This window comes from Schistocerca cancellata, chromosome 6 (assembly GCF_023864275.1).
Source record: "Schistocerca cancellata isolate TAMUIC-IGC-003103 chromosome 6, iqSchCanc2.1, whole genome shotgun sequence".
NCBI classification, from domain to species: Eukaryota; Metazoa; Arthropoda; class Insecta; order Orthoptera; family Acrididae; genus Schistocerca; species Schistocerca cancellata.
The window spans coordinates 313,801,242-313,873,330 of NC_064631.1; positions in this window are offsets into that span (position 1 = coordinate 313,801,242).

A 72,089-nucleotide genomic window follows, 5' to 3' on the forward strand; every position below is an offset into this window, starting at 1 on the left:
AAGTTTACGCCTTCGATTTGTTTCAGCTTCTTATTACTGGATGTAAGTATTCTTTCTTCCCCTGGTATCATATTCTGTATTCGCTGTTTTCTTTGTTGAAGTAAATAATAATTTTTCTCGCCAGAGGTCTTTGCTCCCAAAAGCGTTCTTTGTTTACTTAGCGTCTCGGTACATGCAGATACACATTTTCGATAAGCTGTTCCGCTGTACTTACATCATCGTAGAACTAACCGTTAAGACAGTTTCGCCAGAGTGAAGATCAACGCACTCTGTACCGTTTACAGGTTGTTTTTGAGAAAATTCTAAAACATTCGTTAACATACAGCTCTATTCGTAATAACTGCACATCACTATAGAACAGTTTTGAATCTTTTCCCTTGAGAAATTTCTTAATTCCTACGAGACATGTCCTGGTGACCACTACTATGTGATTGTGTCCACTTCAAACATTTACCTTCACGCCCAAAACATATATCACAGCACAAATGCATATTGATGTCATTTGTACATATTGATTATTTGAAAAACGAGATTTAGGTAATTTTGTCTAACAATTACACCCAGATAAAGGAAAAGTTACTTTTTCGTGGACGCTGACGCCATTTTGAAGAAAAGGATTACTTGCAGCTGGCAGATTATGTCATTTAACATTAATAGCTACCTTGGAACACTTCACATATCCCGACGTGATCTTCTTATGATTGTTACTAGTGTAAACTTAATATCTTTCATTTATTTCCACCAAGAGGATTACATAGAACAGGGATCATTATATGGTGTCAGTATTCATAGAACGTTACATTAAGAGGGCGGTAGGCTGCTAAGGAGAGGCAAGGACTACCTCAGGAGGACGGAGCCGAAAGCAGCTGGCGTGCTTGGTGAGTGGAAGAATAACTCAGCCATTCATAGTTTACCTGTGTATTTTCGTACTTCTTTAAAGACGAGTGCGTGTTTAGTTTGTTAGAAAAAGTCATGGTCGAATTATAGCCCAATCCTTGTCCGATATGAACGTGTGATCCGGCGCTAAAGACTTCGTAGTAACCTAAACGCCGAACGCTGCTCTCTCAATTTTCATTTCATTTTCTTGCTGTTTAAGTCTAACATGTAACTATTCAGCAAATATTAATGTTATATTTACTTGTCGCATGTTTAAAATCGTTTTTGTTCTAATTCTCTCAATATCGCACGCACATACAGCAAACAGATGTAACCAATTTTGTTTTCTTCAGTTCTAGATGAAAGAGTAACGGTGCATTTACGTACCATGTTTTGCCTAAGACTGAATCCCAGAACGGTGACATCAGTTATCGAGGGATAAACGCTGCGTTCACATCGCTGACGTATATTATTTACCAAACTACGTTTGCATCTCTACAGTGGATGGACAAATGAAAAGTTTTAAATTCCTATTTCATACAGTTTGCTATTTTCCATGCTTCAGTAATGTTATTACGTGAAATATTGAAAACTATTATATGAATATTTCAATGAAATAAAATATATTGCTTAAATGTCGCCTTTAGCTCATTACGAAATTATCCAGAAATCGTTCATAGTAATTTCATTTTCTGATGATGGACATCAATTCTGAATTAAATAAATTAATAAAGGATCCAAACGTTGTGAATTTCAACGGTAAAACGAGAAATTAATATTGTAAAGGGTTCAAAGATTTAGAATTTTCGTAGTTAAACATGTCACTGATCTCCTTATCAGCGTCGAAAGACTGAATTAACAATGCATTAAATCATCTCTATCCGATACAGAAATCATCAGCTTCGTAACACCCCGCAACAGAAACTCGGGCCTTTGAGATTTCTTAAAGCGATTGTAAATTGAGCAATTACTTTATCTTCGAAGCACTGCACTCAATAGTTTAATGTAGCGTACAACACAAGGGGCATGATGTCGTCAAACCTATGCGACAGATTACTCGTTTAATTTGCGTATAATATCTCAAAAACACACTCCCTCACCTCAGTTGCAACCGTCAGAGTAATTATTTAGGTAATAAATTGTAAAGACAAAAATATAAGTTGACATACAAGATAAGAAGGCATAAAATAACTGACACTGTAACGGAGAACTGATCAGCAGCACTTGTCCAAGAAGAGACCTTACAACGCAGGATGTAAAACGCGTATCTGCCAGACAGACGTCTTCGTAAGTAGAGGTACAAGTAGTGGATGTCACACTACACCTTCTGTGTACGAACTGATGCTCCCTTTGGTCGGCCATGAGACGGATGTCGTAATAAGGGAGCGCTGTCACTTGTCATCAAGATGTACATCTTATACCGTATGGTATGTAGAAAGCGCGGTGTCATTATTCGCTTTATCGTGGATATCGTGAAGAAAGGGTTGATTCTTTTTCTGTGAAGAAAGACGTCTGCGTAATGACATAGTGGTTCCATCGCGGGTAGGCACAGTGGTATTGGCTTCGATAGTCCCTGGTGAGATTTTCTGTACGAGGCTGCGAAAATAAAACCAGGCGACAAGAGATGGGCGGGCTTCGGGCCATTTGGAGAGCCCGTTTTATGGAGCCATTTCAACAGCTTCTGCAGGCGTCAAGGCTGCCACTGGATCTCGGCGTTCCCCCCATAGGTGTGTGGCTTAGCTATGTCTGTGCAGCCCATTTCCCGAATATTTCCTGTCTGCTGGAAATCTACAGTCCCAGCGCAGTAGTTTGAACACTCGACTCGCTCTTTGGAAGAATGAAATTCAAATAACCGTTTGCTCATGCAGTCCAAATTTTTTTCCAAATGCCTTAAACGCTTTTTGGCTTTTTTTAAAGATCTCGATCAATTTCCGTCCCTCTAATTCGAACACTCGAGATGGTACTCATTCGATTGTGAAAGGTGCGTTAAACGCAGACTCTTTTCTTTTTTAATGATGATAAATACGACACAGTTTATCCTTCTACTGAAGGACTGAAGATTAGGGTTTAACCATCTGTGTATCTGAGAGCATGTGTAAGATTAGATACCTGAGTTAGGTAATAACAGAATAAGTCATATGAAAAAAAATTATTTACTTTGATAAAAAAGAAACAAGCAGGTCAAATAAAGGCGATTTATAACACTACAAAACAGTGCCTTATAGTTATTAAATAAATTATTTCTGTAATTTTGACGTAACTTTTTATTTATGTGCGCACCTGACTAATTTTGTAAATCTCCATCACGTAAGGAATTGTAAGTATTCATGGAGATTCCATGGGAAAATATTTCAAAACCTTTGTAGAAGAAACGCTGGCGAAGTTAGCGACATTCTTATTGCATAAAATACAAAGTATGTATTTCAGTCATGAAGGTAAAAAAATGAGTTGCCATTACGCCACAACCAAAGAAGGGAGTTGTCATTACGTCATAAACCTGAAGACGATGACCGCCACCTTATGTAGCCCAGAAACATAATGTTCACCCCATTTATACCTCCATGGTTCACCGCGGTCATACTTCCACGGGCCCAGTTTAGACAGTTGGGAATAACTATTAACTTTCGTGGTCGTATCCCAAGTGACATCTGGTTCTTTGATTGTGTGCAGACGCAAGTTGTTTCATAAAAAATGCCAGCTTGCGTCATGTACAGCTGTACGTTTTCATAATCTTTCACTTTGTGACATGAACAAGGTACGATAGGCTTCCTTGCTTCATTCCTCCTTGGCCATATTTATGGGCTAACAAAGAGCTTGTAGGTACGTTTTTTTGCCAAAGTGAACGTTAAAAATGTTGTGCATACGAGCTGAAAGGCTGGAAATAAAAGGACCAAGAAGCAGCACCAGTAAGGAAAGAAGCATTGTTCTCGAACCTCCAGCTTAATTTGCTATCGCTACAGATACAGTTAAAGTAGAATTACATGGACTACCTAAGCAGCCTTTTCACATCATGACGTTCTCTTCATGGTTGTTCGAAATATATCAGGACCACATAGCGATTGCCAAATGTGTCGTATTACTCGAGCAAATATGCATTCAAAAATAGAAAAACGTTCGAAAGTGCCCTCCTGTCGCTATGTTATTTAAGTAAGCACAGTAATTCTAGTATTTAGAGGAGCTGTTGCGTATACACGACAGAAGTAATACATAAGAAGCATTTGTAAACAGCAGTCTCCTAACGTTTTGGGCTAATTAAGACAGGGGCAGGTCCAGCCCACTCCATGGTACTAATATCGTTGGAGGCGAACGCACGCAGAAAGGTCAGCAATAGTTAGTTGCTAGTTATCGGCCAGGTGATATAGATGCAGTGTGGTGGCGCTCAAGGGTCTAATAAAATTTATTGTCCAAACAGTGTTTTAACTATGGCCAGGTATTGTAAATGGATGACTGAGCACATATCAGGCCACAGTTAAAAACGTGATGAAGAATAGGTAACTGAAACATTGGAAAAGGAGCAGTGTGTGGCCAAAGTTAATTAAAATTGCTCGTTGCTGAAGAAAAGCCTGTTGCCGTCAGTTATTGCCACATTATGCACTATGTCGCAGCACTTGCGGCTGGTCTCAGACTAAGATAATTTTAATCATTTTATTAGTTATGTATATGGATTGCCAGTATCGTAGACGAAATATTAGAACACTACAGCGTTTTCAGTTAAATTAGAATTCACCAGAGTTGTGTTCGCTATCCCACATCACTAACCATCTGTAGGTTAATAACCTTGCATCTTTACTGACAAGTGAAACATAAGTCTAAAAGAGACATTTAAATGCACTTGCTAGTTAAGTGAAAGTCAGTCAGTACATAAAACTAGATACACAGATAATTAATCGAAATTAATTACGCATAGAAGTGCTTCTACCGCATCGTAACAGTAATTAAGTAATAATTGTGCAAAGTAAAATGTAACTTCAAATTCCTATTGAATTACAGAGAATATTCAATTTTGGTCATTTAGATTTTTTATATGTTTGCAAATAATTCATGTGTTTTGAGTTTTGTATCACTCGTGTAGCTAAAGTGTGTATTACCATCTTTTCTATAGTAATGCCTATTATAAAACAGTGATTAGTTGTGGGTATTAGCTTCACAAAGCCTGACGACACATTGCATTACAGCGATTACTCAGTAGCCGGCCGGTGTGGCCGAGCGGTTCTAGGCGCTTCAGTCTGGAACCGCGCGACCGCTACGGTCGCAGGTTCGCATCCTGCCTCGGGCATGGATGTGTGTGATGTCCGTAGGTTAGTTAGGTTTAAGTAGTTCTAAGTTCTAGGGGACTGATGACCTCAGACTTTAAGTCCCATAGTGCTCAGAGCCATTTGATCCATTTTTTTTTGATTACTCAGTACATCTCATGTCTCGTGTAGTCATTGATGAGCTCTATTAATTACAAAGAATTTCCATACACTACTAATTAACTTAAATACACTCGGTTCTACATGTCTTGTGTGCGCATTTTATGTTCCCCTACTGCCTACCTACAAACTTGTGATTATTACGTAATTTCAGCTTGAGTATGATAATTCACCGTTACTGATCTTTGCTCACTCTTCAGCTGGTGATCGTAATTTATTAGCTGTAACCCAGACTAGGCACGATATAATTTCAGCTACTTAGTAAAGATGATACCGAACTCCTTTGCCTTATTTAAATTCGATACTTAATTTCTCTCCGATCGTTATCGTATGCGATAAGTATCAGTGCCAGAACGATCAAGTTATAATCTTGCTGGCTTTCTTTCGGTAAGCTTTGATCATAGGAATCGATACCTCTTCCGTAAAATATGGAAAAATAAATAACGCAGGTTATTAAATATTTATACAGCGTAGAGCGCAGGCACGCTGTAAGTTTCTTTTTTTCCGAAGTGGACGTATGTGAATCAAAGTTTACTGCTAGGTAACCGTCAATATATAGTCCATACTACACACTGAAACATGGTGTGATAGTTTTTGGTAAAATATTCAGGTGTTTGTTATTTGGTGCCCAGTCTTATTCCACACTTCTGTGGTGACACTGTTGATGTCGTCCTGAATATATCGAGGGCTACTGCAACGACACACTTCAAGTTTACACTTAGCTTAAGTCAGCTCATCGGCAGTTGTTAGAAGTTTCTACATCCTCCTCGAAGAAGGTGTTAAAGAGATGGCCGCGGTGTGCTCGTGCACAGAACGACGAAACTGTCGCAAACGGGGTCTGTTCAAAAAATTCCGGGACATTCGTAATTTCGCCGCAATGGTGTTTTGGAGCGAAAGGCGGTTGGAATCCCTGCACTCGCCTGTGTTTACTGTGGAACTGCCGGATTTTTGTTTGTTGTATGTCTTTTAGTCATCGTTCAGTGCTTTATTGAGTAGAACATTTTTTCGCATAGTTTGCGAATTTCGAGGTGGCAGAGCTAGAGGAGCAACGTGTCTACATCTACATCTACGTGATTACTCTGCTGTTCACAATTAAGTGCCTGGCAGAGGGATCAGTGAACCACCTTCAAGCTGTCTCTCTATCGTTCCACTCTCGAACAGCACGTGGGAAAAACGAGCCCTTAAATTTTCTGTGCGAGCCCTGATTTCTCTTATTTTATCGTGATGATCATTTCTCCCTATGTAGGTGGGTGACAACAGAATGTTTTCACAATCGGAGGAGAAAACTGATGATTAAAATTTCACGAGAAGATCCCGTCGCAACGAAGAAGGCCTTTGTTTTAATGGTTGCCACTCCAATTCACGTATCATGTCTGTGACACTATCTCCCCTATTTCGCGATAATACAAAATGAGCTGCCCTTCTGTGTACTTTTTCGATGTCATCCGTCAGTCCCACCAGATGCGGCTCCCACACCGCACAGCAATATTCCAGAATAGGGCGGACAAGCGTGGTGTAAGCAGTCTCTTTAGTAGACCTGTGGCACCTTCTAAGTGTTCTGCCAATGAATCGCAGTCTTTGGTTTGATCTACTCACAATATTATCTATGTGATCGTTCCAATTTAGGTTATTTGTAATAGTTATCCCCTAAGTATTTAGTTGAATTTATAGCCTTCAGATTTGTGTGGCTTATCACGTAATCGAAATCTAGCTGATTTCTTTTAGTAATTTGAATAACTTCACACTTTTCCTTATTCAGGGTCAATTGTCACTTTTCGCATCATACAGATTTCTTATCTAAATCATTTTGCAAGTCATTTTGATCATCTGATGACTTTACAAGACGGTAAATGACAGCATCATCTGCAAACAATGTAAGACGTCTGCTCAGTTTGTCTCCAATGTCGTTAATATAGATCAGGAACAATTTTGCGTCAAACTCAAGAAAACCCTAACAGAGACATACAAAATGATGCAAGAAGCTTACGGTGATGAGTGCTTAAGCCGTACTCGGTGTTACGGGTGATTCACACGGTTTAAAAATGGCCAGACCGAAGTTAAAGAAGATACTCGTACATGACGCCCTTCGACATCTACCGACGACGTTCATGTGAGCAACGTTAACTGAATTATTCGTGTCAGTCGAAGACTGACCACCTGAGAGATTGTAGAAAAATGTAACATTCCAGTTGGATCATGTTACGAAATCCAGAGACAGTATCTTGGAATGCATCGTATTGACGTCAGATTCGTCCCACGGCTCATAAGTCGATTCCAGAAAGACGTTCGCCTCGCAGTCTGCGAAGAGCTTTTGGATCATACAAATGGGAACGAGATGTTCCCCAAGAGAATCATAACTGGTTATGAGACGTAGGTCTACGATTATGATGTTGAGACAAAGGTTCAATCTTCACAATGGGTCAGGAAATGTTCTTCAAGCCAAGAAACGCTTGTCAGGTCAGGACAAATGCCAAGGCCCTGCTGATACTTTTCTATGACCTTGAAGGACTAGTTCACAGGTACAAACTTTTTATCGATGGTACTATCGGGAAGTGTTGCGACGCCTGCAAGAAACTGTGAGAAGGAAATGGCCTGAAATGTGGCGAGACAATTCATGGTTCTGCAATCACGATAACCATCCGCACATTCGTTCCTGTTGGCAAGTGACTATTGCACGGAAAACGAGATCACTCTTCTGCCTTATCCTCTGTACTCTCCAGACTCTTTTTTTATTTCCAGAATTAAAAACCCCGCTGGGAGGAGGAAGATTTGCAACGATAGACGAGACAAAAAGAATTCGCAGACGGGGCTTCGCATGGTCCAACAAGAGGCGTACCGAGACTGCTTCCGAAAGTGGAAACAGCGTTAGGAACAGTTTATCAATTGTGGAGGAGAGTATTTCGAAGGACGCCATGAGCAATAAGTAAAAGGTAAGCGTGGAAAAATTTTGGATACTAAGTTCCGGAATTTTTTGAACAGGCCTCGTAAATGTTGTCGATAGGGCTGGACAGTAGAGAGGAAATTCCGTCAGGGTACTGAAAAGCTCTCAAATTATCCTCCTTACAGGAAGCTAAAGAAAATGGTTGCAGAAGACATGTGAAGACATCGAAAAAGAAACGACGGAAAGACGGTTTCATCACTTAGGAAAATCAAAACAACCTCCACTGAAACTAAAATCAGAAATAATATTGAGAGTGAATGATGTATTCCTCTCTAAAACGTAAAGGACCGAGTAGGTAGGAGGAAAGGGTCTGATGGTCTCTTCGGTGGCGGGGAGTGGGTCCGATACTTGATATCAAAGAAATCAGAAGGTATTGATAAAATTACTTCGGAATTGCTAAATTTGTTGGAGGAGTTCGCAACTAAATGATAATTCTATGAACCTGTTAGACTAGAGATTGACCGATAGATTTCCGGAGAAATAACATCCACACAGGCCTGAAAATAACGAAGACATGTAAGTATGAAACAGTCACATAATAAGCTTAAAAGGTCATCCATCGACATTGCTCACCACATTAACATACAACAAATTGTGACACAAAACAAAGTATCTGTTAGATTATAATAGTTTGGCTAGAGTAAAGGTAAAGGGACGAGAGAGCAGTGTGGACGTCGTGGCTGATAATGGCAGAGAGGCTTACCAACAATCAAGACATTGTCATCAGAATTTTAAACCTAGAAAAAGTGTTCGCCATCATGCAATGACAGTTTTAATGTACTATGTGTACAAAGAGCAAGAGGGGAAAAATAAGACTGGATGATCAAGAATGAAGTATTTTGATTAAAAAGGGTGTAAGGGAGATGTGCATTGTCCCGTTCCTACAGTTCATTTTCTATATCGAGGAAGCAGAATACATCTAACGAGTTTTTTGTTAAACATCTCAATGAACTCAGTTTACTACACACGTACATAAATAAATTCACAACGAATACGCTGAATGAACCTTAAAGGGAGGAGACTAATGCCTTGTCATTTGTGATAGGCAATCTGATACGTGATTCAAGTGAACGTGTATCTAGATAAAACACATAGACTGATAAGAGTCATGCCATCGTTTCCGAACGTTACTGCATAGAGACAGAAAATACTATCGAGGGTATGTGAGAGCGTCTATTGCTGAAATGGAAAACATTTTGATCTAACAGCATACTAGCGTTCAGATGGAAGACTGAAATTACTAAACGTCATCACAAATGATTCGTCTGTTCTTACAGTTCGCTTTGCTGTTGCGGCTGGATCTCAGCGTACCGATAAATTATAAGTGGGCACTGACGTGGCTGTAAAATCGGTCATTGGCTCTAAACCAACAACTCCCCTCTGCCTGCATCTAACCTCATCTCAGCCGGGTGAGAGCCTGTTGTCCCAGACGAATATGAAGATGCTGTTCAGAAGTGAAGTCTGCCCAAAGAGGAATCTGCCAGAGAAGCAACTTTCTGCAGGGCGTTTCCGACAAAGGAAACTGTGTGCACTGCGTTTTTAGGCGTTGCGTAATATTGATTGACTGAGTAATAATTCTTGAACCTGCTGACCAGTAACACGTCTTACAAGAACCTAGTTCCCCTCCCTTGCTCTTGTCATGGTGGTTAACCAGTCAACAAACTTGTTAGTCTCTTACTCCGGTACGTGCCCAACTTTCTCCTTCTCTCTGTCTATTCTCGTGCGCTGGCCAATATGGAAGGACGTCTGTAATCACAGATGCACCACTTACTCCAACTTCCAAATTGTTTATGTGAACCAGTGGTAGCAATTTTTACATTTTTTAACTATTTGGTTTAGCAGCACCTGAACAAGGTGTCAGTGTCTCACGATCTCTAAAGGAGTCCTAAGCTTTCGGAGCCCATTCATCTCTCTGAAAACGGCTCTGAGCACTATGCGACTTAACTTCTGAGGTCATCAGTCGCCTAGAACTAATTAAACCTAACTAACCTAGGACATCACACACATCCATGCCCGAGGCAGGATTCGAACCTGCGACCGGAGCGGTCGCTCGGCTCCAGACTGTAGCGCCAGAACCGCACGGCCACTTCGGCCGGCTTTCATCTCTCTGAGGTGTTATCGTAACAGGCCATATTTTTCAGCGAATTTCGACTGCCTGCTGTTTCCTTCCACTGTGGAAGTTCCTCTGGGCGTCTGCCATTTAGCGGCACTCATCTTGTGACCACACAGATTGCAGAAAACAGATTGTGTTGTCCTGCACATCCTGGAGATATTACATGCATTACTTCACATTGAACGGTCAGTGACAGGGCCCTTTCAAGCCTCAACCGGGCTGACACTCTCCTGCGTGTCCTTTCCCTTCGTACGAGGGTGAACGGCGACTCTACGAACGGGGGTGGGGATCTGGCTCCCGACAGTTTATGGCCCTTTTGCGCATCCCTTTTTCTCTGCAGAGCCCAATATAATTTCACAGCAGCTTCTTATTTACAGTTTATCTAATTTAACATCACAAAAACGTCATCTAGGTATTCAGTTATTGGCAAACACTGCCACTGATTCACATTTCATCATCCGGTGGGTATTAATTTATTCCGATTATATTTGACTTATCTTACAGGTTTTATACAAGTAACAGAATAGTTTGGCAAAACAGTTGCGTAATAATAGCAGGAGAGACAGATAACATCGCCTCCTTATGCATTTTTTTAAGCTAATCTCATCTCTGAAGATCTATCACCCTCACTCCTGCCCAAAACAAATCACATATTTCAATATTTCTGGTATGGATGTTTGTGTGCACAGGAAACATGTGCTGGCAGTCCAGATTGACAACTTGGAATAATCAAACTGACAATTCGTTAGAGTTTTGTTAGTATACAGATCCGTTATCAGAAATTGTCAAAGCTGCACTGATATAATGCCATACCACTCCCATCAAACGATAAGCCTAGCACTTGCAGTGAAGTAATGCATGTCAAAATATTCCTCGTATTGACATCTCATAGACGTAACGTCGATCGTTAAAATCAGAGACTCAACAAAATGGAGTAGCAATATTTGTAGCTCAAATAAAAAAAATAAAAATTCACATTGTCAAGATTTGTAATTGCTCTTTATCTCGGGCTTCATGTTGGTCCAATAACTGTCCAGAATCACATTGTGGCTCTGGAATTAACGTTAACTGTTGATCCGATGGTTGCCCAGATTCTCTCTGTAACTGAGGAAATAATGCTAATTGCCATTTCATGCAGTCCTGATAGCATATCATTCTTTCGAGATTATTTTTGTGCATCCCAGTACCAAACTACGCTCTGTCCGGTTAGCATATCATTCCTTTCAGATTATTTTCGTAGATCCCAGTACCAAATGTAGCTATTGCGGGACGAAATCCCTCAGATCTGTGAATCAGCTACCCTGTCAAATTATTACATGCTTATTCCACTGAATTTCAGTTCTGTGTGAAATGATAAACGGGTCTCCTAAAACTGTCATGTGGTGATGACCTGATGTACCTTAAGATACTGTGCGGTATCATGAGGGAATTGTGCCTAGAGTCTTAATGGCTCGATTGTCTTTACTTACGTTTTCTAGGTTAATTACGTATTAATGCTCGATTACCTTCATGGTTGAAATCTGTTGTTCATACATATACGATCACATCTTTGTCAATCTATATCAAAATTCCTCTGCTTCTTATGCACTGACATCGGTTTTATGACAGCTCTGATGCAAAACAAACTCCTATGCATACATTAGTAACTAAAAGTACTCTACATTAGAATCAGTTTGGTTTTAAAGAATGACCAATACGCCTCACAGCCGAGATTCAGGTAACACTGAATTAACAAAAACAGATTAGATAATAGTAACGTTAAAAACATGTAGTTACCCGTCCACAAGAGATGCTGGACGGGCTGACCGTAAACATTGAGGCACCGCTGCTTTCGTGTGGTGGCGGTACCAACAACACGCTATGATTCTGCAGGCAGGGTGCTGATTTCTCTAGTAATGTTCCGCTTAAGATCGTCTATTGTGTGCATTGTCAGTATACACTTAGCTTTTTATTGTGTCCCACGAATAAAAATCACACAATATTAAGTCCGGGAATGCTGGAGACCAGAGGCCTCTACTGATAAATCTGTCCTCACAAAAGACGATGGTGAAACGGGCCACACTTTGATTGGATGTGTGAACAGTTTCTACGTCTTGCTGAAATACCGCATACAACTCTCATTCCTCTGATAATTGTGCGTAGAGGGAGTCAAAGATCTCTAGGTACGTATATGGCACTGTTTAAGGTGTAACTGAAAAATATGGGACGAATAATGTACATGCTGGACGATGCACACAAAGAAAACATGTCTTCTCTGAGTGGAGGGACTCAGTATGTGAGTTCTCCTGAAACCAGTACTTGCAGTTCTGGGAGTTTACATAACCTAACAGATGAAACCAGGCCTCATCTGCCAAGAGATAAAGTAAGGGCTCCAAGTAATCATTGGCAACTGATGTTAACAGCGAGTTACAATAATGAACTCTTTCTTCCTGATTCTCTTGAACCACACTCACACCACGGGCTTTTAATTTCATATCTTTTTTTATAGAGTGGCACGATGTAAGAGATACACCAGTCTGCTGAGGTAACCTCCTTACCGACTTGCGGAGAGTTCTCGTAATGCCCCTGAGAGTTCTGTCTGTAGTTTCAGGGGTTCTCAATGTCGGTCGCCTATTCCTTTGCACTTTCGGCTCAGAGCCTACAGTCGTCCATTTCTTGTGCAGATCTAACATACTACTGCACTCAGCTTTCCGATAAAATGCAGTGTAGCCAACTTTCGAGACAGTGTTGCCACTTCACAAGCAATTCGAATAGAGATGGTTAACCGGTACCTGAAGCGTACCAGTTTACGTGGGACGCCCTGTACAAGTGTCACATATAATTTCCAATTCGTTGTGCTGCAATGATAATTTATCGTATTCACACTGATATTCATTGACTTTACGAGCTTCGACAACGGGACGGCTGAAACCTGCCCTGCCACTAGCATGTAGCTGCAGTGATGGCCAGAATAATCGGATGACACAAATATGAATTTTGTCCCGTAACTGAGCTCTCGTCCTAGTAGCGACAGAGCTATTTATACCAATGCAGACGTCACGGCTCAAGAATTTGTGAGTGTCTGCCATCTAACTAGTGGAATGTGTCAGTCAGCTGATTGGCGGAACTTGTTGCTATGAATAAAATGTTTGTTGGTGCTATAATTAGTTTCGGGCTCTCTGTATGAGTGACCGACTGACAGCCAGTTTACTACTGTAGTCCTATAATCAAGCTGCTGTGAGTGTCGTTTCAGTCTCCATACATATTCTTTAATGTAAGTATAAATGAAGTGCCATAACAACGGCAAATTCTCGATTTCAGATATAATGGTACTTTATAATCTCGTCGGTTAGTCCGATCGGGAGATCCTACTAAAGAGTAAAAAGAAACTGGAGGCGGTGGCAGTCTTGCACTGATATATTTGTAAATACATGTCATTTTTTTGTCACATCTCAGTTAAATTTTGCACACTTATGTAAAGGGATGCAATTCGCTTATTTTTACAGAATATTTAACAAAATTTTAAATCTGTGAGAAAATTTCTAATATTTTTTGCATCATTATTCTGAGGTATACTTTTTCATTATTTTTTTCTGTGGTATAATAATCCACACCAATAAATGTACAATTAAGCGCAGTAAATTTTTGGTAAATTATTTCATTTGCTTTCTGTGAGGTTTTGGATTTGAACATTTTATGGACAAATTTTACTTATATTACCTGTCATAAAACTGTTTATACTATGTGGACTAAAATTCTGCTCCTCTTGAATGTCTCTCCTGGTTAAAGGAATCTTTCGAATAGATAGATAAGCGATTAATACGGTTAAAAAATCACTTGTCTGTATTCTTTAGCCCTTTATGACTATAGACTTGGATGGAAATAAATTTCTGATATAATTAATATATCAGAAACTACTTGGTGTTAAAAAATGGTTTCCCTAATAGTCATATAATAGCTTCCCTAGCGTTTTTAGACAGAATCCATTCATCGATTAGGGAGATCGCGTTGGATGCCTTAAAGTATCCCTTAACTCATTTGAGTAAGAATATTGCACAGAAACTTAAGTTTAATGCTTGTTATTATGTCATTTTCTGATATTTATTTTGTAGCCCCGTAAAAGTTTCTCGTTGCTGTTGTTTCACTTTCATGTGGCGCGAAATGTTATTTTAAATAGATTTTGGTTCTACATTCAAGGATACACAGATTCAATTTGTAAAAGAATTTTCGTCACTTTCTACCAGCCCATTTACAGCTATTTAGTGTACTCAACCGAACTAGTGGTCTAGGGGTAGCGTCTTTCATTAGTAATCGGATAGTCTTCGGTCCCGGACGGGAAAACCTCCACCGCTTAAGCTTAGATCAATAATCAGCATTGGCGGCCTAAGACTTCAGGCATAAGAGATTTGCCAACGCCCTTGACGAAGAGGGCGGAGGAGCATATAGAAGTTTAAGGCTCTCATAGGGGTGGGAAACTGTTCCTAAAGGTGGAAGATTCAGCAATGATCGCCGGCCGCGGTGGTCTAGTGGTTCTAGGCGCGCAGTCCGGAACCGCGGGACTGCTACGGTCGCAGGTTCGAATCCTGCCTCGGGCATGGATGTGTGTGATGTCCTTAGGTTAGTTAGGTTTAATTAGTTCTAAGTTCTAGGCGACTGATAACCTCAGAAGTTAAGTCGTATAGTGCTCAGAGCCAACCATTTGAGACAGCAATGATCAACAGCCTGAGGCCGCAGAAGGCAATGGAAATAACTGCAAATAAAGACACGCAACGTGTGTCCACAGGACAAGTAATCTGTAATCGAAAAAGTTGCATGATGATCTCTCCATCGGCAATAGATTCCGGGATACCCCATTCGGATCTCCGGGAGGGGACTGCCAAGGAGGAGGTGACCATGTGGAAAAGATTGAATAATCAACACAAGGACAACGTTCAACGAGCCGGAACGTGGATTGTCAGAAGCTTGAATGTGGTAGGGAAGCTACAAAACCTGAAAAGGGAAATGCAGAGGCTCAATCTAGATATAGTACGGGTCAGTGAATGAAATGGAAAGAAGACAAGGATTTCTGGTCAGACGAGTATAGGGTAATATCAACGGCAGCAGAAAATGGTGTAACAGGAGTAGGATTCGTACTGACTTGAAAACTAGGGTGAAGAGTGTGTTACTGTGAACAGCTCAGTGAGAGAATCGACAGAAAACCAACACCGACAACGATAGTACAGGCATACGTCACATGCTCAAGATGAACAGATAGAGTAAATATATGATGGTATTGAAAGGGTAATACAGTACGCAAAGGGGGATGAAAATTTAGTGGTCATAGGGGACTTGAATGCATTTATAGGGTAAGGAGTAGAAGAAAAGGTTACAGGCGAATATGGGCTTAGGACACTAAGTGTAAGAGGAGAAAGACTAATTGGTTTCTGTCACAAATTTCAACTAATAGTAGCGAGTACTCCGTTCAAGAATCACAAGAGGAAGAGATATACGTGGAAAAGGCCGATGGATACGGGAAGATTTCAGTTAGATTACGCCATGGTTAGGCAGAGATTCTGAAATTACATACTGGATTGTAAGGCGTAACCAGGAGCAGATATAGACTCAGATCACAAGAGAGTGGTGATGAAGAGTAGGCTGAGATTAAGACGATAGTCAGGAAGAATCAATAGGCAAAGAAGTGGGGTACGGAAGAGTACAAAGGAATGATGAGATACGCTTGAAGTTCTCACAAGGTATTAATAAGGAATAGCCCAGTCGGCAGTACAATTGAAGAGGAATGTACGTCTCTAAAAAGGACACTCACAGAAGTTGAAAATAAAAGCATAAGTACAAAGATGTTAACTGCGAAGAAACCAGGGATAGCAGAAGAAATTATCAGTTGATCGATGGAAGAAGGAAGTACAAAAATGTTCAGGGAAATTCAGGAATCCTTAAGTACAACTCACTAACGAATGAAATAAATAGAAAGTGCAGAGAAGCTAAGACGAAGTGGCTGCAGGAAAAATGTGAAGAAATCGAAAAAGAAATGCTTGTCGGAAGCACTGACACAGCATAAAGGAATGTTAAAACAACGTTTGGTGAAATTAAAAGCTAGGGTGGTAACATTAAGAGTGAATTCCATTCTTAAATACAGAGGAGAGAGCGGATTGTTTGAAACAATACATTGAAGCGTGTTATGAGGGAAGATTTTTCTGATGTGATAGAAGAAGAAACAGAAGTTGATTTAGAAAAGATAGAGGATCCAGTATTAGAATCAGAATCTAAAAGGATTTTGGAGGCATAAATTAAGGCATTAGGGGTGGATAACATTCCATCAGAATTCCTAAGATCATTGGGTGAAGTGGCAACAAAACGACTATTCACGTTGGTGTGTAGAATTAATGGGTCTCGGACATACTATCTGTCTTTCGGAAAAATCTCATCCGCGCAATCCCGAAGGCCTTCATTTGAGGAAGACGTTTCTGAGAGTGTTCGTCTGGAGTACAGCGTTGTATGGTAGAGAAAAATGGATTGTGGAAACACCGGAACAGAAGAGAATCGAGACATTTGAGATGTGGTGGTACAGACGAATGTTCAAATTTAGATGGGCTGATAGGGTAAGGAATGAAGAAGTTTTGTGCAGAATCGGAAAGGAAAGGAGTAAGTGGAAAACGTTGCCAAGGAGAAGGGACAGGATAACAGGACATCTGTTAAGACATCATGGAATAGTTCCCTGGTTCTAGACGGAGCTGTAGAGGTCGAAAACTGCAGGGGAAGGTAGAGATAGGTACAGATTACAATACATCCATCAAATAATTGAGGACAAAGGTTGCAAGAGCTGCTCTGAGATGAAGTTGTTGGCACAGGAAAGGAACTTGTGTTGGGCCACATAAAACCAGTCAGAAGACTGATGACCCAAAGAAAAAAAAATCAACCAATTCTGACCCCCTACGCAGCTGAGTGGACAGCCTACATGGTTGCCATGCGGAGGACCAGGGTTTGATTCTCTGTTTTGGAAGGAATTTTCAATTGGTGTGAGCACTGGTAAAGGGTGCACTCAAACTCGTGATGCCAACTGAGGAGCAATTTGGCGGAATGGTGGAATGGTAGCGGCTGGACAGTCTAGAACTTCGTCATAACGGCGGTGTGCTGAGCACATGTGCCTGCACACCACATGACGTTACAAGGCAGAGGATCGCACGACGGCTGGCTCACATCCCTTTGTTGGCATTTACGGCTTGGCAGGAAGTCAGGTTTTTCTTATTCAACAATTTAATATGGCTATGCCTTCACTTGCTACAGTCAATAATTCTTCTGTTCGTTAACCAATATTTGATTTCTGTAACTAGTCAAAATACTCCCTGTTACTCGTCTGTCATTCATTTTTCTTACATACAAACATCACAGAGATACTTATGAGATTAGAAGCCTATCAGCCTCAAACACGATATGGGCTCCATAGTAATTTGCAGAGTAAATAAGACCGCTCCTTGGTTTGTCTTAATTGTATGTTCAACTCGTCCCACATGAGTCACTGAAGGCTGCCCATGATACTCTTATGTTGGGCTATCTAGTTAGATCTGGCCAACCTGTAGCCAGTAAACGATTTTCTACTTATTGACGGTAAGGTACTGCAGGAGAACTGGAGGAAGGCTCCTCGAGGTCTTTCTTCTGTGTCGCCATCGGAGTTTGGCCGATTGTTATAATAAGGGGCGTGGAGAATTTAGTTCAAGGTAGGTAATTGGGGTTTTGTGTGCAACTCCGATGTTAACCAGAAATGAGGAAAGGGGTATTCTAGTAAGATTCCAATAAATTAGTACTTCGATTTTTTGGCCCCTCCGACATCGTCAGAGTATTGGGTCCATTCAACAAGATTGTTCGCAACCATGAATCAGGTAAGTTGTTCAGGGCTGAAGTCTCCCAGGTTAAGGATAACGAGCCTCCTCCATGAATATTCAACACATCAAAAAGGGGACCGCATTTCCGTGGTTTTTCTGGGGGAGACTGAACTGCGCAGTTCAGCTTCCGTCGAATTCCCACGGCCTGTTTGTCCGTTGTTTGTTCGCATCTGATTGAGGCACTCGCCTCACGGCGGCAGCTCGATTTCAGTGACAGTGGCCATGAGGGGGTGCAATCGGCAGTACGGCGGACCGAGCGATCAATGCAGGGCAGTCGTCTGGAGCGGCGGTAGGAGTTAGGACGTGATTCCCACGAGAGACAGGAGATGGTCCCATCGTTTTTCTGAACGAGAGGGCCACTAGTGTTCGCGTCCAGTTGAAGGGGGCCATCGCCCGCCATGATCGTTTTTCTAGTACTTGATGACCTTCTTTAACTTCCGTTATCTGCTGGAGTGGCTGTAGTGCTGTGATCCCGGACACGAATTATAATCCTAGTTACAAACACTGACTTATGTCTAGGCTGTTTGCTTACGTGAACGCGTGAAGGAATGAGCCTGGATAGTGTCGCGTAGTTGGTGATGGTGTTACATTTTTGAAGTGAATCTGAAGACCCACCCGATGTTTTATTCTGGATACTTCGGGGCAACTGGTGTGTTACATCAACTCTACCCTTGAACTATGCAAGTTGCTGCCTCTTCATAATTGACCTTATTTGGGTGGCTGTTGGCTTTAACCTTTGCATCTGTTGGAAATCTCTTGAGTTGTTCTGGTTCTCCGTAATCTCTCTCTGGTGTTCTGGTTCGATACGGCCGCACGTAATTCCAGGCCTTAGTTTCTGCCCGTTGCCTTTTGACCCCTGGTAGCTCAGCGTTGCCATATTGACTATGGTTTTATGAAGGCACAGTGCTATTTCGCACCAGACTATATTTCTCTCCCGTGAGTGTTTATTGAAACTGCTTCTTGACTGGTGGTGTGTAAGCAGCAGTTACACACACAGGTCTTAGTGCGTTCTAGTTTTGCCAGCGTGAGGACCACGCGTTGTGAAAGAGTATAGAAAGCTTGCCCCAAAGGTCTAACATGGGTGGGGGCTCTCAAAAGCTTTTTCTTCCTCTTTTTCTGAAATGGTCAATATTTCTAGTGCTCCCTTGTTTCCGCGGAAAGCATTTGTTGGTGGTGTCTCTTAAATCGTCATTTCTCTTAAATGGTAATTTTTTTTAAAAGAAAGACAAACATTGTTGCTTTTAACTGACACAATAGTCTGAATTCTGGTGATTACCATTTCTCTTAAGAATTGTGTAATTGTGTACCTTCCTCAAGCGCTTCAGTTGGGCTGTGAGCTACAATACGTGTTTTTCTTCAGTTATATTTCTTAAAACACTGGGAATTTTTTAACGGAAAAGTCTTGGTTCTTGCTTAAACAAAGTGTCAATGCAAAAGGGTGAAAATATTTTCCGTGAACCTTGCCTAGCCGTTCCTCGTTCCCGTGGCCTTGTTTCTAAAGCTGTTGTTACGTTTTGTTTGGTCATGTCACCCTCGCTTCAAAGTTTATTTTCTACAGTTTGACGCTTTTCTGCCAAAAGTTGATCGTATTACGCTTTCTGATAATTTAAGGTTAATCATGTATCCCTTCAATTCTCCCTGACTTTTTCACTGATTTTTGCAGTTCGTAGTCCAGTGGCAACTATTAGGCAACAAGTACTGTCAAATAGCCGAAGTCAAAATTTTTTCTTGTATTCCCACCGAAGCACAACGTACATCATCCCAAATTATCTGTTCGCTCCATATCTATGTTTTCTGGAAAGACTCTTGTTCTTCTGACCAACGTCACGTGTATAAAAATAAATTCGTATCGGCTGCTACTACTCATTCAACTGCACGTTACTACGGCTGCTGCTTGTCCTTAGTTATCAAACGGGTAAAGGGACATACAGTTTAACTTGCAATCTGATTCATTTGACGTTTCTGGTGGATAACCACATTATTGAGAGAGGAATGTCAGGTAAAAAGACAGAGTGAAAAATCAATGGTCTCCGGCTCTCCAGTTTCCAGCCAAGCTAGACCAGCAATGCCGACATCCTACCTATGATTCCAGTTCAGGCTGTAATGAAAGTTGTCTAAAGAGAAGTATTGTACGAATAAATCTATTGTGGCTCGAGAATATCACTTTCCATCTGGGACGCAAGTTACAGACCAGCTCAATGACTAGTCTAAGGTCGCAGAGACGCGAGCGTATGGCAGCGAATGTGCGAACTGAAAAAGTCTGAGATATAGAACAGGAAAATAAAACGTCTGCAAAGCTCAGAATCTGAATATAACAAAACAACTTCAAAAAATTAAAAATATTTCTCATATGGAGTCTGTATTGAGGGATCTATCTGTGGCAACAGGCTAATAAATACACATTTTGAGACACTTAAATTGTTATATTTCGGTAACGCAATGTGTAATCCACATGTACAAAAACAATTCCATGGCAGTGACATTGTTGGAGGGTGAAGTTATCAGTTTGTAATTTATTTCCAATTCAGCTCCCAACACAGCTACTGAAGACATTCGCTTTATGGTGAGATGTTTCGCCACACAAATCTGTAGATTTCTCGTTCCTGAAACCGTCTACGAGACCCAATCTGTACTGAATTCTACATTAATTGATGTCAGAATTATATTATCTTTTGCATTTGTGTACTATTTTCCCACATTTTAACACATATGTTGTAGTCCTTTTGTCAGACACCCATTAGCGGTATTATTTCTCGATTACATAACATCTTTCTTTTAAGAAAAGGGTGAACAGAAGTATTTTCTGAGTATGATGACATCACTGAGGTCAGCATGAAATGCAGTAGCGCAACTGCTGCTCACCATTGAGCTCTTGTTTCTAATTGGCGTTTTCATCTGTAGGCCAAAACGAAGCAAACAACTGCTTCTGTATGGAGTAAGACCTCAGGTATTACCTCAGACTCATTTAGGTACAGAATAAAGAGTATGTAATTTTCTCGCATCTTGAGAACTAATGTGACCTTTGCTATAAAAAAGGAGTATAAGATATAAAACGGTTAACAGATGCCCGTGGTGATTTTTCATTAAAAAATTGTTTGTAAACCGACGAGGTCATCTTGCGAAACGAAATTTAAGAGCTTGTGGTGGATGATTAAAATGTTTCTAACATTCAGAAATACTTATTTGTTATAAAAAACTTGTTTCAGTTAATTAGTGCATTGAAAATTATTAAATACAAAGTAACATTTTGAGAATTACTTCTTCCCTTACACCAAATCAATATATTTATTAGGTGTTACATACTACTTTTATAGTAAAATAATTGAAGCTTCGAACTTCATTGTCTTGAATTTATTACCTGTGACCATGAAATAAACTTTATAACCTGCTTAAGCAATGCAGTCTCATCTTAGATCGTTGATCTTATTAACCTTGATCTTATTACCCTCTTCTGTAAATCCCTTAAAAAAAATTCATCGAGGTAAATTTAGAGTTCTGCGTGTTTGACAACTTAAGATCGTATATTATCAACACCATATTTATATGTTATTATTTTTAGGGAGTCCTGAAATTATCAAAAAGAAAAGTGTTCATGAAGGAGAGTAGCTACTGCATATATCTGTTTAGAGAAGTAAGTAACTGACGAGCTAAAAATATCACAAAAATCAGTAAGTTGTATAAATCATATACTAAACGGTGGATAACATTACCATTCTGCTCGACACGGAAGATGCGGACTAAATAATAAATGTCTTGAAAAATTGAGGAAGACACAACCGAACAGCCCAAGATTATAGCACATCTGAGAGTTAAAATTTAGAGAATCGTCAGTAAAAGTATTAAATACGTATTTGTATCTCTAGTGTTCGCAGGAAAAATTCATTACTACAAGTTTTTCTGTACGCCGACCAAAAAAGAAAGCGAGATTAATAACTACAATAGCTGTGAAAAGATTCGATTGTACAACTGGTGTTAAAAAGCAGTGTGGGAATGACTGGAGCAAGGTAGCTGAATCAATTTGATAGCTTCTTGGATAATCTGACATAAAGTTTCTTCTAAAAAATAAATATCTTTCATTTTGTACTGATCACTAAAAAACAAGCGAATTCTAGTATCGAGCGAGACAGCCATTAAAACCTGAACTCCAGCTAATCTTTTTATCAGATTCATTATTTACTTCATGTCTGTTTTTCATATGAGTCCTTCTTCACCGAAGGTGACGAGAACAGTCAGTATGTGAGGAGGTCGACACCTGAAGATATTATATGTCATTTGTGGCTCAAGGCGTATTTCACTCAATTTCTGTTACGGCTTGGGGCATATTTTCCACACCTGGTAAATGATGAAGTATCCATGAATCAATAGCAATAGAAAAAACGACGTGGAAAATAATCTTCCCCCTCACTCGACAGAGTGGTTATAATACGGTGGTATTTTCACGCACGGTGGAGTAACATGGCATAAAAGCAAGACAAACCCAAAAATCTTGCTTGGTTTAGAAACTTTGTCATGTTCTTTGGACAACCTGGCAGGAGTTTAATATATAATCGGTCAATAGTTGTGACGTACAGACTGAATACAATATCTTTTACAATAGCGGCGCAGCTCATTCAGTAGATTATAGAAATATGTAACTCTTTTGACGAAACTGAAAACCTTTTCCTGTTTGTGATAGGAAGCATGCAAAAGAGAAATGAACTGTAGTTAAAGGTGGGAAGTATTCGTACAAAATACTGGTGTAACTTTTAATTGTGAAATAAATCAGTATGTAACACAAAAGTTTTCATTACCGCCAATAATCTGCTTTATTCTAAAATAGTCACATTTATGTACGCCCATGTAAACGACACATAATTCTCCTTTGTGGAATCGTGCATAATCAATGAAGTTAAAGCATCTCGGAGAATCTTTTTACCAGTGTCTAGTGGCGCAGCGTCGTCTATTTAAACATCTCGTGTAGACACATTGCCACACATGATTGGTATTCAGAAGAGCTTGCAGATGATTAGTGTGTGGGCAGCTGTTCTCCTAGCGTAACCTGAAATTTCAGCTGACAGTTCCGGCTGCAGTTGATGCGTTTGCGGATACAGCCGTCACTGGGTCAGACACGAGAACGATCCGCACAGGTAGGGGATGCTTTTGATCTGCACAGAGCGAGCAGCGAGCAGCTGCTGTTGAGAGCACATCCGATGGAGCCGCAAAGCTTTACACGTACCTCATGCCATTTCCACACCGGAACGTCGCACCTTATTCTGCTAAACAGATATATCCTTCCATGTGGCCACGTGGTGTTTTTCCGTCGTTACTGGAACGTCAGACCCTCAGACTGGCCGTCCTAACACGTTACAATCAATGAATATAATTATGTTCTGTCTTCTGAGTCACTAAGAGTGTTATGGTTTAGTCTGAACAGAATTTAGCTACATCATTAGAAGGAGATTCTTATTGTTTCGATACGCATCCCAACGAAAACAAAATTAATGAAGGGAAATTAAAGTTTAAAAAAATGGGCCGGAAATGATGCTGAAAATAAGTGCATTCTCACGAAATTCTAATCACCAACTTTCTCCTCTGAATGCGAAAATATTTTGTTGACACCGACCTACATAGTGAGGACCGATCACCACGATAAAATAAGGGAAATCAGAGCTCGTACGGAAAGATATAGGTGTTCATTCCTTCCGCGCGCTATACGAGATTGGAATAATAGAGAATTTTGAAGGTGGTTGAATGAATCCTCTGCCGGGAACTTAAATGTGATTTGCAGAGTATCCATGTAGGTGTAGATGTACATTCGGTAAACGGGATAAATATTAAATATTAACAGTTTAGTTTAATAAACGTAACATTGTTTAGATAGTGAATAACTAATGATAACTGGTCTCACGTATAAATTCTTTCTGCTCTATACACACAAAACTGAATACAGATATATCAGTCCAAGAGTTATCAAGATTAATTTTTACAACAGATGAGGTATGGGGTTCTAGGGGTAGTGTCTCTTACTAGTTAAGAAAACATCGTAGGTCTAGCGTTCGAGTCAGTCACTGCTTAAATTTCATTCAAAAATTTTCAGTAATGGTGGCTGAAGACTTCCAGTATAATGAGTCACTCTTGCCCAGCTAACGTCCTCGCCAAAGAGGGCGGAGGAGCGGACAGAGGGCAAGGCACAGCCTTACCCTTACAATGAGAAACTGCCTCTAAATGGCTGATGAATTAGCGATGATCAACGAAATGATGATGAAAAGGCAATGTAAACCACTGAATTAAAGGCACGCGAGGTGTATCGACTTGACCTGTGCAATGTAACTGAAAGACTGTCATGATGATCTCTCCACTTGCTAAACATTCCTGATTATACTCTCGTTCGGATCTCCGGAAGATTTCTGCCTAGGGGCAGGCAACCATGAGAGGTATTGCCTAACAAACGACAGAGTAACATGTATAAGTTAGACGTACAACGTCAAAAATTTGAACGTGGTAGGAGAGTTACGTAATCTGAAAACGGGTATGCCAAGGCTGAGTCTGTATACAGAATGAACATCAGTAACCGCAGGGACGGATTCGTGACTGGAAATGAAGGAAAAAGTCCTGTAAACATCTGTCCGGAAACGGACATTGTGCGTGTAACGGCACAGTACAGAGTTGCATCACATCCTCGTCACAACAGATGTTCAAAGTGGCCACCATGGGTAGATTTACCGATCATGTTATAGTAATAATATATAATGTGTGTGAAATCTTATGGGACTCAACTGCTAAGGTCATCAGTCCCTAAGCTTACACACTACTTAACGTAAAGTATCCAAAGGACAAACACACACACCCATGCCAAAGGGAGGATTCGAACCTCCTCCGGGACCAGCCGCACAGCATATTATAGTTCTGGGTGGAGGTTTTAATTTACCAGATATATACTGGGAGACTCAAACGTTTATGACGGGTGGCAGGGACAAAGAATCCAGTGAAAGTTTTTTAAATGCATTATCTAAAAATTACCTTTTGTAGTTAAACAGAGAACCGACTCGTGGTGTTAACATGTTAGCCCTTCTGGTGACAAACAGACCCGAACTATTTCAAACAGTTAACGCAGAACAGGGAATCAGCGATCATAAAGCGGTTACTGCAACTTTGATTTTAGCCGTAAATAGAAATATTAAAAAAAGGTAGGAAGATTTTCTGCTTAGCAAAAGTGATAAAAAGCGGATTTCTGAGTACTTGACGGCTCAACACAAAAGTTTTCACTGAAGTACAGATAGTGTTGAGGATCAGTGGACAAAGTTCAAAATCATCGTACAGTATGCATGAAAACTGCTACGGAAGCAAAGGGAACTTCACAGCAAACATAAACATAGCCAAAGCCTTGCAAACAAACAAAAATTACACGAAGCGAAATGTAGTGTGAGGACGGCTATGCGAGAGGCATTCAGTTAATTCGAAAGTAAATTTCTATCTACTGACTTGGCAGAAAATCGTAAGAAATTTTGGTCTTATGTCAAAGCGGTAGGTTTCTCAAAACAAAATGTCCAAACTCTGTGACCAAAATGGCACTGAAACAAAGGATGACAGACTAAATGCCGAAATACTAAATGTCTTTTCCAAAGCTGTTTCACAGAGGAAAACTGCACTGTAGTTCCTTCTCTAGATTGTCGCACAGATGACAGAATGGTAGGTATCGAAATAGATGACAGAGGGACAGAAAAACAATTAAAATCGCTCAAAACAGGAAAGGTCGCTGGACCTGATGGGATACCAGTTCGATTTTACACAGAGTACGCGAAGGAACTTGCCCCCCTTCCTGCATCGGTATACCGTAGGTCTCTAGAAGAACGTAGCGTTCCAAATTATTGGAAAGGGCACAGGTCTTCCACGTTTTCAAGAAGGGTCGTCGAACAGCTGTGCAGAACTATTGACCTATATCTCTAACCGATCAGTTGCAGAATTTTGGAACACTTATTATGTTCGAGTACAATGATTTTTCTGGAGAATAGAAATGTACTCTGTAGGCATCGGCATTGGTTTCGAAAAGGACGATTGAGTGAAACCAAGCACGCGCTATTCGTCCACTATACTCAGAGGGCCATAGACACGTGTTCCATGTAGATGCCGTGTTTCTTGACTTTCGCAAGCAGTTTGATACAATTCGCCACAGTCGTTTAATGAACAAAGTTAGAGCATATGGACTATCAGAGGTGTGATTGGATTGAAGAATTCCTAGATAACAGAACGCAGAATGTCATTCTCAATGGAGAGAAGTCTTCCGAAGTAAGAGTGATTTCAGGTGTACCGCAGGGGAGAGTCGTAGGACCGTTGCTTTTCACAATATATATAAATGACCTTGCGGATAACATCGGAAGTTCACTGAGGCTTTTTGCGGATGATGCTGTCGTATATCGAGAGGTTGTAACAATGGAAAATTGTACTGAAATGCAGGAGGCTCTGCAACGAATTGACGCATGGTGCAGGGAATGCCAATTGAATCTCAATGTAGACAAGTGTAATGTGCTGGGAATACATAGAAAGAAAGATTATCATTTAGCTACAATATAGCAGGTCAGAAACTGGAATCTGTTAATTCCATAAATTATCTGGGAGTAGGCATTAGGAGTGATTTAAAATGAAATAACCATATAAAATTAATCGTCGGTAAAGCAGATGCCAGACTGAGATTCATTGGAAGAATTCTAAGGAAATGCAATCCGAAAACAAAGGAAGTCGGTTACAGTACACCTGTTCGCCCTCTGCGTGAATACTGCTCACCGGTGTGGGATCCGTACCAGATAGGGTTGATAGAAGTGACAGAGAAGATCCGACGGAGAGCAGAGCGCTACGTTACAGGATCCTTTAGTAATCGCGAAATCGTTTCGGAGATGATAGATTAACAGCATTGGAAGACTCTGCAAGAGAGACGCTCAGTATCTCAGTACGGGCTTTTGTTGAAGTTTCGAGTTACCGAGGAGTCAAGCAGTATATTGCTCCCTCCTACGTATATCTCGCGAAGAGACCATGAGGATAAAATCAGAGAGATTAGAGCCCACACAGAAGCAGACCGACAATCTTTCTTTCCACGAACAATACGAGACTGGAATAGAAGGGAGAACCGATAGAGGTACTCAAAGTACCCTCCGCCACACACTGTCAGGTGGCTTGCGGAATATGGATGTAGATGTAGATGTAGATGGGATGCAATGCACACGTTCACCCGTCACATCATGGATTGCTGCACTCTTTCGCATGTTCCGCACTCTCTCCGAATAGCGCCACAGACATCGTGAAATCGCTGTTCAATGGTCTGCACATTAGGAACTGGTTCAGCATACACTACGCTTTTCAGATGTCCACAGAAGTAAAAATCCAAAGGGTGTAAGTCCGGTGATCTAGCAGGCCACTCTACAGTGCCTCCGCGTTCTATCGAACGTATGGGGAAGAAGTTGTTGAGGTGTCGACGAAATGTAATGGACATGTGATATGGTGCTCCGTCATGCAGAAACCATATAAATTGTCGTATTGTCAAAGACACATTCTGAATCATCCCAGGCAGAGTATTCCGCAGCAGGTCCATGTACGTTCCTCCGTCGGAGCGTTGTGGAATAATAACCCGTCCGAGTATGTGGTAGCGAAGAATAACTGTCCAGACATTGACACCGAAACGATGCTGATTAGGTGGGTCAGCCATTCCCCGAGGATTGTCTATAGCCCACAGTTGATGATTAAGCAGACTCGTAATGCCATTTCTACAAAGGTTGCTTCGTCCGTAAAGAGGACTGAAGATAGATATCTGGCGCAAAAACATTCGAAATAATCCTTCCCGTAGAGGTAAATCCTCTGATGATAATCCTTAAAATCGTTGCAGATGACAGGGATAGTGGCGGTTGTCATGCAGGACACACCACGTTGGCGGGCCGCTTGCCTGGAGCTTGTTCCAGAGTTCGTCTCAAAAACCTATAGCGCCCGCTACTCCTGATCTGATTTACGCACAGTCCACCGCCTCACTCCACGTTCATCTGTCTAAAAGGACCCATGGTCATACAAACACCCAAAAAGGGCTTTCAGTGTTGTATCATGTGGACAGTGTCTTTTAGGGTAATTGTATGTGCTGTCTCTCGACTGTTTTCATCTGCTTGGCCGTACACGAACACCATCTTGGCCTGTTCCAGACTATTTTGCTGCTTACAGTTCACTGCGTCAATCACACAGCCTGCAATAAAAAAAAGACACGACACTTAGTCAGAAGAATTGTCATTCGTGAGCGCCGTCTACCTTGACAACGATGCATTTCCGGACACATGTCCTTGGGAACTTGTTCCCTCCATTTCCAGTCAGGAACCCGTCCTCGCAGTTGGTTGGTTTTGTTAACGTTCCCCTGTACACTGTCTGTCAGTGTAGTGTAACAGAAAGAATGTGATGATATCTGGTAGTACGAATATAGGGTAAAACAGACGGCAGCAGAAAATGGCATAATGGGAGTACGATTGTTTACGAATAATAAGGTACAGAAGAGAATGAGCTACAGCTGACAGAAGCGATGGGATTGTTGTCCCGAATATCCTCAACAAACCAATGCCAATAACTGTAGCTTAGGCCCAATTGCCAACGTCACAAGCAAATAGTGCAGTCACAGGGAAATTATATTAGGTTACTGAATAGGTAAGCCAGTATGTATAGGAGAGGTTAATCTGGTAGTACCTGCGATGTGGACATGGTAGTACGGGAAGGAATAGGAGAAAAAGAAAACGAAAGAGTACGGACGTGATAATAAGAATGAGAAAGGAGAAGGAGTGAGTTCTCCAGCAATTTTCGGTTTATAATAGTGAATACCCTCTATAGAAATCTCACGATGAAGTACAGAAGGACTCCATTTGCATTATAACATAGCCGAACAAAATTCCTAAATTAGACATTGGATCGTAGGGCGTAACCCAGGAGCAGATATCGACTTGGTTCACAACTGAGTTACGATGAATAGTAGGCTGACGTTCAAGAGACTCGTCCGGAAGAATCAATGCATAAAGGAGCTCGGTACTGAACTACTGAAGAATGATGAGATGCGTCTGAATTTATTTGAGCTCATGGATAATGCGACAGTGAATATCAAAGCAGGCAGTTCACTTGAAAAGGAATGGACATCGCTAAAAGCGCAATCACAGAAATTGGACAAACAAACATAGGTACAAGGAAGATAACTGAAGGCAACCTTGGTTTCCAGAAGAAATACTTCAACTGATTGACGGAAGAAGGAACTGTTCAGTGAAATTCCCAAACAAAAAACTGAAAGTCACTGCGGAATGATATAAGCAGGAAATGCAAACTAGCTATGGGAAAATGAGTGCGAAAAAAGTGTGAGGAAATCGAGAATGAAATAGTCCCGGAAGTATTAATTCAGCACATACAAATGTCGAAACAACTTCGCAGAAATTATGAACATTGGAGTGAACATTAAGACAGCAGAGGTGAGAGAGGAAATATGTGAAAAGTGTACACTGCAGGCCCCTACATGACGGTAGGGGGGGGGGGGGGGGAGTGGGATGTCTAATGATGCGTTTGAGATATTGCAGTATCCTGCCCACTCTGCAAATATAGGGTGCCTAGGAATCTGTTTTCTCGGATCGCTAGACAACAATTCAAGCAAATCTTATTAATGGAGCTTATTACAGTAAGTTAAATTCACAGTACTTAACTTGCGTATTCACAAAGGTGAGTCGCAAGCAAATGGTGACATGCAAATAATCAGTGTCCCTCAGTATATACAATTTCAATGAAGCAAATAATACAGTTCCTAAGTTACTGTTGTAGCATTTGTATGACGGCTAGTCTTCCATTGCACTGCGCCTAAGCGGCGAGGCGCTTATATTCTCTTCGTATAGGTCTTTGTGTCATATAGTCGGCGTACTGTTGGCTGACGTCGTCTCACAGCCCTCTCTCAAATGGTTCAAATGGCTCTGAATACTATGGAACTTAACATCTGAGGTCATCAGTGCCATAGAACTTAGAACTACTTAAACCTAACTAACCTAAGGACATCACACACATTCATGCCCGAGGCAGGATTAGAACCAGTGACCGTAACGGTCGCGCGGTTCCAGACTGAAGCGCCAAGGACCGCTTGGCCACACTGACCGGCACAGCCCTCTCTGCTCTTCCGTCCTTCATCGTCATGCCGGTGCTTCTCATTACGTCGCAACATTCCTGCCCCCCCTCCCCCTCCCAAAGAGACGGACCGACGGAAGGAGCGCGACAATGACGGGGGAGGCAGGAGTGTGGACGCTTTGCTGGATTGGATGCTGTAGCTGCAGGGGACGTCAAACTTCCGCGGCCGTACCGCCATCCGGCCGTCAAATGGTTCAAATGGCTCCGAGCACTATGCGACTTAACTTCTGAGGTCATCAGTCGCCTAGAACTTAGAACTAATGAAACCTAACTAACCTAAGGACATCACACACATCCATGCCCGAGGCAGGATTGGAACCTGCGACCGTAGTTGTCGCTCGGTTCCAGACTGTAGCGCCTAGAACCGCATGGCCACTCGGCCGGCATCCGGCCTTCGGTCTGGTGGAAATGTCCCCCAGAAAACGACCTGAAGGGTACACGTCCACATCGTGATGCCAATAACCAGATGCAGAAGGTGCCGGCTGCTGCGATGTGAGCGGGTCCAGCTCCATCGGTAGGACGAGGGAGGACCGAGGAGGCGCAGGCCCCGTCTCCATGGGGTCGTCTCGCGGTGTCGTGATGACATCCTCTGGCGACTGCTGTGGCCGCAGTGTTGTTGGGATCCGTGAATCAGGGAGAGGAAACACAAAAGAATCACCGTGCACACGGCAGTGGCGTGATTGATTGTGATGCCGATGCTGCAGCCCGTTTGGACTGAAATGAGATACATACAAGCGACGGACAATCTCGCCTCGCCCCCAACGTCTGCCACCGCAAAAACCCTGTAAAACCCAGGAACATGCGATGTGAAGCGATACTTGCGGCCTTCCTTGGGCGCCGGATGTGGAGGAGGGTGGAGCAGTTTTCGATGGCGGTGGTCGTGAAGCAATTCCACTGGCGATGGTCCATCTCGTGGGTGCGAACGATAGGAGGCGAGAAACTGCTGCAATGCTTTGATCCCTGGTGAGTGTGTGTGGAACGAAGTTCGGCCATCTGCTACTTTAATATTCTGATGAAACGTTCCGCTTCGCCCTTTGACTGTCGATAGAACGGTGCGCTAGCTAGATGTTTTTTGCCATTGAGTTCACAGAATGTTTCAAATTCACCTGACGTGAAATGAGGGCCGTTGTCTGACACTGTGGCTTCAGGTAAACCTTCGAGGCAAGAAACAGAGGACAACACCTGAATCGTGCTACGAGGCGTCGTCGAGTTCACTTGCACAGCAAAAGGAAACTTCCTATAACAGTCTACTACAATCAACCAAGAAGGTCCCCCCCCCCCCCTCCGTTGCCATGGTTATTGCGACTTATGCCGAGCAGAGAATTTTTGTGGCGAAGCGGACTGATTTTCCGCACATACGTCACAACTTGACGTCATCTGTTTGGTTGTCCATACCCTGCCAAGTACAGTGTCGATGTGCTAACGAGTAATCCAATAGTGTCCTTGGTGGAGTAACTGTAACACTTGTTATTGCAAAGCGTTAGGGATCAACACACGTCACTATACATTGTCACTCTGAACAAGAATCACACGTTTCTGTATAGCGAGGCTACGCCGACGTGCAAAGTATCGTCCCACTACAGAGTTCTTTATGCTATGCAAAGAACGAGACCAACGTGTGTCAATGTATGTTAGCAAACCGATCAAATTTTAATGAGCTTCCGGGGCGTGTGCAGCGAAAAATTTTGAAGCAATGCAGAATGCTGAGTATCGATGTGACAACATGATGCAACAGAAGCTTCTAAGTCCGTATTAGAGCCAATCGGAAGACTTGAAAGTGCGTCCGCATTACCATGTCAAACTGTTGGACGATATACAATCTCGTACTAGTATTGAGACAACAATAAAGTCTATATTTGAAAATTTTGGGCAGTTCCTACAGGAATAGTCTTCGTCGGATGAAACATGGACTGAAAAGGCTTGTGATCCATTACTAAGTAGAATTTTCCGCCACGCAAATAGTGGTAGAATTTGGCGACATCACACACAATAGGCAAAGTCTCTTTCTCAGTTTGTGAGTAGTAGCACTGAGGTTTGGACAACACTCTTGATGCGAAAGCGATAGGCCTGTCTTTAGCACCAATTCTGAGCAAAGGCACTGCACAGATTCCGTAAGAGGAAACGTCAACTTGCAGTGAAATACGCATCGATCACTGCGGAATGCATGATTAAATTCTTGAAAAAGCTACTTGCCACTCATCTGTCCAAACAAATGGGGCATTCTTGCGACAAAAGCGATGCAATAGAGCTGCGATTTGTGCAGCATTCGGTATGAAACGAATATGATTTTTCCTAAGACTTACTGAAATCCTGGGAAATTGTGGGGAACTGGCACATCTCGAATATGTAACGAATGCGATTGTAGAAGGTGTACACCTTGATTGTGTACGACATGACCAAGATACTACAAGTCAGGTTTTAAAAAATCCCGCTTGCCCAGTCTACACACTTGCATCAGATAACATACGAAACAAAACAAGCAAATATGCAGTGTGATCATCAGGTGTAAGACCTGCTACTACAATTTTGTCCAAATAGTTTAAACAGTTTGGCACTTGAGCAGTAAACTCTTCCAAATACCGTTAGAAAATGGCGGGTGCGGAAGAATTGCCAAATGGCAAACGCAAATATTTAAACAAGCCCAAATGAGTAATCAATACACACACTTTTTGAGATTCTTCATCGAACAGTAATTGAAGATATGTACCACGGAAGTCAATTTTTGAAAAGTAGCGGCTGGCGCCCAATCTGTCCATGAGATCCTTTAGGCATGACAATGAGTAAGTATCAATCACAGTTTGTGGGTTGACCATATACCTAAAGTCAACACAGGCGAAAGCGATCTGAAGGTTTGGGGAGCAAAACCAGTGGTCTTGCCCACAGGCTACCTTCTCTGGGTGCAATAGCTCCGCTATCTTGCAATTCTTTACGTTCAGCAGCGACTTTGTCCCGTAATGCAATGGGAACAGTTCTGGCCAGGCAAAATTTCGGCTGAGCATTTTCTTTTAGAGTAATATGAGCAACAAAATTATTAGCCTTGCCTACACCTTCAGGAAATAGTTCCCAAAATTCTTCTAGCAATGTAGCTACACTGTCTTTTGCATTAAATGCAGACACTGACAACACATTATTCTGAGTGCTAAAGCCAAAGAAACCAAATTAATCAATACCAAATATGTTGTCACATTTTCGTGATTGTAGCACTGTAAAAGTCATGGTTCGCATATGCGAGCGATACATGGCAGGCAATGTACATTTTCCGAGAACAGGAAAGTCTTGTTCATTATAAGCTGTCAGGTGCGTGCAAACGTTGGACAGTGTTGGGGAACCTAACATTTCAAATGTGCGACGATTCAGCAATGTAACAGAGGTACCCGTGTCCAACTGAAAAAAAAAAATGCCTCAAATGGCTCTGAGCACTATTGTACTTAACATCTGAGGTCATCAGTCCCCTAGAACTTTGAACTACTTAAACCTAACTAACCTCAGGACATCACACACATCCATGCCCGATGCGGGATTCGAACCTGCGACCGTAGCGGTCGCGCGGTTCCAGACTGATGCGCCTAGTGCCGCTCGGCCACACCGGCCGGCCTCCAACTGAAATTTCACACGTTTCCCACTAAGAATAAAATGAACAAAATGTTTTTTGGGCTGGCGTAGCACTGAAGAAACTGCTGGCTTGCTGGTTTTGCTAATGCCTGTTGCAGACTTTGAGTATACTACATTAATGACATGGGCCTTGTGACTAAATTTTTTGAGTCGGCTGAATTCTCATGTTTGTTCCTTTGCAAACATACAGATTCTAAATGTCCACAAGTGTCAGTAGAGACAGTCTTGGGTTTTGTACCATAAGTAAAACCAAGGGTATGACTTAACTCTTTTCGCCTGTGTAGCCGCGTGTTTAGCGAGCTGCTTACTCAGTGTGGAGAGTTGTTTACGCACCATGTAGTATGCAAGCTGCCGTTGCTGCATGGGTCCGACACAAACAAAGGACTCAACACGACAAACTGAAGGCTGCTCAAATTTATCAACTGACAGGGCACCTGAACTGTACTGATCTAGTATTGCGCTACTTGCTGAAATGATGGATCGGCTTGTTTCATAATCAGTTCTCTGAGTTTGAAATCAGTTACATTGTACACATCTGCATCACACAACATAACATTTGAATTTGCATTTCATCATCATACCATGCAAATCTGTTACCACTTGCGATAAGGTTGTTCTGACCGTTTCTTGCAAATCTACAACCTGATCATACGAAAGTTCACTCAGAGTGGCGTTAGGGAGCAGTTTCTGTAGGAACCTAAACACTGCACTTCCTACTGTTGAGAGAAAGTAGAGGCTTTCCACCGTACCTGGTACTTCGTGAGAATTACGTGGGCTTCAAACTGTTGCTGCCACTCGTTCCATTCCTCTTCTTGTTCATGAAACTGGTGAAAAGGTGGTTTAGCACTGGGAGAAGGTGTTGCTTGTGCTGCATTAGTAGTTTGGTTCACCAGGAGCTGCTGTACTGTGTTTAGCAGCGAGAACATTTGCTGGCTCTGAAACTGAAACATCTGCATTAGGTGCATTGCATCTAACAATGGCAGCTGTGGCTCCCGACAGCCGGTGGAATAGGTGGGGTGGGCGTGTTGGAAGAGACAAATACCAGAAACAGACAAGGCAAGCAAGAAAAATAAGTACAAACGCAAAGAAAAATTCTGCAACGCCCATCTGAGGACATGGTTAGCAAAAACACAATAAGAGACTGTTAAAACAAGTAAACATCCCTGCAAAGAAAAGACAAGAGAAAATTTAAGCGCCAGCAAAACACAAAAGAAAATTCCGTGGCCGTCCAACACTGTGTTCTTAACTCGTTGCCAATATAGTATCCTGCCCACTCGACTAATATAGGGTGCCTAGGAAGCTGTGTTCTCGGATTGCTAGGCTACAATTCAAGCAAATTGTATGATTGAATCTAGTACAGTAAGTTAAACTGACAATACTTAACTTGTGTATTCACAAAGGTGAGTGGCAAAAAAACTGGTGACACGCAAACAATCAATGTCCTTCGGTATATACAATTTCAATGAAGCAAATAATACAGTTCATAAGTCATTGTTGTAGCGTTTGTTTGGCGGCTCGTCTTCCATTACTTTGCAGCTAAGCGGCGCGGCGATAATATTCTCTTCGTATAGATGCCGCTCCTGTCTTGGTGTCACATAGTAATCGTACAGTTGGCTCGCGTCGTCTCGCAGCCCTCTCTGCTCTTCCGTTCTTCATCGTCGTGCCATCGCTTGTCGTTACGCCGGAACAGATATAATTGGGAGACGATTAGAAAAACACACGGATTCCAGTATCAAAGGTAGAATTTAAAAGTGCTTTGAAAGCTTTGCGATCAAATAAGATGGAATATACGATTAGATTCTTTCGGAATTGTTGACGTAATTGGGGGAAAGTGAAAATAAAAAGGAAACGGAGTTCAGCTTCACGTCGAGACCGAGTTCATCAGAGAAGGACGCGGCCAGGCAGAAATAAAGTTCTAGAAGAGAAGAATGTCAGTAAATTTTTGAAAGGAGGTGACAAAGACGCTTCAAATCCGAAGAGGTAAAGGTTCATGTCCATAATATGTACTTCAGGTCAAGTCCTGTGGAGGCTCCCGTGTGAGTCGTACTCCGGCTCGCGTTTGTTCCGTTGACAGATTGGCTTCGTGTATTTGGATTGTGACCTTATAACACTGCAACTGTATTTACGTAGCTTATACAATCGAATACCAAGTTTTGTTTATTACGTATTAATTCCAACAGAATAATTAGTCCTGTCACGGAAAAGCCACGTATTGCACTTCTGTCTGCTACTGGTATACCATAACCTTAAATTAGGAGGCAGGTCGTGAAATAAAACTATCTTGTTAAAGTAATTGTGGTATACAGCAACAGAGCAGTGTTACCCTCTGAGCGGAATTTTGTTATTTTGATCGTCTTGGACCTAACGGAGGTGGCTTATCGGAAGTGAACGTCAGAATTACATAAATATTTAAACAGTAACAAACAATATTTTACCTATCTACACTATTCAAAGAATAAGGAAAACGGTCGCCAGCCTAATTAGCCAAGAGAATGATTGACGTTCTTGTTCAAGAAAATAAGTATGAGTAACTTTAACGGACAAACACAATCTATACTTTGCCACACGCGAGTGCAATGAACACTGACACCTACATATGTTCACGTTAAAGAAAATGCTAACAGTTATAAGATAACATGGCTATTTGCATATGGCAACAGAAAACGACATATACTTTTGCCTTCAAGGTTTGTTCAAACTGAATGGTCTCAATAATATTACTATCTATATTCACTGTAGAATCATGAAATAGGCATAGGTTCAATATTACTTTTCAAACATTTTCCTATCTTATAAATAAAATTGTAAATGTACTTCACTGCAAAATTATGAACTGGTCGTAAGTTAAGTCTCTCTCTGTCAGCAAAATACTTCTCTAATTAGAATGAAAGTTAAATGTATTTCACTAACAAAAAATTTCTCAGTGAATTTTGAATAAAGAAATTATTGTTTTCATAAATTGTGGTCTTTCTATTAATTGTTATTTATCATGAGCATAAAGGTTAACCAGTGGATCCTATTACACTATTAATATGCACTTTCAATACCCAAAAGAAACAAGTGCTTAGCAAGCATGAGTATATAACTTTCCACTATTGCAGCTTTCCACTTTTTCTACAGTGAGACACAAAATTAACATGTTTGTAAGATACTGACTCACCTTTAGCGATTTACAACAAGCAGCAATGTCATCATTTACTAAGCAAAACTTTATAGGCCTCAGTCTTAAGAACTTTTAATTTTCAAGTTGGAAACAACGTATTAATAAGCAGTTTAATAGAAAAATTATTTTCTGCAAGCATCAATTACTTTGGTTCACTCTCTTGCCACATTAACTTTAACTTACTTTTTACTATGTTCAAGAGGCATTAATTAGTTAAAACACTGGGCTTTAATGTTCTTTCAGTAAGGACACTCGGTAATCACTCTAGTTCAAACGGAGAGGAACCTGAGAGGTGTTATGATAAGGAAAAAAATCAAGGTAGGTACATAAATTCATTTATAAATTACCTTATATTTGAGCACACTAACACATCCAATAAGCTGATCCTTCACTGTACATTATTATAGTGTTCCGTTACAGTGTTTGGGCAATGTGGTGGCAACTGCATGTTGGTAGGTTGATTTGGAGGTAGAATTGCCAGACTTTGTCATTTCTTGGTGGCGATCGTAGACATCAATTCCAGAATAGCTCCGGTTCTTTATCCATCCATCCGAGACATTGGAAAGCGCCAAGAAAAGCCTCTTTCATTACCAACACAATACGCAATTTATACATGAGCAGTTCACAGTTTGGTAGCTCGCCTCCGACGGACTCTTGGTCCACCTTTCTACCTAGGCCAACCACAATTTGCGCGCGCTACACAGTTTCGTTCCTGAGTTGAACCGCAACACCTTTTACATAAAAATTAGCTAAGAACCCTAAGTGAAGGTCAGCAGTTTACATAACAGAGAACAAACATTTTATATAAAACAGAACCTTTGCACATACTGACATTTCTAAAAAAAATTGTGTACACAAATTCCAAATATATACAGTAAGTTTTGTCTCCCTCCAATTGGGACAAAGAATTTTAATGACAGATACACTACACTGCATAGAATCGAATTATGACATCAAAGTTTTTACAAAGAAAGGAGTATACAATTTTGTGTTATCTATTCAATCAAGCACATTTACAGAAGCTCAACGATATAACACTAAATTAAACAAAAGGCAAAATAGGTCAGTTGAGTATTAGAGCTATGGTGTTACAACCTCTCGTTTTCTTAGTGCGTTCAGTGGCGCCACTACCTTTGCCCTCTTTGTCTGTCCGTGAGTTTCAGCAGCGGCGTTTATCGATAGCGACAACTGTGGTACTTTGGAGCCACCTCTAATATTTCCGGGTCGTCGTGTGTCGGAGTTCGGTTGGGACGGAGGACCAGTCAGGTCAGGAGGACCAGCGAGGTCCGCACAGCCTCAGGACTCGCCGGGACAGCTAGCAATACGTGCTCTACCCGATGGAAGAATGAGGTCGCGAGAGTGCACGACCACGCCAGGGCCCAGATTCAGCTAGTTTAAGTTGAATGGATCGTTCAATCCGAGTAGTGAAGCCGTCACCATTGTGTGTGTGTCCGTTCGCTGAAAGCTGTTAGTTTTCGATTCATACTGGGACGTTTTCCTTGTCTGACTTGATCGAGAGCGACCGCTGGTTGGTCCTTCGGTCGATCGTCTCAACGGAAGATGTGTATTTGGTCTTCCACCGGCTTCTGGGTTCTCTGTGTTTTTGTTGACTTGTAATTTGCTCCACAGTGACTGGTTCTAGTATTGTTTGAGTTGTTGGTGGAATTGTTTTCTCAGATCCGTGTGTATCTAGTGTGGTTTTGAATGAGCAGTCACTTCAACTCTGTCTGCGTTCTGGATTCGTGGAGGCAACGTGTTGTGATTACCTCGGATTACTCTTGCGTTTGAACATGTTCTTTTGTATAATGTTTGTCGTTTTACGATGCCAAAATGTAGTCCTCCCGTCTGCCTGTCATGGGTTATTCTATCGTGTATTGGGCATCGGACGTTAGGTAGATTTTGCGAGAGTGTTGGTCTTGCGTTTAAGCTGTCCCTAGTTTGAGTTGCCATACTGTTAAGTGAGCATAACTCTTGGCTGCCTGTCTCAGCGCTTACACAGCTGTAGGGACTTTTCTCAGGTGCCACGCGGGATTAGCCGAGCGGTTTCGGTCAGAGGGTTAGCTGCCCTCGGTAATAAAAAAACTGACTTAATGGACCAACGACGAACTGAAACGGGTGTCTTGTGACGTCCGCACCGAGCAGATGTAACGAACGAAAACAAACAAAATGATACTACAAAAAAAAGCTGTCTAAAGCGCGGCAGTTGTGGACTGTGTGGTTGGTCCCGGCGGATGTTCGAGTCCTCCCTCGGGCATGAGAATGCGTGTTTGTCCCTAGGATAGTTTAGGTTAAGTAGTGTGTAAGCTTAGGGACTGATGACCTTAGCAGTTAAGTCTCATAAGACTTCAAGCTCTGATTGTGTCAATTGTTTTAAAATAATATTTTGTTTAATTATTCCTATTACTTGTGACCTTCAAGTGACAAATAATTTGAATTCTTCTTAATGAGGCCTTCATCCGTAAGTGAAGCTTGTGTTACAGTCATGTTTTTTAATGATTGTTTTAAAAATTATTTTGCTGTTTTCTACGTGTAGTTGTCTTCCTCAGTTGTTGAGGCCTTCAGCTGCTAATTGTTCTGTACTATTGCATGTGGCATTCAGCCGACATATAATTTTGATTTCTTTCGTAATAAGGCCTTCAGCCGTCAATGTAACTTCTGTAACTGTCAACTATTTAAAATCTTTGTTTAAAAAAAATTATTTCCTCAAATAAAGTGTACGTTTTTCTGTGCAAACAACGGTAACTGAATAAGGCCCTGTCCACACTTCTTCCTGCTTTCCCTAAGTACCATGTCTCAGTTTGAAGAAATGCAGCTGAGTTATATTGGATTCAAGAAGGTGAAATCAGAGACGATGCAGTTAACAGGGCTGTACGAGTGGTGGACGGCGCCCCCCAGGGAATGTTCATTGGATATTATGGTGGACATGACAGGCATCTTTGATATCTTTTGTTGGACTTCGCTGTTTACGCTGCTAAGAGAAGTCCGAACCATGAAATTCTTTTGGTATAATGGAGTTCTTAAGAGTACGAACTGTTTAGTGGCAATTTGTACAGTGTGACAAAGTGAAACGCATTACCAAAGTCTGTCCACGAAGTAATATATGCTGCCCAGTTCTTTCTTCGGGATTTAGCCGCCACGTGTCTGCTGTCCTTATTATACGAGGAGAATTAATCCTGGAAGCTGTTTCAAAAAACAAGAGAGCGAAGCTGGAGGTATAAACAACTGTGGTCTAAGTCATCTCTTTAACTGAAGAAAATTACATAATCCCTAATTAGGAATTCCACCCTCAGTTAATGAGGAATTTGGCATTAATCAGGTTTGCAGGTATATAGAATTTTTTTCTTCTTCACCATCAAAGCTTCGATTGGTTAGCAGCTCTCCATGTGGATCTATTACAAGTGACATCACAGTTCCACCAAATTTATTGACTCTAGTAATATTCATGCTTTGTGTTACAATGATATTCGATGTCTTCTTCGCGCTTTCATTGTTTAAATTGCACCTACTAGATTGTTTTTCAAACAACGTAAAATAATTACCTATGTAGTCTTACATAGTTTTCCGTTTTATTTAATTAGTTGTTGGTTCAAAAATGGTTCAAATGGCTCTGAGCACTATGGGACTTAACAGCTCTGGTCATCAGTCCCCTAGAACTTAGAACTACTTAAACCTAACTAACCTAAGGACATCGCACACATCCATGCCCGAGGCAGGATTCGAACCTGCGACCGTAGCAGTCGCACGGTTCCGGACTGCGCGCCTAGAACCGCGAGACCACCGCGGCCGGCAATTAGTATATGATAGTGTTTTATAACCCACGTAAAAATCATTTTAGTCCATCAAGAGAGCACAGTAATTTCGTAGTATGTACTCTCTGGTGATCGCAATTGACGTTAGAAAGAACACAACTTTCTGCAACTACAAAAGAAATGTGTGACTACTTGAAAATGCAGTAAATCTTGTTAAAATGTGCAGTACATACATTTGGTAGATTTTTGACAAAACGATTGTCGCTAATGGGTTTGTGACGCATCACGCCTTTCGATTGTTTGCTTAATTGTCTTTCCTCACCAGTCCTTTGAAACGCTTTGCCTGATACACATTTATAAATTAAGAGCTCGTTGTCTGGCTGCATAGTGGTATCTTTTCGGATTTAAAAGTCATTTTCTTCATTCGAAACAACGCAGAATGTACATCACAAAACGCAGTATATTTAATTTTGTTTGTATATCTAGTGCAAGGGAAGGTCGTTATGAACTAGGTACCTGCTAGAACGAATAGCACATGTGTGTAAACGTCTCTAAAATATACTTAATCGGTTCTAATGGTATTCATTGCTCTTTTCAGGATTTAATGTGGTATTAATACTACTAAAGGTAACATCTAGGATCTTATTCGCTCTTTTGAGTTTCACGCTTATTCAGTATCTTGTTCAGAAGCAGTGAAGAAGGGGAAAACCGATATGGTCCCTCCGTAGCTGTGTGTAAATGTTCGGTGGAAATGTGAGAGGCAATTCCGAGGTGGTGCTGACATCTACAGCTCTTGTAGTCCGTTATGGCGCGTTTCCCAGCCTGTGGGCGCCAATTGAAGCTCGAATAAACGGTACTCGCGCGCTCTTTCTCCTCCTTTCCGAGGGAGTTTTCCCTGCAATACCATTGTTCTTTTAAAGAAAGGAATTCTTTCCTTCTAATTGCCAATGAACGAGATTTTTCGTTTATTTTGTCACCGCTTTGAAGGAACGGCAGAAGTATTCCAAACAGCATCGAGTAACTGCAATTTACATTGGAATTCGCCCGTAAAAGGAAAAGTTCAGTTCTCTGAAACATTTCTCCACCGTAGCAATTTGTCGATATCTTAAACTTCGTTTTCCACGGAACTTCAGTTTGCTGGTCTCACAACGAGTATCGGTTTTCACCCGTCCCTACACTCCACATTAGAGAATTTCGTAATTTGGTTTTAACCAATAGCGATAACATTCTTTCGAAAAAGAAAAAATCGTCGTATAATGTCAATGATTTATTTGACATTGTTGGTACTCTGTAGAGCAGAGACGCTGTGGTTCTTCATTTTCCAATTTTTAAATGCTGTCATCAAAATCGTTCCTCCAAGTTTTCAAATAAATATGATATTAAGTCCAGAGGTCAGAAACTGTTCTCCTTAGTTATGGAAGTAACCTGTATCTTTTTCACTTGTTCTTTTCTGGTTTTATCCATCATGGGTACGTGGTCGTGGTTGTTAAACGCAATGTAAAAATGTACGTTCAACTACCTTCCTCAAAGCAAATGTATTGAAAATTCTGCGTTTCGATGTTGCAAGCCTTCATCCTCAGAATTATTCTACAAAAACATTATAAAAGATTTAAAGATAAAAATATAAATAAAAGACAGGAAAGCTAATCGCAAAAGTGAACAAAGGTAATGCACATGCCTAAGAAGTTGCCCAGGGGATCGAATTTCGTCACGCACCAAACGTCAACAAGATGATCATATTTAAAATAGCTAACCAAGGCTGTTGATATTATAACAAGCCAAAAAAAACTTTAAAGAAAGTCTCCTGCAATATGATGATATAATGTATTTTCATTTATGGAGCCACGTATCATAAAATGCTTCTGCAGATAGCATTTTCTTCCATTATCTTGCTAGTACTAAGTTGTGATTTTCTCCGATGCCCAGCAAAGGGTGTCTAGTTTCATGGAAGTGCATGGCTACGGCCTGATGTTTGAATTATGCACTCCAAATGCGTGTTCAGTGCATCTCATCTTGAGCGACATCCAACATTGATTAATGTAGTTCGCATCACTTAAGGTTGTATCGAGTTTTATAGATACCATATCAATCACATTTAACGTATTTTCAAACTCTTATTCTCAGCTGTTCGCTAATTTACATTATAAATGGGAAAGGCGGAGGAGGATATGAATGGATGTAGGTGTGAAGAAGGTATGGCAGCAGAAAGGGGTAGCAGGAGGAAATCGTGGGTCAAAGAGAGTTGTTGTTGTTGTTGTTGTTGTGGTCTTCAGTCCTGAGACTGGTTTGATGCAGCTCTCCATGCTACTCTATCCTGTGCAAGCTTCTTCATCTCCCAGTACCTACTGCAACCTACATCCTTCTGAGTCTGCTTAGTGTATTCATTTCTTGGTCTCCCCCTACGATTTTTACCCTCCACGCTGCCCTCCAATACTAAATTGGTGATCCCCTGATGCCTCAGAACATGTCCTACCAACCGATCCCTTCTTCTGGTCAAGTTGTGCCACAAACTTCTCTTCTCCCCAATCCTATTCATTACTTCCTCATTAGTTATGTGATCTACCCATCTAATCTTCAGCATTCTTCTGTAGCACCACATTTCGAAAGCTTCTATTCTCTTCTTGTCCAAACTATTTACCGTCCATGTTTCACTTCCATACATGGCTACACTCCATACAAATACTTTCAGAAACGACTTCCTGACACTTAAATCTATACTCGATGTTAACAAATTTCTCTTCTTCAGAAACGCTTTCCTTGCCATTGCCAGTCTACATTTTATATCCTCTCTACTTCTTCCATCATCAGTTATTTTGCTCCCCAAATAGCAAAACTCCTTTACTACTTTAAGTGTCTCATTTCCTAATCTAATACGCTCAACATCACCCGACTTAGTTCGACTACATTCCATTATCCTCGTTTTGCTTTTGTTGATGTTCATCCTATATCCTTCCTTCAAGACACCATCCATTCCGTTCAACTGCTCTTCCAAGTGTTTTGCTGTCTCTGACAGAATTACAATGTCATCGGCGAACCTCAAAGTTTTTATTTCTTCTCCATGGATTTTAATACCTACCCCGAATTTTTCTTTTGTTTCCTTTACTGCTTGCTCAATATACAGATTGAATAACATCGGGGAGAGGCTACAACCCTGTCTTACTCCCTTCCCAACCACTGCTTCTCTTTCATGTCCCTCGACTCTTATAACTGCCATCTGGTTTCTGTACAAATTGTAAATAGCCTTTCGCTCCCTGTATTTTACCCCTGCCACCTTTAGAATTTGAAAGAGAGTATTCCAGTCAACATTGTCAAAAGCTTTCTCTAAGTCTACAAATGCTAGAAACGTGGGTTTGCCTTTCCTTAATCTTTCTTCTAAGGTAAGTCGTAAGGTCAGTATTGCCTCACGTGTTCCAGTATTTCTACGGAATCCAAACTGACCTTCCCCGAGGTCGGCTTCTACTAGTTTTTCCATTCGTCTGTAAAGAATTCGTGTTAGTATTTTGCAGCTGTGGCTTATTAAACTGATTGTTCGTTAATTTTCACATCTGTCAACACCTGCTTTCTTTGGGATTGGGATTATTATATTCTTCTTCACGTCTGAGGGTATTTCGCCTGTGTCATACATCTTGCTCACCAGATGGTAGAGTTTTGTCAGGACTGGCTCTCCCAAGGCCGTCAGTAGTTCCAATGGAATGTTGTCTACTCCGGGGGCCTTGTTTCGACTCAGGTTTTTCAGTGCTCTGTCAAACTCTTCACGCAGTATCGTATCTCCCATTTCATCTTCATCTACCTCTTCTTCCATTTCCATAATATTGTCCTCAAGTACATCGCCCTTGTATAGACCGTCTATATACTCCTTCCACCTTTATGCTTTCCCTTCTTTGCTTAGAACTGGGTTTCCATCTGAGCTCTTGATGTTCATACAAGTGGTTCTCTTATCTCCAAAGGTCTCTTTTATTTTCCTGTAGGCAGTATCTATCTTACCCCGCGTGAGATAAGCCTCTACATCCTTACATTTGTCCTCTAGCCATGCCTGCTTAGCCATTTTGCACTTCCTGTCGATCTCATTTTTGAGACGTTTGTATTCCTTTTTGCCTGCTTCATATACTGCATTTTTATATTTTCTCCTTTCATCAATTAAATACAATACTTCTTCTGTTACCCAAGGATTTCTACTAGCCCTCATTTTTTTACCTACTTGATCCTCTGCTGCCTTCACTACTTCATCCCTCAAAGCTACCCATTCTTCTTCTACTGTATTTCTTTCCCCAATTCCTGTCAATTGTTTCCTTATGATCTCCCTGAAACTCTGTACAACCTCTGGTTTAGTCAGTTTATCCAGCTCGCATCTCCTTAAATTCCCACCTTTTTGCAGTTTCTTCAGTTTTAATCTACAGATCATAACCAATAGATTGTGGTCAGAGTCCACATCTGCCCCGGGAAATGTCTTACAATTTAAAACCTGGTTTCTAAATCTCTGTCTTACCATTATATAATCTATCTGATACCTTTTAGTATCTCCAGGGTTCTTCCATGTATACAACCTTCTATCATGATTCTTAAACCAAGTGTTAGCTATGATTAAGTTGTGCTCTGTGCAAAATTCTACCAGGCGGCTTCCTCTTTCATTTCTTAGCCCCAATCCATATTCACCTACTACGTTTCCTTCTCTCCCTTTTCCTACACTCGAATTACAGTCACCCATGACTATTAAATTTTCGTGTCCCTTCACTATCTGAATAATTTCTTTTATTTCATCATACATTTCTTCAATTTCTTCGTCATCTGCAGAGCTAGTTGGCATATAAACTTGTACTACTGTAGTCGGTATGGGCTTCGTATCTATCTTGGCCACAATAATGCGTTCACTATGCTGTTTTTAGTAACTTACCAGCGTTCCTATTTTCCTATTCATTATTAAACCTACTCCTGCATTACCCCTATTTGACTTCGTGTTTATAACCCTGTAGTCACCTGACCAGAAGTCTTGTTCCTCCTGCCACCGAACTTCACTAATTCCCACTATATCTAACTTTAACCTATCCATTTCCCTTTTTAAATTTTCTAACCTACCTGCCCGATTAAGGGATCTGACATTCCACGCTCCGATCCGTAGAACGCCAGTTTTCTTTCTGCTGATAACGACATCCTCTTGAGTAGTCCCCGCCCGGAGATCCGAATGGGGGACTATTTTACCTCCGGAATATTTTACCCAAGAGGACGCCATCATCATTTAATCATACAGTAAAGCTGCATGCCCTCGGGAAAAATTACGGCCGTAGTTTCCCCTTGCTTTCAGCCGTTCGAAGTACCAGCACAGCAAGGCCGTTTTGGTTATTGTTACAAGGCCAGATCAGTCAATCATCCAGACTGTTGTCCTTGCAACTACTGAAAAGGCTGCTGCCCCTCTTCAGGAACTACACGTTTGTCTGGCCTCTCAACAGATACCCCTCCGTTGTGGTTGTACCTACGGTACAGCAATCTGTATCGCTGAGGCACGCAAGCCTCCCCACCAACGGCAAGGTCCATGGTTCATGGGGGGGGGGGGGTCAAAGAGAGTGGGGTGGAGGAAATGGACAAAGGTGGGTGCAAGCAAGAAATAGTCATACACAGGAGGAGGAGGAGAAGCTTGTAATATACATGTTGAATGCATATGTGAGAAAACTATGTTGAAGAGGCTATTGATTAATAAAAATGTCCACTGTAGTTCAGGATATACCGGAGTCCACAGCCAGGCCATTTTTTTGTATGTAAAAGTTATTATTCTTAGATGAATAGTTGCATTTGAGAATAAAACGTAAACATTCGCTAAATTCCACAATTCCCTGTTGAGATGATGCCATGTACTTGAGTAAGTTAGCTCTAATCACATAAACAGCCTCATCAACATTTATAAATAACCACTTTCCGTGATACAAGGCGGGAGGTGTCAGTAATATTCTTATTATTCTTATGTAGGATTTCATTGGTCGCATTTAATTTCATTTCATTAACTGCATGTTGAAATTAACTGTTTGGCCTTTATATCTCTTTTAGAAAAACATATCAGACCCTAGTGTTCGAATTTATCAGATATGTTGGCCATTTTACTTATTATTTTATTTGACTATATCCAATAAGAGGATTCGTACGAGCGCAGATTCATATCAGCGCACACTCCGCTGCAGAGTGAAAATCTCATTCAGGATTCATACGACATCTAAAGTCAGACTAGGGTTTTATAAACAAAAGTCCTTTCACATTTTGACTGAGTTGATGATAATGTGACAAATAATTATAATAACAATAGTGATAGAAAAGAAGGGTGTTGTGAAAAAATGTTGGCATACATTTGAGTCCATTTAGAATTAGTGTACTGTGTAGCAACAACATAGAAATACTATTAGTATCGCCACTACAACTAATAACAACAGCCGGCCGGGTTGACCGAGCGGTTCTAGGTGCTATAGTTTGGAACCGCGCGACCGCTACGGTCGCAGGTTCGAATCATGCCTCGGGCATGGATGTGTGTGAAGTCCTTAGGTTAGTTAGGTTTGAGTAGTTCTAAATTCTAGAGGACTCATGACCTCAGAAGTTAAGTCCCATAGTGCTCAGAGCCATTTGAACCATTTAATAACAACAATGACGTTAATGTCCATAGAATATTATAATGTATCACACGTTACAAAATTATGATGTTATTATATAACGCATTCTAGGAGTGACACTTTAATCCAGACTATCATGTGTATGTAAATTTGAAACACTATGATGTAGCATGCTCTAAGCCAGATGCTTTAAAACAGGATTCCCACGCTATTAATTAGGATAAACGTGGAATGTTCATTGGAAATATTTAATATAAAACTTTGAACATAGCTGCTAAGGTTCAGTGACCGTGTCAGAATTATATTAGAAAAGTAAGCCCTCGGTCACAAATACTAAGTCAAAATTGACCAGGTTTCGACGCTACTATGAGCGTCATCTTCAGAATTAGCTAACTGTTCTAAAACATATTAGGTATATAATACATTAATAAAATTAAAGTTAGTAGTGATTGGAAAGAGATACAGTACTTAACGAGTCACATTTAAATAAAATCTAACCCGGAACGGCGACGTCATGAATAGTTGTAAATAGGATTGCGAGTCGCTAAGGGCTGTATTGTTGCAACCCTTGTTCACTCAAGTACGAGCAGCCCTTAGCGGCTCGCCATCTTATTTACAACTATTCATGACGTCTCCTTCCGGCTTAGATATTTTAAAATGTGACTCGTAAGTACTGCATCTCTTTCCAGTCAGTTGTTGTTGTTGTTGTTGTGGTCTTCAGTCCCGAGACTGGTTTGATGCAGCTCTCCATGCTACTCTATCCTGTGCAAGCTTCTTCATCTCCCAGTACCTACTGCAACCTACATCCTTCTGAGTCTGCTTAGTGTATTCATCTCTGGGTCTCCCCCTACGATTTTTACCCTCCACGCTGCCCTCCAATACTAAATTGGTGATCCCTTGATGCCTCAGAACATGTCCTACCAACCGATCACTTCTTCTGGTCAAGTTGTGCCACAAACTTCTCTTCTACCCAATCCTATTCAATACTTCCTCATTAGTTATGTGATCTACCCATCTAATCTTCAGCATTCTTCTGTAGCACCACATTTCGAAAGCTTCTATTCTCTTCTTGTCCAAACTATTTACCGTCCATGTTTCACTTCCATACATGGCTACACTCTATACAAATACTTTCAGAAATGACTTCCTGACACTTAAATCTATACTCGATGTTAACAAATTTCTCTTCTTCAGAAACGCTTTCCTTGCCATTGCAAGTCTACATTTTATATCCTCTCTACTTCGACCATCATCAGTTATTTTGCTCCTCAAATAGCAAAACTCCTTTACTACTTTAAGTGTCTCATTTCCTAATCTAATACGCTCAACATCACCCGACTAAATTCGACTACATTCCATTATTCTCGTTTTGTTTTTGTTGATGTTCATCTTATATCCTCCCTTCAAGACACCATCCATTCCGTTCAACTGCTCTTCCAAGTCCTTTGCTGTCTCTGGCAGAATTACAATGTCATCGGCGAACCTCAAAGTTTTTATTTCTTCTCCATGGATTTTAATACCTACCCCGAATTTTTCTTTTGTTTCCTTTACTGCTGGCTCAATATACAGATTGAATAACATCGGGGAGAGGTTACAACCCTGTCTTACTCCCTTCCCAACCACTGCTTCTCTTTCATGTCCCTCGACTCTTATAACTGCCATCTGGTTTCTGTACAAATTGTAAATAGCCTTTCGCTCCCTGTATTTTACCCCTGCCACCTTTAGAATTTGAAAGAGAGTATTCCAGTCAACATTGTCAAAAGCTTTCTCTAAGTCTACAAATGCTAGAAACGTGGGTTTGCCTTTCCTTAATCTTTCTTCTAAGGTAAGTCGTAAGGTCAGTATTGCCTCACGTGTTCCAGTATTTCTACGGAATCCAAACTGACCTTCCCCGAGGTCGGCTTCTACTAGTTTTTCCATTCGTCTGTAAAGAATTCGTGTTAGTATTTTGCAGCTGTGGCTTATTAAACTGATTGTTCGTTAATTTTCACATCTGTCAACACCTGCTTTCTTTGGGATTGGAATGATTATATTCTTCTTGAAGTCTGAGGGTATTTCGCCTGTTTCATACATCTTGCTCACCAGATGGTAGAGTTTTGTGAGGACTGGCTCTCCCAAGGCCGTCAGTAGTTCCAATGGAATGTTGTCTACTCCGGGGGCCTTGTTTCGACTCAGGTCTTTTAGTGCTCTGTCAAACTCTTCACGCAGTATCGTATCTCCCATTTCATCTTCATCTACATCCTCTTCCATTTCCATAATATTGTCCTCAAGTGCATCGCCCTTGTATAGACCCTTTATATACTCCTTCCACCTTTCTGATTTCCCTTCTTTGCTTAGAACTGGGTTTCCATCTGAGCTCTTGATGTTCATACAAGTGGTTCTCTTATCTCCAAAGTCTCTTTAATTTTCTTGTAGGCAGTATCTATCTTACCCCTAGTGAGATATGCCTCTACATCCTTACATTTGTCCTCTAGCCATCCCTGCTTAGCCATTTTGCACTTCCTGTCGATCTCATTTTTGAGACGTTTGTATTCTTTTTTGCCTGCTTCATTTACTGCATTTTTATATTTTCTTCTTTCATCAATTAAATTCAATATTTCTTCTGTTACCCAAGGATTTCTACTAGCCCTCGTCTTTTTACCTACTTGATCCTCTGCTGCCTTCACTACTTCATCCCTCAAAGCTACCCATTCTTCTTCTACTGTATTTCTTTCCCCCATTCCTGTCAATTGTTCCCTTATTCTCTCCCTGAAACTCTGTACAACCTCTGGTTCTTTCAGTTTATCCAGGTCCCATCTCCTTAAGTTCCCACCTTTTTGCAGTTTCTTCAGTTTTAATCTACAGGTCATAACCAATAGATTGTAGTCAGAGTCCACATCTGCCCCTGGAAATGTCTTACAATTTAAAACCTGGTTCCTAAATCTCTGTCTTACCATTATATAATCTATCTGATACCTTTTAGTGTCTCCAGGGTTCTTCCATGTATATAACCTTCTATCATGATTCTTAAAACAAGTGTTAGCTATAATTAAGTTGTGCTCTGTGCAAAATTCTACCAGACGGCTTCCTCTTTCATTTCTTAGCCCCAATCCATATTCACCTACTACGTTTCCTTCTCTCCCTTTTCCTACACTCGAATTCCAGTCACCAATGTCTATCAAATTTTCGTGTCCCTTCACTGTCTGAATAATTTCTTTTATTTCATCATACATTTCTTCAATTTCTTCGTCATCTGCAGAGCTAGTTGGCATATAAACTTGTACTACTGTAGTAGGTGTGGGCTTCGTATCTATCTTGGCCACAATAATGCGTTCACTATGCTGTTTGTATTAGCTTATCCGCATTCCTATTTTCCTATTCATTATTAAACCTACTCCTGCATTACCCCTATTTGACTTTGTGTTTATAACCCTGTAGTCACCTGACCAGAAGTCTTGTTCCTCCTGCCACCGAACTTCACTAATTCCCACTATATCTAACTTTAACCTATCCATTTCCCTTTTTAAATTTTCTAACCTACCTGCCCGATTAAGGGATCTGACATTCCACGCTCCGATCCGTAGAACGCCAGTTTTCTTTCTGCTGATAACGACATCCTCTTGAGTAGTCCCCGCCCGGAGATCCGAATGGGGGACTATTTTACCTCCGGAATATTTTACCCAAGAGGACGCCATCATCATTTAATCATACAGTAAAGCTGCATGCCCTCGGGAAAAATTACAAACTTTAATTTTATTAATGTATTATGTACCTAATTTGTTTTAGAACAGTTAGTTTAATTCTGAAGACGACGCTATAGTAGCGTCAAAACCTGGTCAATTGTGACTTAATCTTGTGACCGAGGGCTTATTTGTTCTAATATAATATTAAACATCCTGCATTTAGTGACGTACGTGTGCATTTGCGTTGTCTAGAATGAAGAAAGTCCCCGGCAAGTTCTGAGAAGATAGTACTGTGCGGCCAGACAATGAGTTCGTCGACTTTCTTCGGATGAAGAAATGCACAGTCATAGTTCCGTTATCAACCGGAAAAATTCTTCCACGAAGGCCTTGACCTTCTTCTCTCTCACAGTGGGATAAATGTATTAACAGTTATGATGATTAATTTTCAAATAGTAAACAGTTTACTTAATGTTTTCTATTTGTATCGTTTTAATTTCAGTGACCGTTATAGAATTCCGCAGTTGCTGTTATGCTCAAATGATTACCTAATGACTCAACTGACGCAGTTTGATTTTTAGTTCAAGGATTTACTGAAGAAAGAAACTGATCCAACAGGCACATTTCAAGGCGGGACGGGAAGGCTCTAGAGGTGTTTGGTAAGGACTGAAATTCTTGCCTATCGGTTAGCTATGACCTAGGCAAAAACAGTCGTCAAGCGGCTTTCATCATTACTCAGTGGACAACGCTGGCAACTGGCGAAGTAAAAGGGCTCGCTTTCTCTTTATCCAGGTGCTTTACCTAACAGTTCTTACCGAGGTGTTGCATCCCCGTCGGGCCTTCCACGTCGCAGAGGCAGCCTCTACGACCGTACCAACTCCTCTACCCCCTGCCCCAGCCTCCTCACATCAGATGGCTATCGCCAGGTAATGAGTTTCCCAATAGGTCTGGATCGAGCTCCAGTTGAACGAGCAAGGAAGCGGCGACTTTCCTCGGCATTACAGTTCACCTGCTGTCATTACTGGAGCACGGTTCTAAGAGCGCTATCAGCCTGCTCGAATTCTGAGCCAACTCACAGTACCTCTTTTCGCGGACAGACAGAGAATCATATCATTTCATGATTTTACCGGGTTTGATTATGTATATAAGTGTTTATTTTCGTATAATATACCAACCAGAATAGAAGTAGCAGTTCATGCCCTTTCTTCGTGATCATTGTAACTGGTGCGTAGGAGAAGATAATATTATCCGATTTGATTGATTTGATGATTGATATGTATCTGCTACATTTATTCTTTTCTTAGTTAGTATTTGATAAATGTGGAAGTAATAAACATCATTATCAGTCATTTCGCTACAATTTCTGGATCAATACGTGTACCAGACGTTCCTCATTCACTACTTCAGCTGTGCATATTTCGTTCCTGCATTGAATCCATCTACAGTCTATTTGTCACACAATACGTCCTGTCAAAGTCTATTTCATTATCATTACAAAGTGTGTGTACCACTTGAGTCTTGTCACTGATCTACAAATTTTTTTCTAGTCTCTCTATTAATTCCCAATATGTATCACAGAAAGGTTTTGACAATACTGATTCGATTACACTCTTTGAAAATTTGAAAAGAGTGGAAAAATGCAGGTTGCAAAAGGCTGTTTACAAGTTGTCCAGGAAACACACTGCATTGAGCCAGCAGCAAAGGACGCAATTGAAATTGTGTGAAGGGAATTAAAGTTCAGGGAGAAGAATTACAAACTTTGAGCTGAGCGGAATGAGACGCGTCTTAAAAGAAACTGAAATGTGTATTTCAACAAAAGTAAACCAAGGCTAAAAAACGTAGTTGAATTAAGCCAAGATCGCTAAAAAACATTCTATTGTATGATCGGTTTCGGCAGAACTATGATGTCATCGCTGGACGTTATGCTTTTAAATTTTTACCGCATGTGGTCGAGAATGCTGCAGGAATTAGATTAAGAAATGAAACTCAAAAATGGTACGTGATTTTTGCCGTCTGTGTAGCAAAATAACTCATTACGGCAGAAGTAGAGACGATATAAAACGCAGATTGACAATAGCAGGGAACGAAGTTTTAATAGGAACAGTTTATTAACAAGCAGTACAAATACATCACAAAGACTTTTAGAAAAATAATTGTCTGGACTGTAATATTATACGGAAATGAAGTAGACAATAAGCAATTCACAGGAGAAGAGAATAGAAGCATAGAATTGGGGTGCTACAGAAGAATGCTGCAGGTTAGATGAATGCATCGAATAACTAATGAGGGGTACTGTGTCGAAATGGGGAAAGAAGAAATTTATGGTACAATTTTATTAAAGGAAGGGAGTGGTTGATAAGACACGTTCAGAGAAAAAAAGGAATAGTGAATTTTGTAATAGAGGGACGTATAGGAGGATAGAAACCGTGGAGGGAGACCTAGCAATGGATACAGCCCAATGGATGGAAGCTGCAGTAGTTATTTGGAGTTGAAGAGACTTGCATAGGATAGAGAAGCGTGGAGAGCTGAATCTAAGCAGACTTATGACAGCAATGACAAATCTCCTCGTAATAAGCAGTCCATGGTAATAAAGTAGATGTCACATTTAAACACGATGTCTCTCTGCCGCAAGGTAAGCTGGAAGTTCTAAACAGAATGTACTAAATTTACATATTGTAATATCAAATTAATGTAAAAATAATGTTGTCTAAATAGAATAATTATTGTTCCACAACATTTTATGCTCTGCCATGAGTTTGAAATTTGCACCATGTCATTTTTCCTGCTCCCCTCATCCAGAATAGGGAGCACTACCCTGGCACTGGTGTTTGGTCAGAGGGATTGGTTGGCGTGACCATACTGGGGGATGGCGACCGAGACTGATGGAAGCGGGCTAGGCCTGGGTTGTGAACAGCACGCCTGGAGACATGGCAAAGACAACTTCAGTCACTGCCAGAGGCCGTGGAGCTAGCAGCCTAAAACTCTGGTTGCAGCGATAGCCGTGGGATGCGACGCAGGCCCATCTCGTTTGGGTGGGGGTGACGGACCAAAATTGTCATGGTCAGCCACATATGGAGCTGATAGCCAACTGCCAGGAAGTCAACTGCGAACTGGTGAGCCATCGAGTAGGAATATTGGGATCATTAATGGTAGACATGATGTGTGTCCGAGTGGTGTGGACCCAATAAACCAGTAAGGCAGTTGGTGTCCATCCCAGTATTGGAAGAGGACGGTGACTCCAGGAGGATACGGAGACAAAAGGCTTCGATTACTAGAAGATAAATGAGTACTAGGAGCGTGCTTCAGCCTCAAGCAGCGATTTCCTGTCTGCCAGTCGAACCAGCGTTGGCTTAGCTAAGTACATTGTACAGTAAGCAGAGAAACTATTGTGTCTAGAATGTAAGTGACCCAACAACATCGTCCATTACGATTGAAGTGGGAACAGGTCTGTCATCATTCGACCACGGATCAATGGAAACGTATGACCTGAACAATGTTTCTTGTTATACCCGGTCAGAGGTGTTTTCTGCATAATCCTTAAGCAGTATTATTATGGTGGTTATTAACTGTAACCCATAGTGATAAAAAGGGCATATAGACTGCTGTGTTACACATTTCCTAAAAGACGCCACTTCTGTTGATAAACGCCTTCCAAAATGCTTGTCTCATTAGAGAAAATGTTGTTGCTGTGATGGATATACGAACAGCTGAAAGGCAAAGAAAATTACAACAGCTACATCTGAGATTACGCGATCCTCTTGTAAAACTTAGCACTATCTTGAGGAAACATTCCGGAGATAAAATAATGTCCCATTCTGATTTATGGCGGGAAAAACTCTTGAGTATACTGTCAACAGGAAAAACGAATACAGAATTAAAGACATTATGAATGGCTACAGAATAAAGACGTCACGGAAGTCTGCTCTATACATACAGGTTGATGCAGTCTGGTGGTGCAGTACAGTACCATGGAGGGCTTTCACCCGGTCGTTAGTAGGACTCGTGGTAGTAGCAACACCATGGCACATGGAGACTGGGTGACCATTATTGCGGACTACCTGAATCTCTTCTTGTTCGATGTGTTGCAATTGCTTGTTTCCACTGTCCGTATGACAAGGTCAAAATTGTAGTTTGAAGAGCATGATGGTCAATTGATGTCCTCGCCACTATATTCACCTGATCTCAACCCTGCAGAACACATCTGCGTCACTGCTTTGTATTATCTCACAAGTGAATTCACAAGTACTTGACAAGGTGGACGTTAGAGGCTGGCACATTATGTAATTTACGGTAAGCGGCTATCTGCGACGGAACTGACTGCAGAGTAGAACGCTGGTGTAGATACAAGTATCTTGGAGCACATCGCTCAGTGCACATGATTATACATGACTCCTTGCAGCAGACGACAATTACGTGCCCCCATATCCACCCAACGACATCGTCAATTACGACGGCAGTGGGCATGGTTTCATCGAAATTAGACCAATGACTGTCACCAAGATAAGGCACTCTATCAGCTCGTAGTTTCAACTGAAAAGACTTGCTAATATGAAGTCTGACACACCATTTCCTGAGAAAGGTTTCCAGTTTGTTCTTTCGATGTTCAGCATTTTTGATGGGGCTGTACTGTCAAAACATTAAATACTACACGAATTTTCATATTGTGGTATGGTTGTTAAGTGAAACACATAGTGATAACAAAGGATGTGTAGATTGCTGCATGTCATGAATTTCATAAAATGCTCAACTGTTGCTGACAGTCGACTTCCTCAAAGGATTGCATCATTAACAAAAATATCGTGGCTATGTCGGGAATGCGAACAGCTGTAAGTCAATAGAAACTACCAATCATTACGTGTCCTGAGGACATACAGACCTTCTGTAGCAATGATGGCATCCTCCCGAGGAAACACTCCAGAAGTAAAATAATGTCCTTTTCCGATCTAAGGTGGGAGTTACTCTGGAGGATACTGACGGCAGAAAAAGCGAAACCATCTTTCTACGCGATAGAAGTTGTAATGCTAGATCCCGTAATGGGATAGATGAGTTGCACAACTAATAAATAATGAAGTGAGGCAGAAGAAAAAACAAGTGTTATGATCAGAATTATCAACACCAAATTTAATTATGAGGGAGTAAATAGTAATGCCGATAAGCCACAGGAAACAGCGTATAGAACGCATTATCGTACCCAAGGCAGACGCTGTAATGCGGCTGTTACGCTAATTTTCAAATAAGAATGTGGAATGTTAACGAAGGTAAAGACGCATCACATAGACGACAACAAGATAATGGTAATACATATAGAAACGAAGAGTTGCAATGTGATGAGTTTAATGAATATAAAATTCTCCTGCTGTGTGATTAATATTATCCTCAAGCGATACCTTTTTTCAATGCCCTGTTGAAACATGACGATCAGAAAATGTGAAACGAAACTGTGTTTTGTTACATTTTAGTGAAACGAAAAGGTTTGCATAGTAAGAATAATGATAATCGGAACTCATCGAGAACGTGGACTGCAGGCTATACCTACAAATATATAAATGCATAAGCGACAACGCTTTAACCGCGCGACCGCTACGGTCGCAGGTTCCAATCCTGCCTCGGGCGTGGATGTGTGTGATGTCCTTAGGTTAGTTAGGTTTAAGTAGTTGTAAGTTGTATGGGACTGATGACCTCAGAAGTTAAGTCCCATAGTGCTCAGAGCCATTTGACAGCGCTTTCATGACGCACGATCGTTCTGTCACCAAGCCAACCACCTCCAACTGCTTTAAAAAGCTCAAAATTAGAAAAATTTGAGTAGTTAGTGAAGAATATGAATAAGAAATAATAAAATATTTAACATAAAAACAAATATTATTTCACGTTAATTTGCGGAATAGATACAGTGTTTGACCATCTACTAGCGAGGACCAAAATACAAGAAGGAAGAAGACGTCCGTTCACCTTTCCAATATTTTAACAGAGAACAATGGGAATTAGCATAGATATTAATTATAACATCGAAATAAAGTTCGTATAATGAATATACAGATTTATTTCACCGCCATCTTGAATGGTAGAGGCAGTATCTGTTACAGAGCTTCGATGAGTCGTTCAATACATCTTCAAACCGGGGTTGAATACTTGACACTTAACAAGAATCACTTAGCCTCGCTTAACGGAATGTGGAATGGCTTTCGTTAAAGAAGTTATGTTGTTGAAGATCAGTAATGTTTTTTTATAAACTTTTTGAGTAATTAATGTAAGAGAACTGATGTCTTGTCATGACATTCATGCCTGTGCATAATGACAACAGATTTTCCATAAAACATTTTTTGTCGTGACTTTGCGTCAAGGTCTGGAATCATATCTAGGCTCAGGACTATTTCAGTGAAGATTTGACACTCTCCCCACCCTCTAAATGGAGGTAATCGACGTAAAACGCGCGAAAACTGTGCAGGGCCTCCAGACCTTTTACTTTACATAACTGAAGACGTCATGAAACACTAGCAAATAAATATGGTGAAAAACAATGACATTATTAAGTCTGTTAAGTATGGTTCTTGGCTAGGTAAATTATTGGAATATATCGCACAGTAAAACTGTCATTCATTACACGGTTTTAAAGTTTTCATTAATGAACTGTGTAAAATCATTTGGAGCTTTTGTTTTTTATGGAGTAAACGTAGACGTATATTTCCGTTTATCGAGACTTTGTTGTTAATGCTCTTTCGTTAATTGATATATGTAGTATGGTATGGGTACAATAGAAATGAGTTAAGTTTATGCTTGCTGACAATAGATGCAAGAAGTTAGGAAATGCAGGAATCTGGTAATGGCTGGATGGTTAAACTGACGATCACACGGTTCCTTGGACCAAAGGATAGATTTTAGGCGACGTCGTACGCTGTCCTGGGACACACCTTTATCGCTAGGATCCGGGCAGAGAGGCTAAGGCCCGGAATATCATGTGTGATGTCACTTTGAAGTTTATGCTGCATCTCAAAGTGGCATCAGACAGCTCGTGGTTATCAGGGTACATGCAAAAGATGTCCAAAGGAATTAGAGCTATCAACTGCATTTACAATTTGTGCTGAATGGAAATCTTTGTTAATATCCAACTAATTATTCACACAGGCGTCGATGGTAAGGAATAATTTGCCTTAATTACGTGAAATGGAGGCTTGTCATCTTCGGGAAACCTTTTTACATACACTACTCAGTGTCCAATACACGGCGTTTTATACCGTTAACCGCCGGCCGCGGTGGTCTCGCGGTTAAGGCGCTCAGTCCGGAATCGCGGGACTGCTACGGTCGCAGGTTCCAATCCAGCCTCGGGCTTGGATGTGTGTGATATCCTTAGGTTAGTTAGGTTTAAGTAGTTCTAAGTTATAGGGGACTGATGACCACAGTAGTTAAGTCCCATAGTGCTCAGAGCCACTTGAACCATTTTATACCGTTAACTGTCTATTTAAATTTAACATAAGATTAATAGAAGTCTTATCGTCAGTCTCCAGAACATGTAGTGAGAGAGTGTCTCTTTCAGTCAAATTCTCTTTTATGGTTAATATATAAACCAAATCAATAATGACATGGTTCACAGTGCGGCACGATAATCAGGTTTCGCCGCATTTTGACTGGATTGTCGGCTGGAGCTCAGTGTGCTGGCCGGGGTGGCCGAGCGGTTCTAGGCGCTACAGTCTGGAACCGCGCGACCGCTGAGGTCGCAGGTTCGAATCCTGCCTCGGGCTTGGATGTGTATGATGTCCTTAGGCTTAAAATAACTTCCGGGAATTCAGCCAGGTAACACTTTCAGCGACCGCCTGTATTTCGGTGGGAGAAGACCCCGCCATTTTCCAGGCAGTTTGCCTATGTCCAGTTTATGATCCTGCAGTGAATGGAGCAAGGCAGTTTGCCTTGAAAATGGCGGGGTGTTCTCCCGCCGAAATACCGTCGGTCGCTGAAAGTGTTACCTGGCTGAATTCCCAGAAGTTATTTGAAAGTTGTATACGCCAGGAGAAACTCAGGTCTCACATCGTCCTTAGGTTAGTTAGGTTTGAGTAGTTCTAAGTTCTATGGGACTGATGACCTCAGAAGTTAAGTCCCATAGAGCCATTTGAACCATTTTTTTGGAGCTCAGTGTTCGTTACGCGACCGTCATGATCACTTAATGAGCTTGGTGCATGTATCTGTTTAGTCTCGTTCGAAAAAAATCGTCACCGTTGATATACCACCGCAAGTGGATAGCAGTTCGCTGATTTTAACTAAGGTAAGAACAAAAATTTCCACCGAGCATCTGTTGGTGTACTAGTTTTTGCTGTCCTTTCAAGGACACACTAGCAACGTATTTTTTCATCGGTGACTTGTAATTTTACTGTGTTTTCATTAATGTAACATTTTCTAAAGTGAATTAACTGGCTCATAGCCTACCTTCACTTATCACTTACAAGTCGTGCTTTCGTATCACCTTCATGGGTATTAATACTTTCTTCAAGTGTAATGCGAGTAAAGTTTTTACAGGTTATGTATGTAAATACCAATAATTGATAAAACTGATTTCTATGTCATGACATATTATTTATGACTGTGACCTGAGCTTAGCTTCAAATTTCCGTACTTTCTACTATAACACTTCTGTCTGCTACTGCTGTACCATAACCTTAAAGCTGGAAGCAGGCTGTGAAATAAAACTATTTTATTAAAGAAATCATGGTACAACGCAACAGAGCAGTGTTACCCTCTGAGAGGAATTTTGTTATGTTGACCCTGTCGTACCTAATGGAGGTGGCTTATCGGAAATGAAAGTCAGAATTACGTAAATATTCGAACAGTAACGAACAATATTTTTGCCTATCTACACTGTTTTAAAAAAAAGGAAAACTGTCGCCAGCCTAATCAGGCAAGAGAAAGATTAACGTTCTCGTTTAAGAAAGTAGGTATGAGTAAGTTTAACGGACAAACACAACCTAGACTTGGTGACACGCGAGTGCAATGAACTCTGACACATACATATGTTTACGGTAAGATTGAAGCTAGCAGCTAGAGCAGCACAAACTATTTGCAATAATATAACAGATACTGAAACACTCCGTTACTTTCAGGACTTGTTCAAACTGAATGGTCTTTATAACATTATTATTAACATTCACTGCAGGATCATAAATTGGACATAGGTTAAATCTCTCTCAGTTAAATACCTTACTATTTGAAATGGAAGTTCATTGGAATCCACTAACAGGTTGCTTCTCACTATCTTTTGAATAAAGAAATTATAGTTTTCGTAAGTAGTGGTCTTCCCATTACTTGTTACCTAGCATTAACATAATAGACAAACTGTGAATCCAGTTATGGTATTAATATGCACTTCCAATACACAAGAGAGACAAACACTTAGCAAACGAGTATATAACCTTCCATAAATGCAATTCACGACTTTTACTACAGTGAGACACAATGTTGACAAATTTTCAAGGTACTGACTCACCTTCTGCGATTTACAACAGGCAGAAATGTGATCATTTACTAAGCAAAACTTTATAAGCCTCAGTCTTAAGAACTTTTAATTTTGAAGTTCGCAACAACACTTTAATAAGCAGTTTTAATAGGAAAATTATTTTCAGTAAGCTTCATTTACTTTCACTCACTCTCTTGCCACATTAACTTTAACTTTCTTTTTACTATGTTCAAGAGGCATTAATTAGCAAAACACTGGTCTTTAATGTTCTTTCAGTAGGGACACTCGGTAATCACTTTAGCTCAAAACGGAGAGGAACCTGAGAGGTGTTATGATAAGGAAAAAATTGAGTTAGGTACATAAATTCTGTCATAAGTTACCTTATATTTGAGCACTCTAACACATCCATTAAGCTGATACTTCACTGTACATTACTATAGTGCTCCATTACAGTGATTGCGCAATGAGGTGGCGATTGCATGTTGATAGGTGGAATTGCAAGTAGAATTGCTGGACTCTGTCATTTCTTGGTGGCGATGATAGATACAAATTCCAGAATAGTTCCTGCTATTTATCTATCCATCCGAGGCATTGGAAGGCGGCAGGAAAAGCCTCTCTCGGAACCAGCACAATATGAAACATTTACATGGCAGTGCACAGTTTGGTAGCTCGTCCCCGACTGACTCTCAGTTCCACCTTTTTTTTTTACCTAGGTCAACCACAATTTGCGAGCGCTACACAGTTCCGTTCCCGAGGGGAACCACTACACCTTTTACATACAAACTCACTAAGAACCCTAAGTGAAGGTCAGCAGTTTACATAACAGCAAACAAACACATTAAATAAAACAGAACATTTTCACATATTGACCTTTCTACAAAAAATTATTGACATAGAAATTACAATTATGTATAGTAAGTTTTGTTCCCTGCAAATGAGACAAAGAATTTAAATGACCGATATACCACATTGCATAGAATCAAATCTTGACATCAAAGTTTTTACAAAGAAAGGAGTATACAATTTTATGTTATTGATTCAAACAAACACATTTACAGAAGTTCTACGATGTAATATTAAAGTAAAACAGAAGCAAAATAAATCCGTACAGCATAAGAGCTATAGTGTTACACTACCACTTGTTGACTCTAGATCAAATTTGCCTTAGCGTATAAGCACGCCGTTAAATGCAGTACGTAAAATCACGACAGATCACAAGAACAGAACGTGAGTACAAAAATCAGAACTCGAAAATCACAGCAGAACAACTAGTTCGAGCTCGCAAAGTACCAGCTAAAGTTAAATCCTTCAAAGTCCTCCTATATTCGGTAAGTTTTTCATTCACATGGCTTTCAGTTCTGTTGATAGAGACACAAATCTTGATCTTCATATCATAGCAACAAATTACGTTAAGTACGTACAAACAATCGGTATGAAAGATTCTCTTCACACGCCAGTGTCTGATTCCAGCTCGTATATATGAGCTAGGAAGAACAAAGAGATATTTCTTACAACTAAGTAACAGGGAAAATTAAAGCGGTCTCAAGTGTGCCCTGCGCGAGATACTGTAAGGCTGCCAGTAGAAATTATATATCTATGCATAGGTTCCTGACGTAAACAGTTAAGTGTCTTTGAACCTACCAATCTGAGTAATGATTTTCCCATTTTCTTTTACAACTAAGCCTGAATTTTCTCTTCAACTTCTCTTCCAACCAGGTTTTAGAGGAACGGTGTCCTTTGCTAACGTGGGTTTTTCCAAAATCTCTGTGATTGCGGACATATTATTTTCCGCGAGTGAGAAGAGCTACACACGGCTGTCGAATCTTCACAGGAGGCCGTCGTGAATCTCCACGGGCTCCATGTGGAGCCGTAAGCAGGCTTTTACAGCTGCGTGGGACGCGTTAAGGCGTGAATACTGCAGCAAGCAGCCTACAACACCGAGACGGGACAGGAATGCGAGCTGTAACGCAGGGAAGTATCTCCCCAGGGGCACCGATAAGGCACAAGCCGACGACACCATGCGTCACCCCGTCCCATTTTGTTTCAGATGAAACCAGTGTCTCCTTATGAAGGAACCTGTACTAACGTAGATGATTAAACACCCAGTTTCAGGGACGATAAAATCAGAAAGCGAAATAAATCTCCATAACTGTATGGTAAGCTGCGTTCCACTGATGAGTTGTTTGCGGGAAATCAACTACCAACGGGACCGCGCCTGTTCGTCATCACAGATTGTGTCCAAGTTTATGATTTACGCAGGGCTTCGCCGTAAAGGAAAGTAAAAGAATTGGGAGCTCCAGATGTTTAGAAAATGGCATGTTTTGCTACAGTACGACGGAGCATGTTTCCTTCATTCAGGTGTAGTTACCAAGCAACGGTTGGTGCTCCGGAGCGGGTGCATCACTCTAATCCAAGGGTCGTGGGATCTTAATTTCAATTGCAAAAGTAACATATTATCTTTTTTGACATAGCAAGGAAAGGCAAACGAAAATTTAGGGCCGGTCGGAGTAGCCGTGCGGTTCTAGGCGCTACAGTCTGGAACCGGGCGACCGCTACGGTTGCAGGTTCGAATCCTGCCTCGGGCATGGATGTGTGTGATGTCCTTAGGTTAGTTAGGATTAATTGTTTCTTAGTTCTAGGCGACTGATGACCTCCGAAGTTAAGTCGCATAGTGCTCAGAGCCATTTTTGAAAATTTAGCATAACACATTAAATTCCAGGAAGGGTTAGCAAGCCCTACGCCAGAACGCAGTATATAAAATTGCTGTTGATGATCTATACGTGTTGGGGTAATATTCATCGTAAAAACAAGGGAAGCTGTAGTATTATCGGCAAATTGCGTACATTATAAACGGCGAAATTTTGCAATTACATGGTTATTTTAAAGTTTCTTTAGGAAAAGAGATTTTTTTATAATTAATCAAAACAGATTTTAACGCACATCAGCATCATACCGCCAAATATTGGAGAAGAGAGTTGGTGACGTACAACGGAATGTCTTTTGACGCAGTCTTATTTAGATGTGATTTCTTTTCCATTTCGACGAGATAAGAGCAGTTTTGAAGCGTTTTGGTCAAATTCTTTAGCCAACAACAAAAGTGGATGTCGTCGGATTGTAATAGCTTATTTAATTTGGAGGGAAACCACTTTAATACGGTAAGACGGAAATCATTCTTTCCCTCGAAAATTTTCATCGTAAGATTATGGTTCTGTTTGTCCTCCGCTCGAGTCAGTTAACACAAGAAATTTAATTCCTTCGGCATACGGTTTCATCCGGTCAAATACAATAAAATGAGCATTATCTCGATTTACTTACAGCGTAAGTAATGTAAAAATTAAAAATAAAGCTGCCGGAATGGGACTCAGTCCTACGACCTTTGGATTACTGTTCTAGGCTTGTCACGTTGCGCCAAACGCTGCCAGCAAACCAACATAAATACCTCATGCTACGCGACTAAAAATGCTACGTTTGAACGTTTGTCCATCTCGAGCTCCTACTTCAGTTGCTTTAATTTCTGGTCAAGCTCTGCATAAGTCATAAATTTTCTTGAAAATGATGATGACGAAGAGGCGCTATCCCCCTGTAACCAAAAAACCTTCATTTCTAAGCGTGACGCCACAAGTTTCTTACTTTTAATCTTCATGCTCCCTGGACTCTTGATCCGGCTCTTTACGCCTTTTCACATGGCTCCCTTTTTTCTGAAACCAAACGGGCCAATAGCGAGCGGACGGAAGTGGGTCCTCCAACGGATTGTGGGTAGAGTTGATGGTAAAGCAGCCGTGCGTCACGTCCTGGGCCTCTAGTAAAGGAGCGGTCCAGGTGATTTTTGACGATGTATCGCCCTGTGTAGAGTAGAAATGTATTTTACAAATTCCCTTTTCGTATCATTTTAACACATACTTGCGGCACTTGAAAATAGCATGTGTGGTGGCATTAAAGGCTGTAGCCTCGAGTCTGATTGATTTAAAAAGAAAAAAAGAAAAAGAGAGATAATCGCTGCTGGCAACCACGAATTTCTCCCCTGCGCCAACTCCTTGACCAACCTACGTTTTCAGTTATATGCTAGACGTATTCCAGTCTATGTTTCCCACTACAGTTTTCACCCTTTACGGCTCCCTGTTTTACAGTTAAATTTATGCCTTGATTTTTTAACAGATTTACTACTGTCCTGTTGCTTCTTCTTGTCAGTGTTTTTCATATATTACTTTCCTCGTCGATTCTGCACAGAACCTCATCATTACTTACCTTATCACTCCACCTAATTTCCAACATTCTTCTATAGCACCACATCTCAGATCCTTCGAATCTCTCCTTTTCCAGTGTTCCATCAGTCCACTTTCGCTATCATTTTTTTACCAATTATTTTAGAACTTCCCATGCAATGTTATGTATTCCTTCTGCCCTATTCCATCTCAAGTCTTTCAAAGCTCTTTTAAATTCTCATTTTACTATTGGAGCCCCTGTCGCTTCTACATGGGCTCCTGTTTCTTCTTCTACCAGGTCAGCGCAAGTTTTCCCCCTCACAGAGACCTTCAGTGCACTCCTTCTACATATCCGCACTCATCTCTGCATCTGACAGTGGAATTCCCATCGAAGTTTAATGTTACGAGGGTAGTCCCAAAAGTAAGGTCTTCTATTTTTTATAAGTACATAGACCTGTTTATTTCTACAATGGTTTACATCAGTTTACAGCTTGAACATTAAGCAATTTTTCGACATAATGACCATTTCTGTCGATGCACTTTTGTAGATGTGTAGATGTGCAGATTTTGTATGCCCGTGTAATACCAGCTCGACGCCATGCTGTTTAGAAAGTTATGAACCTCTTCTTTCACCTCGTCGTCGGAGCTGAATCGCTGGGACCACAATTAACGTTGACAGGTACTGTGAGACTATGAAAAACCTCAAACTGGCAATTCAGAATCGGAGAAGAGGACTGTTGAGCAAGGGTGTACACATTCTTCATGACAAGGCTCACCCACACATCGCTCGTCAAACCATTGCTCTCGTGCAACAGTTTCAGTGGAATGTAAGCACACACCTACCCTATAGTGCTGACTTGGCCCCCATTCAGCGATTCAGCTCCGACGTGGAGGTGAAAGAAGAGGTTCATAACTTTCTGAACAGCATGGCCGCGAGCTGTTAAGACATGGGCATACAAAAACTGTCACAGAATCAACAAAAATGCATTGACAGAAATGGTGATTACGTCGAAAAATAGCTAAATGTTCAAGCTGTGAACTGATTAACTGATGTAAAACGTTGTAGAAATGTCCATGTTAGCACGGCCCTCCGTGATCCTCATCGTCTGACTTGTAACGGTACCCATGACAGTTCACTGAGTACTTCCATGAGATTCTCGAGCAGATTAAACAGTCACACGACGAATAGTGCAGCCATAAATTTAAATTATATATACCTTCCATTTCATAAGGGTTTCCGATAGATGAACATCAATCAGAAACTGATCGAACGAGGGTCTCTATTTTGATGTTCATCGTGTGTGAACCATAAATCAAAGTCTAGCTGCTTCCCATTTTTTCTTTAATCTTTTCATTATCTACTACAAGGAGTGAAGCGGGGCGTTGGAGATCCGGCCCTTGAATGGATCGTAGTTCTATTCAATCCACTGTCAGATGAGCTGATAGTGGGGCACATGGGGAATCCCACTGTGAATAAATTTGAGGGAGCAGCAATTTCAGCATTCGCCTTACTACCAAGCGAAACCTCCAAGAAACTTATATCTGGGACATCGTTCTTCACCCAGGACGTTGTCCCAGTCAAAAATTAAAAAGTTGTCTTCATTACTGCTTGATGTACATCTTAGTTACATTTAAAATCGCTGGGGCAGAAATCTCAAGATACTTGATTGCTGTGACTGATCCATTTAATTGATTATCGAGCGCGTCTTCAAAGGATATCGGTTCTTTTCATCTTTTTCCATGCCTTAAATTCCAGTTACTTCTATTGATAGTCAGCCAGTAACACTTTTATCTGGTGTTGATCATCTGTAAACGTATTTATATTTCATAAAAATTGTTAATGTCACTTTCCTCAATACTGCTGCGTCATCTGAGAACAACCTCCTAAAGTTACATACGTTGTCCGTTACGTCATTTGCTTATCCTCTTCTGAGTTATAAAGGTGTATCTTCCCATTACCGCGCCAACTACGAATCCCCTCAGCGACCCACAGACGGTGTCACTAAGGTCATTTGAATATGTTATGAACGAACACCAGCGTGTCTAACGCGCTACCTCGATACATGCTGAGCGCTGCCTTCATTTCTTACGATGCCTCCGCGTTGTAAACGACATGAGAGTTGGGTAGAACATTATCGAAACGAAAAAGACACTTCTTAAATGAGGCTCATTACATTTACTCAGTTTAGCTAAGTCATGCAAATTATACATAGTCTAGAAATAAAATTTCAATGAAGAGTGTGACCAATGTATTGAGTCTATGAAGTAAAGACTACTACAGGAAAAAAATAAACATCCTAGGAACTTATGAAAGCAATCGAAATTAAATCGTCTCTACCAGGTGGAGGTTCCATAGGTCCATATCCCTGAGAACTGATAGAATAAATGTTTTCTAAGGCGTTTCTTTTGTGGATGAATTATGCTTCCTTTAAAATATTTCGATGAATTTCGGTCTGGTATCTGGTCGGTTTCTGCTGAGACTGCAAATACTGTTACAGGAGGAATGGTGGTTAAAGGAAGATCAGTGTGGCTTTGACACTAGTGCCAACAGAAGAGTTAATTAACTGACAATTAGCTGTGATGCAAACTGCCTTTTTTCGCTTTTTTATACCCATAGATGCCACAGGTTTCACTCTTCACACGTAATGGTAGTTTTCTGCTGTACGTTTTATAGTGAGTAGTGATTTACAGTTTCTATGATAGTATTGGATAGCTTGAATGCAATATCGGTACCAAGTTGTAGCTTCACCTCAAGGGCATAACTGCCGCGTAGAAAACTAGATACAAGGTTACCGACTAACGAAGAGGATTTGTGACAGGATTCAGAACCCAATTGCAGACTGAACCCATAGTGTCGTTCTAAACTTGAACAAAATCAACAGACGTAGTAGCGGCTTCGGTACCTCAGGAGAGTGTTTGGGGATGTATTTCTGTTTACCGCGTACGCAGCGAAACGCAGACAGTGACTGGTGCACATTCCTCTTGCTGGTCCTCATCGTCAATAAATGTCAGGAATTGTAGAGAAATATTTGAATAGATCCATTGCTACTGGATTAAACTATTGACGTTGAATCATCGAATGCAACATATCTCAGGCATTCGCAGAAGACATCGGCGAAACTATCATATAAAAGTATGCATAGGAAACGCAGATCTGAAGATTCTAAAGGAAGCATAATTCATCCATGAAATAAACGCCTTAGAAAGCGCCATAGAAAACAGACCTCTGGAACATCTATCTGATCGACAGAGAACACGTAAAGACGAGCGGCCTATTTCGTCGTGGGTTTGTTCCCTAAACGCGGGAACACTACGAAGATCCTCATCGGACGCAGACGCTACAGGAGATGCGTTGTGCACCACTACGGCGGAAAAATCGGAGAAACTAAGGCGCATGCGGACGCTTACCAACAGTAAGGGATAATATGGAAACTGTAGTGGCGGAGATATCATCCGCGATACAATGTAAGGTGACTTGCCTTGTAAATATGTAGATATAGAATCGTTAATAAAATGACGTTAATTCAATGTCTACCTGACATGGACGTGTGCGGTTTCCTCATACACACTGTCCAGCAACATTTATGTTGCCACCCGTCAAAAGCTTGAATTACGACCTTCTGCAGAACGGACCGCTGCGAGACGTGAAGGGGGTCAATGAGGTTCTGGAAGATACCGACAAGGATGTGGAGCCTTGCCGACTCCCGTGCCGTGGCGAGCTGATCTACGTTTGTAGGCTGAGGATCTACATCTACATCTACATTTATACTCCGCAAGCCACCCAATGGTGTGTGGAGGAGGGCACTTTACGTGCCACTGTCATTATCTCCCTTTCCGGTTCCAGTCGCGATGGTTCGCGGGAAGAACGACTGCCGGAAATTCTCCGTGCGCTCTCGAATCTCTCTAATTTTACATTCGTGATCTCCTCGGGAGGCATAAGTAAGAGGAAGCAATATATTCGATACCTCATCCAGAAACGCACCCTCTAGAAATCTGGACAGCAAGCTACAGCGCGATGCAGAGCGCCTCTCTTGCAGAGTCTGCCACTTGAGTTTGCTAAATATCTCCGTAACGCTATCACGCTTACCAAATAACCCTGTGACGAAACGCGCCTCTCTTCTTTGGATCTTCTCCATAGCACGAACAACCCCGTCGGCGTTGTAGTACAGACTCTCGATTAGGTGCTGTTCAAACATGAATGTTCACCGCCAGCTGTGTGACACTTGCATTGTCTTGCTGGTACGATACATGGTACCTAGGAGAAACAAACTGCATGTAGCGATGGACATGGTCGCCAAGGACAGATACATATTTGCTTTGAGAATCATGAGGTCATCCAGGAAATGCCACTAAAACGTTCCCCAGACCATAACGTTCCATCCTGTGGTCTTGACCCTCCCGATGATTGTTGTAAGGTGTTTGCTTTATGTCCGATGGAGCGTAAAAAAGTGATTCACCTGAAGAGGCCACTTGTTGCCACTCAGTGAACGCTGAGGTGCGGTACTGACTAGCAAATTCCAATCTCTGTCATTGAACAACGGTCATCGTGGGTGCATGAACAAGACGCCTATGTCGGAGACCCATATCCTACAACTTCTGCTGAATAGGCCTTGAGGAGACACTTTTGGTAGCCCCTTGGTTCATCTGGGCAGTCAGTTGTTCAACAGTTGCACGTCTGTTCTCGCATACATACCGCCGCAGTCGTTGTGCGTTGTACCCTCCTCTATGGCCCATGGTACACGCCTTGATGCCGGTTTTGGATAACCCTATTTAACCCTGCACGGTGGTACTGTAACCACGGAGGCACGGGAACAGTTTACACATTAAGCCGCTTCGGAAATTCTTCCACCCTTTGAAATTGATTAGTACCTCCACGTACATGTGGCAAGAGCATTAAAGCTTATTTTCTCCTGGCTAGCATGTCATGTATGAAGTGTGGATGCTTGGACACAAAGTAATTAGTCTACACTGACAGGTTTATCCCCTCTAATTGATGCAGTTAAGACTGTGCAGAAAACGTCAGGTGGTAAATTATGAGATGTGTCTGCTGGAAGATTATCACAGAGAGAAACAACTAACAGACCGAAGCGGGTACATATTAAGGCACCAATGATCACAACATCTGCACCTGAACATCTAGAACACTGTCTGAAATAGTCATCGGCTAAGAAGTGTTAACAGGCTGTTGCTAATGATAGAGCTGCATGCATTGTGGAGAGGAGGAGGAGATTAATGTTTAACGTCCCGACGACAACGAGGTCATTAGAGACGGAGCGCAAGCTCGGGTGAGGGAAGGATGGGGAAGGAAATCGGCCGTGCCCTTTCAAAGGAACCATCCCGGAATTTGCCTGAAGCGATTTAGGGAAATCACGGAAAACCTAAATCAGGATGGCCGGAGACGGGATTGAACCGTCGTCCTCCCGAATGCGAGTCCAGTGTGCTAACCACTGCGCCACCTCGCTCGGTGCATTGTGTTGTGTCTACCTCCTGTTGTTGTACTTTCATAGAAAACCCCTTATCTGTTACCGAGAAGGTCATATTTACGTTTTCATTTGTAGGAAGTTCTTCACTAGTCTTGAATGAAATACTTGCCTAATGACAAAGCTGTACGACTGCAGTTCATGCATATCAGAAAAGGCTCTAGGCTTCTAAAATCCGCTGCGGTTATTTGAAACACTGTGCAGCAGGAAGCTACCGACTGGTGGGTGCTACAAATGAAACAATGTTAGAGTAGGACAGCCTCCACCAGGAATCTCCGTGCTCACATATCTCGAGACCATCAAATACTCCGTCCGGCGCCTTATAACGCTATCGTATCGACTGCCGTCAAATCAGTAGGTGGGCGAGCGACGAGCGGCTGAAGAATTTACGGGAGACGTTGGCAACACGCCAGATCGACCGCTCTGGTTCTGTCGCGCTATGCCTCCCACTCGCCCATCGAAAAGCGCCCTCGGACGTAAAACCGCACACGGCTGGGGTTGCAACGCAATAAATTCTGACCCCACGTGTCAGCCCAGACGAGGCAGTAAATAATGTCCTGCGTTCTGCTCTAAACGCGACCTAGAGGAAGGAACACGTTGTAGCCGCTCAATACAATTAGTAAACTCGGGTGTTATCTATACTCTTCAATAGGATTATGAAATTACAACTGTTACAAGCGTGCTCTTCGGATATCGGCTCGGTCCGCAAAGCACGGGAAATGTTAGAGCCGAAGCACATGACAGACAGGTATTAATTTAGAAGTAAGTGATAAAGGGTTGTAGCTTTCTTCCAACGTAAACATTTGTATTGCACAAGCACTAAAGGTAACCACGAAGAAATTTTGGTGTGGTATTAAAGAGTATAGAGAGGAAATAAATACTGAAATTTCTCATTCTGAGAAATCAGAAGGTTCCTCAAGCTGAGAAATGAGAAAGTTTGATCTGCTTCACTTAATAATAAATTTTCTGTTGCCAAGATGGCTTATCTGCTTCTTTATCTTCGACTGTCGGATTCGACGTACTTCGTTTGTAAGAATAATTTTTGAAGACACGAAGGTGGCAGCAGAACCTGTCGAAAACTGTTGTGGATAAAAATATTTACATGGTAGTTTACGAGTTTCTGATCAATGAAATAAATGCCCTTAGGTTTTTCGATGACGCAAATGACTTGGACTACAGTATAGCAGAATAAAAAGGGGTTTAATAACGGATAGGCGAACATCAATATATGAAGGTAAGTGGTAGTCGGATTAAGTCGAGCGGTGCCGGGAGAATTAGGTTCGGAAATGTAGCAGCGGAGTTTTGTTTTTTGTCGAGCGAAATAATGAAATAAGAAGTAACTGTGATATAAAATGTCGACTGGTAATAGCGTGAAATGCTATGAAAAAGTATAAATCAATACTGAATTGAATTTTAGGAAGTATTCAATGAGCTTGAAACCTCATAATAAAGTGAAATTTAGCTTAAATTAAATATAAGTACTTGAGTTTGAGCATAAATGGGTTTTTAATGTGATGAACAGAAGAACGAGGATATGTAAACGATTCACTAAGCGATCATTGCTAAACAGAATTGGGGAGAGATTAGCTGTATGAGACAACTAGACTGAAAGAAAGAAGAGACTAATAGTGTACAGGTCGAGGCACCAATTAATAGTAAATAGGTTAATGGAGGAAAGTGGGCGGTAAAAACTATAGAGGGAGACCAATGATTCAAGTAGTTTGAAACTGATATGAAAAGAAATTCAGAAGTTAGAGTTGCGAAGAGAAATATCTCAACCAACCTCAGACAGCAACAGTACAGTTACACTGTCCCAAGAATGGCGAGAAAATCGTTAATCTCGCTCCCATAAC